Raw genomic sequence first — 62,531 nt, 5'->3', positions numbered from 1 at the left:
TGCAGGGATTTGACCAGATGGTCTTCAAAGGTCCCTTCCAACTCCAATGGTTGTATGACTCTATGAATTTCTTGTTTGCTGCTATCTCTTTCAGTCAGTGTTGGACAACACAATTCTAATAGGACTTCAGCAAAATTGGTGTTTCCTAACCAACGATGGACTTTGGCAGCCCATGTTTCAGGTTAGAATTAAAGGTTATTCTCTCTCTACCCTCGCCATCCATCCTTTTCACAATGAATTTGGGATCTGTGTGTGTGTATAAGGATGGGAATTTGGCTAAGGACTCTGCATCCTCACCGCAGGGTGTCTATTGTGTGTTCCCAGCAATGTTCTGCGGTGGCCCATGGGGCTGAGGGCAGTCAATTCTCACTGAAATTGAAGCAGCAATAGCTTCTTCCAAGATGCTTAGGAGTTGGGAGTTGACAATGTGGATCAAACTCTGCTGGACTTTGCCTATAATACTAGCCTGCATTTGTGTGTTTTGGAGCAAGGAAATGAGGAGGTCAAGGCCCCTTGTCTTGCCTAAGGCCCTGCCAGCTCTTCAGTACTTGGGATTGCTAAGCTAGGTGACTGCTGGATGTGGGTGTTCCTTTGCTCCTGCTGCAGGGCTAGGGTCTTGCACAGGAGTGACCTCAGTGCTGGGAGACTCAGCATGGAGAGAAGCACTCTCTGGGCAAGAATAAGCTGTTACCTTTCCCAGTCTCCTGAAGGGTAAATAACCCCACACCAACTGAGCTGGGGGATGTGTTTGCAGCAACTCTGTGGCAGGGAAGTGTCAGAGTTTGAGGCATCCTCTCTCCCTGTCTCTCTCCCCACCACCTGTCAGCCCCAAGCACACAGCTGCACTGAGTGGCTGGGGGGGGCTCACAGGGGTAGCACAGAAAGCATCTGATTGCCAATCTCACTCTGAGAGAGCTGCACTAAGAGATACGTATTTTAGTAACTTGAGCTTAGCACTTTATTTTGTGCACCCTTGATTAACTTCAATCTGGTGCTGGTTGGAGCAGTCCTGCCAAATGATTTCTCCTGCCCCATCTTTCTCTTCCCCACTCCGCTGCCTGTCCCTGCTGCTTTGAGAGGTTCCCTCCGGCCTTGATGCTTTTGCAGTGGATGTGAATAGGGCAAGGCTGGGCTGCAGATCCTCCCAGCCCTCTGCAGGCTCTCAGGCACTCTCCTTTAACAGCACAGCTTTGCCCATGCCCTCTCCAGTCCTTCAAATGCCCCCAACCAGAGCTGTGCAGTGATCTGGTCATGCTCCTCCATTATCAGTCCCCATTACCCAATGCACGGCTGCCCTAAAGCCCTGGCACTGGGTTGTCCCTCACTGGGTGATTCCTGGGCAGAGCTCTGTGTGTTGTGGTTTTATCTGTTAACAGAAGGCACAGTCAGGAACACGTAATGGGGGCCATCTGTGCCCTACTTGTGCTACTCAGCTGGGCTGGGGGGGGACCCATGCTGGGTTCAGGACAGAGATGCTGGTGCTGGAACCTGGCGTGGGGTGCATTGCAGGAGCTCTGTTCTCTGTGCAGTACTCAGTGGGCAGCCATTGTCAGCCCTGTGCCTGTGCACTCAGTGTGGAGAGCGCACTTAAAATTGCTTCCAGCTTCGAGACCAGTGACATAACCAAAGGAAATGGTTTTAATATAAGGGTTTGTTTGTTCTTCTTTTTTTTTTTGTTTTTCAGGGTCAGCAAAAGGCCAGTTATATGGCTATGCAGACTGTTTACACTTTATCCTTTCTCCTTTTCTCTTTTTCCTGGTGCAAATGAGAAAGGGCACTTGCTGACAAAGGCTGTACGGTACCCTGGAGCAGAGCTTGGATCAGCATTCCTGAAACTGCACCTGAGCCTGCTTTTCCCAGGCTGAGCATGCAGTGATGGGCAGCACTGCCGGGACTGCAAAGGTAGTCAAGTGTTTCCCTCCCATTCAAAGCAGAGGTTTGGTGTTAAATGCCTGCAGGATCCTCTGCTTTTAAAGCCTTTAGTGAATCTCTAGCTTTGTGCTACCTGGGGTGTTTGCCAGGTTATTTCACTAGGGGGTGAAATGCTTCCCTCCATGAAATTCACACAGCTTCAGAGCAGACGTGGGATATAGAGCTTAGGCAGAAAATGGCCATTTCAGAGTGATTTCTGCCTTTTAATCTAACCCAACAGGAGAGTCTGAGCTGTTGTGTCTGTGTCATCAATGTGCTCAGGGGTGGGCTGGGCTGTGCCTCCCAATCACCCCTAAGAACCCTAACTGAGTTGACAGTGACCTTTGTCTATTCTTCAATGGCTCCCAAATAAGCAAATTCATTTAAGAGAACAAGGCAAGAAGGATTTAACTTCAACTCCCTGCCTCTATCCTTGTACAGTATTTTTCCAGACAAAAACTGCTTTTTCAGGACGCAGCATCCTCACCAGGGATGAGCGAAGTGCAAGCCAGCAAACACAAGCAAGTCTGAAAAGCCTTCTTCAAGCGAAACACCGCTTCCAGGGCATACTTAAAAACACTTGTTTTTTCCCTTCAATGGAAGTCTATTTAATCCTCCAGCTGGTAAACAACCCAAGCTTCAGTGCACAGCGAGCTTGGGAAAGAAAGCTCCTGCTCAGTAGAACTTGAGTTTGTTGGCCTGTAGGAAGGCTCAACAGGGGAGGAAGCTCCTCTGTGTTTGTGTACATGTGTTTGTATAGGTACCATGTACACACACGTATAAACACACACAAACATCACCCTCCTATACAAATATAACCACACTATGAACAGAATAGTACAATCATGTTTGCTATTTAATTATTCTGGTAACAAATTTTATACACATACTTATTACATATAGTCCATGTATTAACATATAAATATTACAATTATTTGAAATAATCCTATTGTACATTATAAAAGAATTGCTATTTACACTGTATATGTGTGCATGCACACAGAGATAGATAAAGGTGATGCTGTTCTTTATTTTTGCATCCCTGGGGCTCTGAGAGCTCCACAGCAGCTCCCAAGCCTCACACCACACCCCACTGCCCTGTCTCAGCTGTGACTCAGAGGTCTGAATGCTGCTTCATGGTTCTCGGTTTTTAACTATTAATTTTTAATAGGCACTTGATGGGGGAGTTGCAGAAGGGAGGGTTCATCAAAGAGAGTTTGCAAGGTTGTTCCTTGCCTGAGGCCAAGCCGCGTGCGATTATCACAGCTCACTTGATTTACTCTGTTAGTCTTTGGGCTCCCACTGCTGGGGTGACCTTGGCTGCTTGGCCCACAGCTTGTCCTGCCCTGACCCATCACTGCCCTGGTGCAGAAGCACCAAGGATTACGCTCCCAGCCCTAGGTTGAGAAGAGGTAGAGAACCACAGCATCATTAAGGCTAGAAAAGACCACTGGGATCACCGAGTTCAACCCCACCCCCCCCTCACCCTGCCCACTGACCACATTACTCCGTGCCACATCTCTGTGGTTCTGTAACGTCTCCAGGGATGGTGACTCCAGCACTCCCTGTGCAGCCTGTGCCACTGCATCACCATTCTTTCAGAGAAGAAAATGTTCCAAATACCCAACCTGAGCCTGCTCTGGGACAGCTTAAGGCCATGACCTCTCATCCAATCGCTTCGATAATTTCTTATCTGTTAAGAAGAAGGGATGCAGGAAAAGATAATTAAAAATAGAAGCCACTGAGAGAACTGGATTCCAGCACGAAGTCCCGCAGGTGTCACACCTGCAGTTATCCCCTCCTGTCACACGGTGTCCTCCTCGCTCCATCACCACCCGCTCCATGCTGCCATTTTCTGTCACTGTCACGCTGTGCTTTGGGGAGTGATGTTTAGGCATAAGGAAGGCTGAGGACGTGACCTAAATGCACTGGATTTTAACTGTAGAAAAAGCCCCAAAGTGGGTATATCCAAACGCATCAGCCCAAAGACAGCATGTCACAGAATGTCACAGAATGCAACAGGTAGGCTGCAGCCTTACTGTGCAAAGCGGGGACTTGCTGGGGATACAATACAGAGGGAAGGAACACCCCAGCCAGCACCAGTCACCATTATGGACAAAGTCTGGTTGCTGGCTCCTTGCTGTCACAGCAGAGCTCTCCCAGCCAGCAGCATGCACACCCATAGGAGCGAGGATATATTTGTACCTGCCACTCAATGTGCCACCAGCTACCTGCAGAACATGGTATTCAAGAACACAAATCCATCCAAAACTCCATTCCTTAGTGATGCTGACCGACTCCAAATGACCAAGAACTTGTGGTGATTGGAACTATGATTTCTTTTCCAACACCAAGCAGCACTATCCAGGGACTGCAAGACTCCCGAGAACACAGAAGGAACACACTGAGCACAAATGCTGACATTTGCAGCATGCATCAGCTGTTTCTGTGCTCTGAGATTCATCTCTAGAAAGGCCATTTCTGCAAAAGCTCCAGCTCTGGGAGAACCACTCAGGCTGCCAGCATCACCAACAATTCTATTTATTTCCTTTTCTTATTCAGTGCTTGCTAAACCCACTGTCCAAACAGCATAACCAAGGGGGGAAATGTCAGCAGAAAGGTTCAGATCAGAATCAAGAGAGCAAAAAAGGTTAAGATGTAACAGCCAAAAGTTGTTAGATGAAAACATTATTTCTTAAAACAGTCTGAGCACACTGGGGTTTCATAAAACCTCCATTGTATTGCACTAATAAGTCAAGTGCTCGCAGCTGGGCCAGCAGACACACTACAGCAAATTCTATTACCACTGCGTTTATTTACTAAGGCAGCCACCTCGCCAGGGCTGAACAGAAAAGACTTTTTAAATATGGATTTAAAGAAACAAAGCTCCTAGGACTGGCTTGAACTTAAAACCCCGGGACCGGGTTTGTAATTTTCTTTTGTGTTTCGACTCCCTTCTGTTTCTTCTTCAAGGAGTGAATCGTCCGAAGCCAACCAAGCAAAGGGGAATTTTCCTCTAGGTGTCTCTGTCTCCATTTTTAATTCTCTATTTTTTCTGATGCACATGCATAAATTCTCTCTCTCTCTCTCTCTCTCTCACACACACGCACACACACACACTCCTCCAGCCTTCCCAATGCAACATCACCTTCTCTGCAGGACGCTCTTCCTCCATCCCTTTGTGCCAAGTGGGTGTACCTGCACCTGTGTTGGATGTATGGCTTTGCAAAACAATCAATACCTGTTTTTACATAATTAAGAGAAAACAAAAAACTGAACCTGGATTTATTGGACTTGACAAGAAATCCAGATGCACATACGCACAGATCGATGGCTCTGCTGCTGTCGTTCAGGAGAAATCGTTTCATCTCTGTCACTCATACCAGCTGCACATCTGCTTCTTCCTCCCCATTCACAGCATTTTGCATCCCAGCTGAGAGCACATGGAAGAAGAGGAACAAAAAGCCCGCTAGGCTCTGTCAGAGCAAAATGCAGCTTACATTGCCGCCCTCCACAGCAATGGAGATGGCTCAGGAAGCCAGGATAGAAGGACAAGAGTGCAGGAAGAAGGTGGGAGCAATTTGAAATGAACAAGAAAAACTTACATTATTGCTTTATTTCTGTTCCTATGTAAATCTCTGACAAGCCCCATCCTGCTCCCCAGGCTGACCTCAAACAGCCCAGTGAGGAAGAGAAACACCCAAAAGGATCCTGCACAAAAAAGGACCCTTCCCAAGACTTAGATCTATAGAGGAATCTTTTAGTCATAAGAAAAACCCCAGCCAAGGCAAACCTTCAAAGCCAGCAGCTTCCTGCACCCACTGATAAGTGCCAAAGTCAAGGGGTGGGAGAGAAAGGGAAGGAGAAACTCCAGCCCCAGTGTTCTATGGGGTGTTCTCCCTCCAGACCGTGCCTGAACGAGGCACACAGAACAGAATGTAATGGAGAGGGCATGGGGAGAACCAATAGATGAGCATGGGTGGGATGAGAGGAGTTGTGGCAAGATGAGAAGTACCCAGCTCTCCCCACCTCTCTTCCCAGCAACTGCCTCATCGGATGCGGAGGTAAGAAGGGATGGAGTAATTGAAGAGCAAGTAGTCCATTTTGTATAAATTAAAGAGTCGTCTTTGGTAGAAGGGGCTGATGTCCTGGAAGAACTGGGCTGTCATGTCGTCCGTGGTTCTGGTGGTCTTGGACGAGGACGGGAACTTGACACTTGTGTCGGCACCCACCAGCTGGAGGATGTAGTTGGCATCTTCGGCCAAGGTCTCGTACTTGCCCACCACATCGTAGTGGACGATGCAGGGGTGGCAGAGCGAGTGCACGCGCTCCCAGTGCTCATTGAAGGGCTCCTCCCGCTGAGTCCGTGGATCCAGCAGGTAGTAGACAAACTCCTCGAAGCGCACATCATCCCCGCGCTCCAGTGCCTTGTCGCTGGGCTCCTGCTGGTGCCGCCGGATGATCTTGGTCCCATAGCGCTTGTGAAAGGCCGTGTTGTAGCTGCGGGTGAACTTGTTGCGGTAGGCTGAGACCAGGCGCTCGAATGGCTCCCGCACAAAGATGAACTTGAGGTAGCTGCGCAGGCGGTGGTTGATCTCAGGGATGCTGTATTCAGAGAGAGTGTGCAGGTTGGACGACACGTGGGCCTCGTTGGCAGGGATTTCCAGAGGATCCCGGTACTTGCCCTGCCCCGTCAGGACCATCATCACCCGCTTCCAGTTTGTGCAAGCCACTTTGGGCACGTAGCAGTAGAGCAGCCCATGCGTGTCATCCACCACCAAGTGCCGCAAGTCATCCGGCCGCAGCAGCCGCCGCTTGCGGGTGTAACGGTTGCAGACGTTGCTCAACAGCTCCCGTCGCTGCTGGTGAACCGCCTGCAGTGATGACTGTTCAAACTGTGGAAAAAGAAGGAGACGGTCACTGGCTCACCCACGCCAATGAGGACCTACACACAACTGTTCCCATCACTTTCCCTTTCCTGGTGTTTTTTTTTGGAGGGTGCTTTTCGTGGGCTTTTTGGAGACAGCAATCACTCTGAGCTCAACTTGCTTTAGTGTATTTAATGCTTGGACCTGCTGGGGGCAAAATAAAGAAAAAAAGTCTGATGATGAGCAGGATGAGAAAACAAGCCAAGGGTGTGAGGGAAAAGCAGGAGTGCAGAAAGGGTCACAAAGTATTTGTTACCTCAGCCACCTCAGCATTGGGCTGAAGCTCTTTTCCTTGTACCAGTCTGGCCTAAACCCCATGGGACAACAATGAAGTCCCCTTGCTAGCACAGGGTCCCACATACCTCCCTGTGAAGGGGCACTGCAATCTGACATCAGTGCCTGTGGGCTTGCTGTGAATCTGGGAGCCACAGCTCAAGGCAGAAATATGGCACGTAAGTGTGGGCATGCACAAAAACCCATCATGGTGTGCTGCAAAGACGGAGGGATAGGTGAAGGCAGAGCCTTCAGCACAGACCCTGTGGTGCAGACAAAGAACTGGAGGTGGTGGGAATACCCTTCCCGACCCCCTTTGCCTGAAAGACTTCCTTTTCCACACATGCCACTCCAATGTCTCAGCTCAGGGTGTGGTCTCCCTTAAGGCAAGACAGTTCAGAGATGTCCACAAGTCATCCTTCTTCCCCTCCGCTCCTCCCATGTGATTCCTGCACCATGGCCCAGCAGCTGCTGCTGTGACCTCTCTGGAATCACCCCAGCTGAAATCACCCAGCTGATCTGGGGATGTGACTTTTCCTGTCTTGCTTTTCATCAGAAACTCCAGAATGACACTGTCACATCTGGGGAAGGAAACCATTTCCAGGAACTCAGAAGGGGAAAGTCCCCTCCTCCTGCTGCCTGCTCCCTCTGCCGTCTCCTCACTGAGAATGGCAGATTTCACACTCAGTGCCAAGGCCAATGTCAGGAACCTCCCAAAAGCCTCATTTTGTCCACAGATGCTAACGGTTTTACCCTCCATTTCTGACCCCACAGAGCTGTTGCTCCAGTGCAGTGCAACGACCCCTGTGTTGCAAGACATTAGCGGCTTCCACTTCAGGCCACGCAGCTAGTCTAGCTAGAAACACATAGTTCCACAGTTGTCCCTACAGCCTGTGGGTCCCTCTGGGATCCGACACAAGATGAAGGGCAAGAGCAGGCCACCTCCTCAATTCCTGCATCCTTGCTGCAGGCGGCTGGCATGGCTTATGCATGCCAAAGGATGTTCTGTGCCAAGCTTCAGCCGCACCCATTCTTCTCCCTGGAGGCTTGGATGGGGGTTTTGGGTGGCCACCAGAACATGAGAGAGGCAGCACTGGGGAGGTTGGATGCTCAAACAAACTGCTCACACCACACAGGATTCAGCAGTCCTTGCCTTCGGGGTGGGACTAAGACCTGGGCAAAAACCTCCACCTGCAAAGCCAACACATCCTACATGTCACCAAGAGATGATGTTGACATTATTGGCAACCTGGATATGAGGAACGTTGAATCTAAGAAGGTGGTGATCATACATGAAGAGATGCTTTCATGGTACACCATGCTACTGAGCCAAACTTTCTGGTAGAAATTTCTCTTGCTAGGTTTTGTTTGGAGGCTGCCCTCCATTTTTTTTAGATTGGAAACACTTTTTGAAAGTGCTAAAAAAAACCCAAGCATTTTAACAGTGTGGTTTTTTTCAGGTGTTTTTCCCTGCACTCACATAATTCAAAACTATAGGAATGGAAAGACAGACAGAAAGACAGACAGACACTGTCTGCAGGCATGGCAACAAATAAATGTGACTACTTTTCAAGAGCTGCCCACTGGAATAAGTGCATGTCTTTCAGTTATTTCAGAGCAAAATTGCTCCCTTAATTTCCTTCCCTTCTAAAAGCCAGAGAAATTAAGCATCACTTTTAAGGAAACAACACCAGGACATTCCAGCAGGATTAGGGTATGCAGGCATCATGGCTAAGGAAATCCACATTAGCCATTTTTCCCAAAGCAAATGTAATTCGGCTGCTTCATGCAGACATGAAAGCACCACCCTAGTTTGGAACGCTGGTGTCAAGCATGGGGAGGGATCTGGCCCTGGCTGCAACAGAGTCCCATGTGGGCAGGGACCTACCAAGGTCCCATACCTCAGTGGGTACAGGCAAGATGATAGAGAGAACTGAAGCGACCCAGAATTATAAATGCTTCATGGCCAACAGCGACTTTATATACATACATAAATACATACATATATGTGCATGCATAGAGATCCTTGGAAGGAACCCACAAAGACCATAGCAGAAGTTTTGATCAACAATCACCCCCTAAAACAGTGTGGTCTTTTCTTCTGGACACAGCTAGAGGTTTTGGTGTGGGACGCTGGGCTGACTGGTGCCACACACTGTGGAGGGATGAAAGAAAGGGTCATCCCACTCCCCCTTCACCCCAACTTCCTCACCCCATCCCCTCACCTGATCACTCTCATACAGGGCCTGGAGTGGGCTGCGACCGGACTTCCCCTGCCAGGCTGTCCTCATAGCCCCGTCTTCTGCAGCTGCAAAGGGAGAGAAAACAAAAATCAGAGGAGTTGGGGGCTGCCTCCCTCACCCTCTCCGGTGATGTCCAAACTGGTGGTAGAGGCCACATGGAGATGCGGTGATGTCCACCAAAGAGAGGTGATCCCAAGTGGCTCTAAGGAAGGATGCTCAGCTATGCAGGGAGATTTATTTTTTTCCTCCCACCATAGACGGTGTTTCTCCATTGTCATTTCTACCTTTCACCTGTTCTCAAATGCTATCAGCATGTTAAGTAGACTGTAGACTCTTCACAGGCTGGGTTTTAGTCAAAAGAAATGACTGATTTATATGAAGTAATTAAAAAACACAGCCACCAGCACAAAATTTCAGTGGTGTGGGACTTCTCAATGAAAATAGCTGTTGTTCCTCCCCCTTATTTTTTTCAATAAAATATACAGTTAGGATGCAAAAGGTCCAGACATCCTTTAAACACATGAAAGGCCATACAGAAAGAGAACAGCTTGTTCTGATTTCAAGAGCACCTGAAAACAGAGGGATTCACATCCACATAGCAACCTATAGGCAGAGCCAGGCATCACTCACACCGCTTCTGTTAACATGAAAGTTTCTAACACCGAGGCTTTTTGCTTCCAAATTCTGTCTTGTTTTTCACATGCTTACATTTTGCCTACATGAAAACTGCTCCAAAGCACAGTCACCCAGTATAAACTCAGCATCACTCCTTCAGGCTGTAATTAGGGGAAATGCCTGGCTGAACTCACACGATTTCATCACCAGCACACTTGACATGGGAAAGAATGCTTCTTGTGGCACCACGGGTCACAACATGACTCAGTGAGGAGCTGTTCCTTCCTCACTGCCTTGTACCAGTTACCCCACAGGAGGGGGAAATGGCCTCAGTGCTAATGAGAGACAAGCGGAGGACCCAAAACTCACAGCCTGGTCTGGGGGCACTGAACCCAGCAGATCCCATTTCATATTTTCTTGCTTAGCTTTCTGCAAATTGAAAGGAATGGGATTGAACTCGCTGCCTGCATGGCCCAGCTGTGAGCAGAGAGCACTGAACTCAAGTGGGTTAGAGTTAACAGTGTGGGCACTGCATGCGCTGCTCCTACCTTTAGCAAAGGCAATGTGGAGGCGTTTGTTTTCAAGGTTACCTCGTGCATCATCCAAAACTTTTCTGACAAGGGACATAAACAAGCCCAGGGTGACCTGAAGCTGCTACAAACGAGCACAACTCACACCAGCACAGCTCGGAGCAGTGTGGACTTGTGTTCATCACCCAGCTCAAAATCCTAGTTTGAACACAAAACCTCTCTTACCCATTCCGACCACCCTGTCATCCAATCCCACACTGAGGTCTCTCCCCATTCTGTCCCTATACCACTCAACAAATACAACAGCCCACCTTAAGAAAACTAAGCCCCAGTGATCTATAGCAGGTTGAACTGCACAGCTAGAGAGGAAACCAAACACACAGGGAAAAGGCTTGTCTTCATCTGTGCCTGTCTCTTCCATTAAGTGTCAGATGCAGCCTGGACAGCAAGAGGCAGTTCATAGAAATGGAGTCTCATCCCCTGTACCATCTGTTACTCATCCGTGGGATGCTCCTGGGATTCCAAGCAGTTTGGGAAGGCCAAGGAATATTGATATATATGACAGTGTCTAGGAGGGAGTATCACCAGAGCAAATTAATGGTTTGTGCTGCATTTTGGCACCAGGGCCCTGAGTACAGCAGGATCTTCCATCACAAAGGAACTGCCAAGATCTCTGCATGCTGCCTGTCCTCCTGACTTCATAGCTTGTTACAGAGGCTCCTGGATTCCACCACAGGCACTGGTAATCCACAGAAATTTAGCACTGCTGTAATTGCATCTGTAAGCAGAGATGTCAGTTAGCCAAAGCATATCCCATTTCTGAAGGGGACAGAATGTCAATCCCCAGCAACCACCGGATCACCATTTGTGTACAAAGACAGCAGACATCCCTCATCTGAATCCAAAATGCTTTTCAGTGAGACAGGCAGAAGGGAGTATTACATTTGTCCTTTGCAGCTTCAAAGTATGAAGCAAGAAGGTAGCAGGGACAGAGCATCAAATCCCATGCTAAAGCAGTAACACTGATCAGAAATCATGGAGTGAGGAGAGGCTGAAAAGGAGCTCATTTTGGAGCCTCCTGCAGCCCAGATTTTTGTGCTAGCCCATCAAAACCAAAGCCATTCTCTTGCAGTGGTGTGACATCAATCACACAGCAGGATCTGGGCTTTATATGACTTGCCAGTTTTCTTTGGAAAAAGGAATGGATTTGAAAGCTGTGACTATTTAGGTGCACTAGCTGATTATGAAGGCAGTCATATGTGAGCTGAGCAGACACTGGATCGTGCCCATCCCAGCCTTCTGGAAGCACTAGGGAAGGAATTCACTCTCTTGGCTGCAGAGACTCTTAATTACAGAGGGAGGTTCTCAGTGTCCACAGCAGCAAATCCAGTGCCTGAATTTAAGACTGTGGCTGGGAGACAGGATTCAGGCAGTGACAAGCCCGTCAGTCTGACATCAGCATTACCAAGGCTAAAGGAAAGAGTCTGATGAAAAGAAAAATGATAAAAAATGCGAGTGCAGAACTGGAAAGGGGAATAAAATGTAGCTTGGCAGTCGCTGGGCACAGCTCATACCCATGCAACCTGAAGTATCAATAACGTAAGCAGTTCCTGCAGATAGTCACCCAGATACACGTACAGCACGAGATACAGCTCACCACAGGAAATACGTACTTCAAAACAGAGAAGAAGCTGAAAAGGGGAACTGTAAGGGATACGAGCAGCTGGAAGGCAAGCAATGCTTGAAGGGGAAATGTTGGGCAGGAGGTGGATTTCTAGCATAACATCTCCTAGATCACCTCTGGGATCAATACTCCAGGAACAGATTTGGCATAAAACCAGAATGATACCAATGGCAGACAAAGCACTGAGAAAGTCTGCCACGGCAGGGAAAGACTGAAACACCAAGCAGGGAAATGGAAGCTTTGTCCTGGACCAGGGAAGCGAAAAATAAAGCAGAATTTAATTTTGCAGTGCTGGAATTTAGCAGTTTCTGCTACTTTGCTGCTGGAAGTGGCAGGAGATCCCAGATGCATTAGTTCACAGCTATCAGTTGCCAGTGTAACAGTGATAGAAAAGGCAAACGGTGTCCTGGAAGACATCAAGTGAGGTATTTACCATAGGAGCAAAAATAGAAAAAAGCACAAATGTCATTATCCACTGCATAGCAGTCTTCACTTGGAACACCGACAGCTCTGCCCTTGGTGGCCCATGGCAGCTCCTGAGCACAGAAAAGGGCAGTGAGGTGAGCGGGCTGTCCCCAAGCTGGGATGGGATGTTCCAGCCAGGGGGAATGGAACATGCTTCAGGGATGGGGCACTCACTCCAGAGCCAAATTTCACAATTAAGGGGAGGTTTGGAAACCCCAGATGAGTGAGACTCCAGCTGCAAAGAATCCCAGTTCCTTCTGGGGTGAGTCTTCAGGGATTTGGAAGGCTGGGTCCTTGAGCTACAAAGAGTCCAATGGTCCACTTGTGATATCCAATCCGAAATGGTGGTGACCAGCCCAGAAGAGCAAACACACCTGCTGGCAGGTGAATGTGCACCCAAAGAGTTGAAGAGTTACTCCTGACCCCACTGCTATCGCCTCGCTCTACCGCACAGCAGCAGATGCACTTCCTGTTGTGTCTGCACAAAACCTAAAAAAGGAGAAAAAATAATCGTGATGCCTGGTCACCCAAAATGATGGGTCTGCATGTTAATTACATCCTGCAGCTCCCCACGGGGGAGTGAGAAAGGCATGGGCAGTCCTTTTTGTAAAACGGGGAAACAACATCCAGAGATCTGCAGTTTCAAGGGACCAGCTTAGAAACACTTGCTTAAAGTCATGGCACAGGCTTCTGGAAGAGCCAGAAATTAGGGCCTGGGTCTCTATGGCTGAAGGTGGCTGCAGCAATGAGCTTCTCTGGACTTCACTGTTTCTGTTCCCTCAATAGTACCCAACACAATATGCGACCAATGGCCAACACAACTCTGCTCCTTGAAGACGGGCTCCTTGCTACTCAAGTGGCTGCACCCAGGAGACACAGAGAAGGACCCCACCACCTGATTTAAGAGAGGATACTGAGACTGCTTCATTCGAAGCCAAACCCTGGCTGCAGTCACTGACTGCTGAAACGGTCCAATTTTCGGTTCTAGCGTCCAAGAGGAAAAAATAAAACAAGAGAGAAAGTGAAAACAGAGCTTGTTATCCACAGAAGTCCAGCAGTCTGAGCTCAGTTTTCCCTCCCAGCCTGATAGCAAAGCCTGAGACACGCAGCTTGGATGGACACCTCAACTGTCTGAGGATGGACCAGAGCACTGGGGCCAAAAGATCGCATGCGGGAGCAGCCGCTGAGACCTGGGCAGTGGCCCACTGTCTGTGTGAATGGCCTTGGCTGGAAGGAGCAGAGCAACTGGAGCCAACAGAGCTGGTTGGAAAGAAGCTTAGTTCTAGGAAGCTCTGGCTTTTATACTTGGACTTGCACTGATGGAGAAAACATTTGCTCAATTTCCACCTAAGAACAAAGGGTGATTGTTGGGATTTTTAATTTTTTTTTTAAATAAATGTGATCGCAAGCACCAAAATCCCAAATACAACTCCAGACCTACTGAGCTGATGACTCCAAAGGCAGTGACCACTGTTTGATGGAGACAAAGATCATGGGAATGCCCCTTTCTTTGCTTTCGTACTTGCTGCATTCAGCTGCAAAGCGTAGCAGTTCTGACTCTGACATCCTTATCCACCTTCAGAGTTAAGGGAACGCTTCTGGGAATGAAAATCTAAACTGTTCCAATTGTCATTCTTACAGGAAAGTTTTAGAACACAATATTTTTGCTTCAGCAAAGAGGCTGAATCCAATTAGTGACCACTCAGATTTACTGCATCTAAAAAGCTGGAGGTACAGACAACAGAGACTGAATTAAAACACTAGACGAGGAAGGAAAAGAAGTCTAACAGAGGCATGTGTTTGACTTGCCCAAATGCACCCTTCAGTGTTGTCAATTCAGCCCCAATCTCTTCTGTTAGAGAGCTGGAAGTGAAAAGAGAAGGTCAACACTGTGGTCTAATGGCATCCTTCCACGTCCCCATCTACACCACAACCTGCAGGCACTGAGCATGGCTCCAGTGGTCTATCTGAAACCACCACCATCACCTTACAGCTCTCAGGCTCAGGAACTGCCTCCAGGTGGCCTGGTTTCAAGCCATACAACTTTGGCTCTATTTTCAAGCTGCCACAGTGCCTGGCAGCATACCTCTCTGCACACCAACACAAGCATCATCATTCTCTGCCCCAAATGTGCATCTTGCTGTAATCCCAAAAGCGAAATGCAGGCACTCCAATACAACAAACTTAAGCCAAAGATGGGCTCTCCATTGCACATAATGGCTGCTAGAGCCACGTCAGCAAGGGCAGCCCTCCTGGGACCACTGTCTGTGGGAGGAGCTCTGAAGACACCCCAAGCAGAGGTTCATGTGGTCCTGACTTAAAGCTGTTTTGTTCAGCAGAAATTAAACAGAATGACCTGAACTTGGCTGGATCAGATAGAACAGAGTCCCAGCAGCAGAGGAATGCTTGAAAGCTTAGCTAAGCTTTTTCCAGCACTACACACTTCCTACCATTCCTCCTAGTCCTTTTGAAACAGACAAACCAAATAATTAACCCCCCTGCACCCCTCGCCTCCCAGTGCATAGAAACTGCATGGGGGCTGCAGGGAGACTCCTTGCAAGGAGGTTACCCACACAGCTGAGGGGAAAACCACAAACAAAAGTAGCTCAGAGGCAACATGGAGCAGGATGATAGGGGATGTGCATGTGAGAAGGTTTACATAGGGAACAACAGCTTATGTATAACCAGCACGATGAGCTGCAGCAGTGAGGTTGGGTGACAGAGGTCCTAGCAGCCCCTATTACCCTCCTCCCTTGACATCTTCCTCTGGTAAGGAGATGGAAGGAGGTGCTAGGAGCAGTCCAGCCAGCTCTAGTCTCCAGGATTTACTACTGCAGCCCCAGCTGGGAGCTGGCATTTCCCTGGCACTAATGACAGTCTCCCTTCAGCCAAGAAACACACTGTCAAGCATTTTACATGGGATAATTCGACAGACAGCACCGCCTTTAATAGGAAAAATCACTCACTGTTCTAGGGATGAGACCTGCTGCTGGAAGGCATCTGTCCAGGGACAAGAGAGGTGCCACCTCCAGGCAATGTTAACTCAGGACATGGAGGAAGGCCCTATATGATGCTCTGTGGAAAGGGATGGGGAGAGCCAGGCGTCACGGTGAGCACATGTCCTGCTTCTGTTCCAGCCAGACAGGGAAGTGCCGAGCCTGCCAGCAGCAGCAGTGAGGAGAACATCTGGGGTGGAATCACAGGGCCCCAGAGAGCTGACGTGGGCCCTAACCCCACACACACCTGCCCCAACCTGTGCCTGTGATCCCAGATGTGTGCAGCAGCCCTCCGCTGTCTGGGACCCGGTGCTCATGGGCAAACTGCCACCAGCACTGAGAGCCACCAAACATCAGTTTTCTCTGTCTGGAGCCAGCTTCATCAGACATGTTGACTTTGATAGGAAAATATCTCAGCTCGACCTCCAAAACACTGTAGCAACCTCAGTATGGGAGGCATTGCCCTGTGCCAAGGAGAGATAAGCATGTGTCTTGTCAACAGCCTCACAGCCTCCTGGTGACCACCCCTCATCACCTCCATCCTTCATCAGAAGTGCTTTCCTCCCTTGATCTCTGCTCTCCTGCACATATTCCTTTTCCCTTATCGTTTCTGAAAGCGCTTTTCCTCCTTTTCTCACCTTGGACCACATCACCAGCTGTACCCAGGGACTGGAGCTGGCATAACTGGCATTTGGCTGCATGGCTCTCCTCTCTTTGGAGACAGGGATGTCCCAAGCTATGATCCTCAAGGAAGGCTTCCTTATTCCAATTTAGCCAACTTGAGTCAAGGAACAGTCAGAGAAATGCTAATCAAGTGAAGGAATAAAAAGGTGGAGCTATAGGACTAGCTCACAGTAGATCACACAGAGAGGAAAAGAAACAATCCAGCTGCTTCATGCAATCTGCCAAATGCTGCAGTGTCATCAGCAGGGCTCAGAGCAGGACCAGAGCCAACAGTGGCTGGTCTGGACGCTCTGTCCTGATCAGAGGTCCCTCCCAAACCACGTGTCTCCTTGGTGGCTACAGGAGGTCACCTGGCAGCAGGCCGAGGCAGATGTCAGCCAGGTGCGATAGGAGGATCACAGGCATTTGAAGCAGGGGGTGTACTTCCCTGGGGCAACATGCCTAGCTCTCTGCTATCATAAGAAATGCAACTGACATCTTGATAGGAAACACAAAATTATCAGCATCCAGGAGGAATAAGGCCTCTGTGCAGAAGTACCATGCAACCCCCTTGTTTCAAATGCTTAATTTCTCCTACACACCAAGCTAGAAGCTTTCCAAGAGCAGTCTCCCTTCCCCATTCATTATGCCTGCTTCTCTCCTGGCCCCAGTTTGCTGCGTGCATGTCTGATGCAAGTCCAAACTGCCAGCTTTGCCATTCCTTGTCAATAAAGCCCTTTTCCAGATCACTGCTCAGCACGAACCAGAGCAAGGCACATGTTGGCAGTGCCAACGCACAGACAGATCCCTGCCACGACATGCAGGAGATGGGTGCAGGGTGTCCTGGGCCAGGCTGGACTTGCTCAAAACCTGCCTGCAGCTTGGTCTGATTTGGGCAGACATGGTTTGTGCCCTCTGCACACGAGGTTTCTGATATGCACACAAGGAAAAAAAATGCAGCCCTCTAAGGTTACATGGCTCAGCAGCTTTCCTGCTGAATGTGTTTCAACATGGCCTGACAGCTCCATGCATCTGGAATTGATGAAAAGATCTATGAGCAGATCTCGGAAAAAATGCACACTCAGCAAATGCTTCCATGGCAGCATCTTGGACATGGCCACTGCTCTGCTCAGTGCCTGTGTCCTGGGAGTGCCATTCGAAATGACAGTGGTGCACGGAGCTGTGAAAGTCACTGCCACAAGGTATGGAGAAAGATGCACATGCAGAAGAGATGCATAAGTTTGCAGAGCAGGAGAGGAGCTCATTACAGGCTGCTGGAGGCCAGGAAGAGGCATCTCCAGGGCAGAACTTCTGTGATAAGAAGCTCCTTGTGCCTACCTCTGCTACATTTAGATGTGGGCATTGCCTGAGGCAACAAAAAAGCCAGGAAAAGATGCAACATTTCCAGAATCACTGCAGCACTGAGACACAACTGATCCATGACCACTGGCAGCAACCTGTCTGAGGGGCTGGAGGATCTGCCTCCCCACTGCCAGGCAAACTCTGCAAATTCTGGAGACATCTCTTTCCTTTTTGCGGGGAGATCGACAGGATTCTTGCACCAGCACCCACCCAGCAGCAGCTATTCATGGGCAACTGAAGCAAAGCTCCCCCCACCCCCAAAGCCAGGCCAGCCCTCCTTCAGCCTCACAGTGCCTGCATGTGCCGGCCCTATTAAGCTAAAGGGAAATCAATCTGTTCAGTGTTGCCAGGAGTAAACTTGGAAAGGACCCAGCTGCAAATATACTACCACAGCAGCCTAGCCAAAAGGAACGGCCCAGCTCTGCAGATGTTTGCAGGATGCAACTTGCCACCTTCCCATGTTAAAGGGAAACGTGACCGTGCAAATCCACTACCAGAGGAAGGGCAGAGCCACACACTTGTAAAGGATCATGACAGGATCAGGGATGGGGAACTGCTGAGGAGCTTCTGACCTCCAATTAGTTTGCGCTAATTTCCCAGGTCCCTGCCTTGAAGGAAGTGCTCTGAGCTCCAGAGATACCCACATCTAACAGCTCCAAACAAACAGCACCTTTGAACCTCATGTCAACATTGCCCTCCTTCCCGAGAGGTCAGCAATTCATGACAGTAGAGCAACATCTGGCATAGAGCAAGGCTGGATCAGGTTTCACATTAGCAATGAGACTGCAAATTTCCATGGAGAAATGAGGGAGCTGCCCCAGGAGCAGCTGCAAGGGACAGCCCCAGCCCTGGACAAGGTTCCCCTGCAGAAGGAGTGGGAGAGTAGCCAGGAGCTGCTTGTAAAGCAGCACTTCCCCAGAGAAGGATAAGCTACGAGCAACGTGGTGACAAGAGGACTTGTGGCTGGGCTGTCCCTCCATATGACACGGGATGGGACCTATGGGCATGATGTGCAGCTACCAGATTTTCAGCACATCTCCATGCACATGCACCATGGGAGAGCTGCCAGGAGCTGCACAAGGGGCTGAAACTCAGCTAGAGCTGAGCCGCCTTCGAATGGGACATTTTGGGGAGAAAGCAGCATCAAGTCCAGCTGGATGATGCCCCAAGTGACTCTCAGCAAATTAAGTTCCTTTCTGAAAATGAGCACAGATGCCAGCACCCACGCTCAGCAATGGCTCGTGTACATGGCTGATGTATATAGTCCCATAATACATCCATTCCAGCAGAACATCCATTTCAAGGGCAGGGCAGCCTGCAGCATCTCCCAGCTGCAGAAACAGCTCCACAAAGTGACAACACACAGGGTTTGGTGATGGCCATCAGCACCACAGGAACACTGAGAACATTTCTGCTCTGCAGCCTCAGTGCGTTGGGGATGGTAACTCACAACGTGGTGGGAAAGCAGGGGGAAGAGGACTGCAAATGGGGTCTGAAGGAGCCAGGCTGGGCTCTCCATGCTGGTGGGAAGGACTGCAAAGCTGCAAGGGTTTCCACTGCGTGGGGAAGGACTGCAGACACTGAATCCCTCATTCACCACTTCAAAAACAGGCCCTGGGCCATCTTAAATACTGACACTGAATGGTGACTTCCACCACTGAATGGTGACTTCCACCTCAGCACAGAGCTGTTGAAGGATGTGGGTTGTGTGGCCAATGCTTTCCTGTAGGGGGAAAAGGTAACAAGCCACCTTCACTGCAGATGTAGCTGCTGAACCCAGCATATCAGACTTCCTGCAGGATGAGAGACCTTCCTACCTTTTAAGGGTAAGAAACTGCTTTCTATTCCCAGGAAATACCAACTCCTGGCCCTTCCCAGCCAAATTCCCATCGGACCCTGCCCAAAACTTTACAACCCTTTTATCTTAGCCAAACATGAAAAGCTCTGGGGCTTGATGAGGAAAGCAGGATCAGACAGCACAACCTACTTGTTCCCTTGCCCAGCTGCGGCTACTTCCCACTTCCATGCCTTATAGCTCAGGGAAGGTTCTGAGCAGGAATCTTTAGGAAGCTGCCCCAGGAAGGGCTGCTGCAAGAGGCCTGATAAAAATAAAACCTACGTTGGAGAGTTGTTTTCCCAGCACTGACCAGTCCCCCAGCAAACTGGCATACAGATGCTGGTATCTGCTGCGTGTCTGCACAAGGCAGTGCAGTGTGTTTGCTCTTTTTGCAATCACTGTCCTGTCTGCGGGGTTCAAACAGCACCAGCTTTGCAAAGCATTCTTCAGGGCAATGCAGGGCTCTGGAGGGTCAGCCCAGTCAGAAGAGAGCAGAATTACTGAGGCTGTTGGATGGTATGGGAACAGGTTCACCTGACTACAAGGCTTCCTTGGTTTGGGGAGCATCTCGATGGCTGCTGAAAGACACTGTGTCAACTCCCGCAAAGTTTTTGGCACCAGGGAAAGTTGGGCATCGCTTCTGCACAGGGCTTGAATCACACAAAGCCAATTCTCACAGTGTGTCCTTTGGCTCCCCTTCCCTTCCCTGTTCTAACACAGGCTGTGTGCTCTCTGAGCATCACGCTCGCCTTCCAACACAATAAACACAGCATCAGCTCTGTTCCTGGCTCATTAAAACTGAAAGGAACAAAACTAAAGCATGGGCTGCCATGCTACTTCCTACATTCGGGGGTCCCCAGGAAAAAAATGCATGAAGAGGAGTTTGGCTCCCAAGGGTATGGAGCCACTCTTTATACCCACCATTGCCCATCTCAGGCTTTGATTCTGGCTTTCCCAGGTAAGGAAGATTAGATGTTCCCCCTCTCCCAGACATCTAACAGCCTTTAACTGCCTTTTAACAAGGGAAGATTTGGGCACTTGCCCAGCTATGCCTTAAAGCCTGGATGTGAAACACCCCTGGTTTGGCCTCACGGAGGTATTTGGGGAGTAAAACTCTTCTTCAGGTACTCAGTTCTGAGGGAGAGTAATGGGAGCTGAGCACCTAATGCCTTTGTAGTTTGCTGGCTTTCTAGCAAGTCCTAGGAAAGGCAGCTGTGTTTGCATTGGGATTAAGACGGAGGCCTTGTCATGCTCTCTATTCAGATGCTGGTGGGAAGCAGCCACCAAGAATGAAAATCCAGCATCTAACAGTTCCCAGAGCCCTTTTTGCAGTGTAAGTTGGAGCTTTGGGACCCTGGGAGTCGGACCAAAGAGGAAAGCACAGGTGCAGAGTGCTTCCAGAGAGCAGCAGTGGGGCCAAGACATTGTGGGATGCGGGGCAGCAAAGAGTCATCAAGATGTAAATCTTTCCTGCATGCACAGAGTTAACTCCCAGCACACTGAGCCCCCTTTTTCTCCCTCCCAAACCTCTTACACATATCAGAGATTCTCAGGAAACTGTACAGAGCCAAGAAAGACAAGAAAAAGCATTCCTCATTCAATGCCTGGCCCTCAGGAACAGATGGGCTTCATTATCGCTCTGCTTTCAGCACTGCACCGAGCTGACTGTTCCACCACGAGGGGTCACAGCGATGGCATTTCACATCTCCCAGCATGGCAGCCCTGGGGACCATCCAGCCCACGTTGCCCAACGCACTGCAGCCACATGCAGTGCACTTTGAGCGCTGGGTCAGTGCCGGCTGCCAGGGCAGCAGCTGCCCCCTGGACTTGATAGCAACCTGAGCCCAGCAGAAGTGCCCCATGACAAAAGCAAACAAAACAAAACACAGCAGAAAAAGCAGCACGATCTCAAGGGGCTTCTTCAGTTTCACAGCCCTGCTTATCTGAAGGGCTCTGCGCCTGCTGGGTCAGTGGGGACCTGCCCTCAGCTTTGGTCGTGCCTGAATTTTAGCCTGAAAATATCTCTAAACAATGGGGAGGAACTGAGGTCTAAAATAAGCTCTTTCTTGTTCTAAAAAAAAAAAAAAATTTATATATATATATATATATATATATATATATATATATAAAACAACAACATCCCTGGTTTGAAAAGATCTGCTGATATCTACATGACTCCGTTCAGGCTAAGTGCATTTGCAGGTTCAGGGATCAGCACCCTACAGGACCTCTGCAAATCACCAACAATCTGTGCCCTGGAGGGACAAATCTGTAGGCACAAGGATGGAGCCGCCTGACAGCTCAAAAGATCAACTGCTGACCATGGACGCACAGCTCAGAGAACTTGAAAGGCCAGATCTGCAGAGGTCACAAAGCTGAATCACTTGTGCCGTGTCATGGTGGTGTGGCTTCTGGCACTGCCACCACTGTAATGCCCCAGTCCTTCTTTGGACTGGTGGAGTGGCATCTGCACACCTGAAACAGAGAAGTGGGCTTTGCTCTGTCAGTACCCAGAGAAAACCCAACGGGTTGGTGCAGATGAGCAGATCTGATGGAGCCCTGACGCTTCCCAGATCCCAGACCTTCACAGTTCCTCATCTAACAGTTGGGGTGGTGTCACGGTCCTGGTGCTACTACAGTCCTGGTTCTGGTATCTCTCATAAGGAGTCAGCTCAGAGACCAACTATGACCTGCAAAGCCCCATGAAAATCCCACAGCTCAAGCTGATGGCAGGATGTGAAAGAATGAGTGCAGCAGCCAGCGATAAGCAAGTGCTGCTAGAAAGACAAAAGAAATAACAGCTGGATTCTGCAGCTGGACAGAACCAGAGAAGAGAAAGCAGCATTTAGAGCTGGACTGTTTTTTCTTCTTTATTACTGGAGGCGGTGATTTAGCACTGGAAGAAGCTAGAACAGCAGGAGTATCCCCCACCCCACAGGCTGCTGCTTTGCAGAGTCTGTCTGCTATGTTCCTCATCATCTCCAACACACAAAAGGCATGGACTTGAAAGAGCAAGAACTGGGTAAGAACAGGAGTGCTGGTGCTTTTGTGAAGGGTTTCTGGCTCAGACTGATCAATCTCATCTTCCCTACTTGCCTCAGGCAGTTAAAGGTGCCCCTTCTTCCAAGCACTCCTAGGATTGTTCCCTGAGCTGCAAGAGGACTTAATTTCTTAAGGAATGCCAGTTAGAGGAGGTGGAAGCCTTGAGACGATGAAGGTTGTCTAAAATACTTCACATCCATCAGCTCACATCAGGAAACGTTATTTTGGAACGGAGAAGCTGCTTAGTAACTGCTCAGGAGACTGCAAGTTCATGCACACATCCCTCCAGCCCCATGCTGGCAGCCTTTGGATATCAGTATGATTTGCCTACTCACAGTTTTCCCAGAAGATCTACCCCAGTATGGCAGCACTGCACAATTAACTGAGGTCTGCAGGAGCTGACGACACAGCTGACTGCAGGACTTTCCATATACCACTCACCTCCTTCATCTTTCTTCCCCATATTTCTCTACCCAGCATCCATACCAGCACTGTCATGCCACGCTGCTGCTAAAATCAGCACAATTCCTGAGACCAGCAATGGCCAATCCTTTGATGCAGACAAGAATCAGCAGCCTCCAGCATTTACCACCACATCAGTCTAGACATACTGCAATCAGGGTCAGATGAAACAATGAGCAGAGATCCCCAGGGCACAGAAAAAGTGCAGCGTGTTGTGCTGTCCCTGAAGGAGGGATGGCTCTTAGGCCAGGTGGGTTCTCCTGAATGGCCATGCTCTGACGCCAGCACAGCAAGTCCCTCCAAGGGACTATACTGCTCCATGCTGGGACTGCATGAGGCCCAGGTGCAGCAGGACCTGGTGATGCTCTGGTCAAACCCCGTGACTGTGCAGTGCAGCTGTGTTTGCAAACCTCACTTGACACCACACTCGGCACCAGCTTAATCCTTTCCTTTGGTGCATATATTCTGCCCTTGGTCATGTCTGTGAGTCCGCTCATCGCTGACCCGAAGGAAGCATCAGCAGACCACGTGCTGCCTCCAGCAGCAGGGACAGCAGGGACTTTGCTACTGCCTTCAGCACAAGTGCCTCCCTGCCCCAAAATAACAAGCTTTGTGGCTGTTTGGGAGCAAAGTTATTTCAGCACACACTGATGGGTGGGTGCTCCTGGGGCAGAACAAGCAAGCCTTCTTTCAGCACAGCCGATTCAGTGCAAACCTCTCCGTGCCCACAATGGCACGGATGGAATGAGAAGTGCCAACAGAGGAGTTAATTCCTGCTCCCTGAAAAGAGCCCTTCTCAGACTTAAAGGTTTCTCTCAGCTCTGCTCCCCCCCCACTGCACATTTTGTCCTGGTCGTGGGATGGGTCAATCTCTATACACAAGGATAGCAAGGATTAATGCACTACACTGAATGCAATGGACTACGGGTGAGCCAGGAAAGCAACCTGCAGAATCCTGCAAAGGATGGAGAAAAGAAACTGACTGCTCCAGAGCAGAACTCAGAGCACTGCTGAATTTTCCAGCATTTTTCTTCATTATTATATAGAAACCAAATGACACCAGGCAACTAGAACTCCAAAGAGCCTCAAGGCAACCATCACTTTAGAGATGACATTTTTGCCTGCAAATTGTTTACTTATTACTGTAACTAGTAACTCCTAACATTCAGGTGAATTGCCTCAGTTAGCGTTCCCTTGAGCCAAAAGGAAATGCAGCAATTTTCAGCTTTCGTCTTTTCAACATTGGGGAATGACCCTTCCTCTGCTACTGCCAATTTCTCACTGAACTAAAGAGAGAAAATACCATAATCTGAAAAATAACAAAGGACAGAAGTGGCATAGAAATGAAGGCCGGGTTGTGGGAGGCAGCAGCAAGGTTAGAAAATAAGCAGATTTTAGAGAACACGAATATCCTTTTAAATTCAGCTCTCTGGGAAACTCAAGGGGCTCCCAAGTCTGCAGATGGTGCTCAGCACCCTCAATGACAGCACTGCTGGAGTATCAGACACTGCTGGAGTATCAGACACTGCTGGAGTATCAGACACTGCTGGTACGCACCAGTTTGGGATCCTCAGTCCCATGGCCACCCACAGTACCCCCAAATACAAAGTTTGGCCCATAGCAGACAGAAGAACCCCAAACCCATCAGGAGATGCCATCGCACCTTGTGCCATCTGGTCTGCTTCAACCTGATGGGAACTCTGCTTTGAGATCATGCAAAGCGCTACGGGATGAGCAAGCACAGCAAGTTCTGCTGACGCAGAAGTCTTTTGAAAACCGGAATCTTCAAACAGCCACATTTTCCAGCCAAATACCGGGCAATGAATCCAACATAAAGCACAGTCCCCTCTCTGTTCAGAGCCGTGGGGATGAGAGCTGATTGAGTGCTCCACTTTCTTACTGAACGCTCCTAATATGAAAGTAAGACAGCATAGATTGTCTCCTTCTAAAAAGTTACCAAGGAATGAAGTGCTGAGTGTGGTCCTCTGGGATCACTGAATTCATTTGATAAATCTTATCAGCTATTCTACAAACAATAAATGCTCACTGAAACCCAACTCCTCTTCAATATTATCCAGCAAACAACTTCTCATTTTTAGGGAAAAACACATTGAAGTGATGGAGCAGCCCCTTTAAAAGGGAGATTTATGAAACTGATACAATCCCACAAACATCTCGGTCAAACCTCCCTCCTGCATTTCAAGATGTAACTTTAAAGGCCCCACTGATGGATGGCTGCTGTAATCAGAAAACATGAGCGCACTGTTAAAACCCAGCAGAGGAGCTCATTTTGCCAAAAGAGCAGAAAGCAGCCAGAGAAACACACAGCCCTTCCAGCACAAGGCGCTCTGTATCATAGCTCCGAATTACTGAATCACTTCCCAGCGTGGAAGATACCTCCAGGAGCACGCGCTGAGCTCGAGCGATCCAGCACTGCTGGCGGCTGCGAAAGGGGCGCTTGCGGAGCACAGCGGCTCCGTCCCAACCCCGGCACAGCTCCCACGCCGGGACAGCGGAGCGCTTTAAAACGAACCGCGCACTTCCTCGCAACGTCCAAGTTTGGGACCCACCTGGGTTGAGGCTGCTCTGGAAGTAGAAGACGCCCAGCAGGAACGAGCCGAAGCAGGCGGCCAGCGCCAGCCGCGGGGCCCGGCTCCTCCGCATCCCTCCGCCGCGGCTCGGCGGCGCCGCGCAGCCCAGCGCCCCGCGGCCCGGGCCCGCCGAGCCCCCGCCGGCCCCGCGCCCCGCCCCGCTCCGCGCCCGCGGCCGCCTCGCCCCGCCGCCGCCGCCGGCAGGAAGTGACAGCCGAGCGGCCCCGCAGCGGGAAGGGGAACGTCGCCCCCCTGCGCCCCGCAGGCAGCCCCATGCGGCCCCGCGGAGCGGAGAGCCGGGGGTCGGGAACGTGCCGCCCGCCCCGCTGCCTCGTGGCTTTGCAGCTTCGCGCCGGGCAGGAAGGAGTTACTGATGTGCTGGCGAGGCTCGGGAGTTTGCTGATGGCTTTTCTCAGCACGTTCCGCGCTTCGTAAGCATCGCAAAGTTACGTGGCCTTAAAACATACTTTTTTTTTTTAAAGATCCTGCAGGGTTCAACTGAAAGCAATGCTCCCGAGCAGTGCTAACCCAAGCAATAAAGTTATGTAGGAGAGGGATTTTCTCCTATTTTTCTCCTTATCTTTGCATGCTTTTAGAAGGCAAGAGTGTACAGGTCTCATACTGCATCCCCTGACCTCCCGGCTCTGTACCTGCCGGCAAAATGAGCTCTGAGCTTCTGAAATAGCAGTAGTGCTGCTGAACCCCCTCTGCGGAGGACCTGCGCAGAGGCCAGCCTGGAAATACAGGCTGAGAGCGGGGTTCCCACTGCCAACGCTCGATGACTCCTTCCATCCCCTAAAGGCTTTAGGAGGGAGGACAGCTCAAGGAGGAGTCGCGGGGAATGACAAAGGACGCACGTGGCAGGCTTTGTTCTACCCTGGTGTAAAGCTAAGCCAGGAGGAGGAGTTCATTGTGTGAAGGAATGAGCGGAGCACAAGGGGACACACGGTGGGTTGTACCCATGGCACTGCACAGCTCTGTGCAGTGGGAACCCCTTCCCATTGCTTTTCAGCAGCTGAGAAGCGCACTCTGTTTTTCACTTTCCCACCTTATGGATTGAACACTGGAAAACCTGGCTAAGGGTTCCCAGAGGACCAAACTCAATGAACATACCCTCAGCTCAGCTTCCCTGGGCTCAGCAACAGAAACACCAATATGAAGCAGTCAAGCTTCACCCTAGTTATTCATTCCCTCCAGAGAAAATAAAGTAAAGCATCCCATTCAGATCCCAGGCACTGACTTGCTGAAAGATATCTGTGTCTGTGCTCCTATCCCAGGTGAGATCCACAGGACTCAGCTGAGAGAAAGCACATCTTTTAGATGCGTGGGGTACTTACTTGGGCTCAGCTGCAGACACATTCAGCACTAATGCTACATACCATAATCAAAAGAACAAACACATTTTCAGGTGCATTGTGTTGGAAGCAGTTGATGGTGATGGCACACGTGGTAGGTCGAGGCCTTGCTTGGAAGAAACAGGTATTTGCTAGAGACTTCCTTGCTCCCTGTTTGCACAGGGCCTCTCACCACGGGGTCAGAGCATGGCTAGCACTATTTACCACTGTGAGGGCACCACTCATGGCCAGTAACAATGGCCAAAGGTTACTAATCACGCCACGTGGAGGAAAATGATTTGTTAATGCTGAGGAAATGCATTTGATCTGTGGGTGAAAAGGGAGTGCTTTTGGCTAGCAAAAAGATGCAGTTCCTTTGGTGCAGTGCATGCTCCATTCCCCCCCTGCTCATTAGCTGTCCTCGTTACTGTCTTCTCAGCAGGTTTTTCCCCAATGATTGCTGTTTCCCAGGCTCTTGCTGCCACTGAGTGAGATTAACCCCAAGCTTTGGTCTGATTACCACAATGAATAGAAAATTAACAGCAATGAGTTTCAGCTGGAAACTGAGGAATCTGCTGAATTCCTCCCCAGGTCCTGGTTTTCTGGCTACTAGGAAAAGGAGTCCTTCTAGGGCAAACTTTGCTTTTGTGCTCAGCTGTTTAATGCTGCAGCAACACTTTACCTTGGCCTCGTGCTCGTGAGACCTCTATCTGCTGGTGGCTGGGCTCCAGTGCATATTGCCACAGCCCCCAAATCTCACCACACCAGCCAGGGTCTGTAGGGAATTACACTGATGTGGTACAAGCTTTCTTCAGAGACCAGCATCTGAGTTCTCAGAGATGGGAAATTTCCTCTCCATTTTCTAAGCACTGTATCTATCACACTGCATCCACATCTTCTGTGGGCATTAATGTGCCCTGTGTTACTCAATTTTATGGCATCAGTGCAATATCAGCTGAGGAGAACCTTGCAAAGCTCATCCTCTGCTTGAGCACACATGTACACAGCTTGTTCTGAAAGTTTCCCAGAGGCACCCATCCCTTCTGGCTCTGCAGACCCCACAATGGTGGGGTGGTCTTCCTACCACCTTATCTGAACCATCCTTGTCATAATGGGAACCCTCTTCTATTTTGCCTTGGATCAATCAAGGGTGTTCAGTTCTGCTATATTTGATAACAAGAAAAGGCCAGTTCTGCTCATATTAGCCAGCTGAAATAGTAGCTTTCTTAAGCAGTGCTCTGATTTTTCCACCATCTCCTCAAGCCTTTTACATTGGCAGAACGTGGGTTTTCAAAGGGAAAAAACACAAGTGTTTAAGCCCACTTGGTACCAATTTACAACAGCTGTAGTTCAGAGCAGCAGGGAATTGTTGGGTGGATTTCTTTTCACCATTAAGAGCTGTAGTAACTGTTTGCAGGCTCAATATATGCAATCATAGAATATAGCAGAAATAGTTTGGATAAAAGGTAGAATTTACAACTAAATATCTCTGGAAAGGTACCTGGAGAGTTAAAAGTACAGAAAATAAGAGGATTGTTGAATCTTTAAAATCTATGGGTAGATTTTGCCACTTGTTCTTACCACGTAATGCTGATGCCTTGAAAAACCTCCCCAATCTTCAGGGGCTGTGGCAGGGAATGTGCAACTGACCCCAGAGATGCTGCACAGCCTGGGGAATCCTGCTGAGTTTGTGGGTATGACAGCATGCACTGCCTAAAGTTCAGCACATCCACACACCTTGTCAGAAGAAGGATAGTAAGGATTAGCATCTGGGCCTGAGTAGTTAATATTGTAACCTTGCTAATTCCATAGCTCGCTGACCTTTTTGTTCCTGAGCAAAACAGTAATCGCTTCCCAGAGATCCTCTGGCATTTGTCTCAGGGGAAATCTCCCTGGAGACAAGGAAATTAAAGACTGGCCACTCTCCTCTCATCCTGAAATGCTGGCCTCTGTCAAAAGAGATGTCCAGAAATCATTCATGTAACTTGCTTACTGCCACAATTTAAAAATAAAAAATAAATAAAAGCAGCAGCTGTTTTCTTTTAAAAGCACCAGTGATGGGAGCAGACCAAATTACAGGCCCTGAGGATTGCTCTCTGCCTGCAACACTTGCTGCTAGAAATACCACTGGTATGAAGGAAACTCCCACCAACCATTTTATTCAGCGGTGGCAGCTAGGGACCCTGCTTGCCTTTTGTACCAGATATTTATATTTCATTAGTTTGTACGCTGTAACCAGCTGGGAGCTTGTTCTCTGCTGTCTGATTTAGAGGCTCACAGGCAGAAGGGATGGGATTTACAGGTACATGGTAGAAAACCAATTGCCCTTGATCTTAGCACACTGGGAACTGCAGCTACTTCCGACAGCAAGAGCAACAAATCTGTCAAGCCTCCCACCAGCAGCACAAGACTCCTGCAGTCAGCTTCTACTCTGTGCACTGCTGCTGCCTGCACATTTCCAGCAGAAAGCCTCAGCCTCTCTTCCTGCTGCCCACAGCACCAGCTGCTGCCAGTCAGCTCCATCTGCCGTCTCCAGAGCGGCTACATGTGGGGTCACACAAAGAGAAGAGGATGCTGATGCATTGCTCCTGGCTGAGGTGGGAGCCTGCTGGTGGCTTTCCTGCACCTGGGGGCTCAGCCATAGCAGCTGGTCCTGCTCTGTGCCTGCCCAGCAGTGCACTCACGTTGTGGCCCTCACAGCCGGTCCAGCTTTCCCATTTGGAGCACCCACGTGGAATCATAGAATGATAGAATCGTTTGAGTTGGAAGGGACCTTTAAGGGCCATCGAGTCCAACTTCCCTTGCAGTGAACAGGGACATCTACAGCTCGATCAGATTTTTCTGTTTGTGTACTCCTACTGAGCGAAGGAGAAAGCGCTCATTTCTAACAGAGCATTTCAGTACACGAGAAGACAGCAGATATCAGTGAACAAACCAATGGATAACCAAGGGGAGCACTCTGCTCCCAGCCCAATACCAGGTGTCCCATGTCTTTCTGGTGTTTGGAAGCTGGAAGATTCAGTTCATGCCACTGTCAGAATCCGCCTGACAGACTTGAGGAGGAGCAAACCATTGAATATCATCAGCTGGCATCTCATCAGCTGCCAGAAAATGAGTTCTGTCCGTGTGCTGCCTCTCCTCGTGGAAATGGCTGGGGCCTGGGGTCACCACTGGGAGATCAGACCTTACTTCAGGGACTCGAGCACTCTGCTCTTTAAGCATTTGGTTGAAGCTGGTGGTAAGCAGGAGGAGGAGGGAATGTTTGCCCACAGCTACGGTTCCTCTGCTGATGCATTTGCAAGCCCAGAATTGCCAGTTTGAAGCCTGCATGGAACAGGCCAGGTCTTTGGCTGCCTTGCATTTTTTCAGAGACTTTATTGGTATTTATGCCAACAGAGAGGCGAGGTGCATGTTGTCTATACACATGCATTTGATGCATTTTTTAACAGCTGTTAAAAAGGTATGGAACAGATTATGCTAAGTTTTGTTTGCCTGGCAGCATGTGACTCAGTACCATAGGGAAGCCCAGTGCCTTAGGAGAGCAGTTAGTAAAGGCTGCTCAGAAATTGCAATGAAAAGTCCTGTTTTCAGCTGTTGTGCTCTCATCCATTGAAATGGCTCCATATGCAGAGGGAATTTAAAAAAAACAAAAACAAAACAACACACAGGCCAAAGACAGTCTGACCCTGACATAAAATGCCATCAGTGCAATGCTATAAAAACACTCTGTCACAGCAGTGCTGTAAAAGTCTCCTCAATCACAGAATGAGCATGCTGAGAAAGTTATCTTGCTCCTTAAAACCTTGTGTGACAGGCGGGGATGAAAGTCCTGCATGCCCTTGTCCTTCTCACACCAAGGAAGCTTGGGCAAGGCTTTTCACTGACCTGCTGACAGTACTTGCTGCCCTCTGGGATGGCAGGGGGGCTTATTTTATACCTGAGAAGAACTGTAGACTGAGCCATCCTCCCAGTCTCACAATGCTACATGTTTTAGTATGTGGTTTTATGCAACAGTGTGCTGCCTGCCTCCTTCCAGGGGCTGCTGAACCTGTGCCTTGTGAAAGCCCTTATCACCACTTATAGCCCTGACATCATGATCAGACCATCAGAAACACTGACACTGCCCTACAACACAGCATAACGACCCTGGAAGAAAAGGAGAATGAAAGGATGCAACGGGATGGAGCAATGCTTCCAGTGATTCTGTGTGATTTAGGTACACACTTAGGTGGGTCTTTAGGTCCTTAAATCCCCCAAGTACCACTGAAACATCCCTTCATGACTAAAAATGGAGTTTCCTGTTTACCGAGGGGGGTATGATTAAAATACTCATCATCTAAGTACTGTTTGAGAGGCCGCACCCTGCATGTACTGCCACAAAGTCAAACTCAGAGCCATTTCTGCAATGTTAAATACAGAGAACTAATTGCCCACACCTGGGCATGACAGGGCTGGCCAAATCCAAATTAAACAGGTTCAATTTGATGGAAATCCTGGTTGAAAAGTTATATGTATGTTCTCTGTCCAGCCATCTTCCATGGCTCTATGTGTTTTCACTACTCTAGAAGCCTGAGATACTATTTTTATTTAGACTAAAAATAATAAAGGCTTTTCTCCAATCCTCTGGGTGCCCTAATTGAATTATGTCTGCATTAGTAAACCCTAGCACTGCTAAAATGAAGGCAGCCAACTACCCAGAGTGTCTAGGAGGCACGTCTAGGAGGCACGGTGTCTGCCTCCTCCAGAAACTCTATCCAGAGGTGCCTTGTGCAAGAAGTTTAGTCCTGGAGTGTTACCAAATGAGGTTACTTGCAATTATGGAGTGGAAAAAGCACATTCCACGTCTCTGAGCCATCGCACAGTTCCTCTCCTTTACAAAGAGATTTCTCTAACAAGGACTTTGGTCCAATGTTTGCATAGTCCGTTGTAGATAGGAGAGGATGGGGCAATGGCTTTGGGCCACAGCTCTTATTACTACCACAGTTAATTCAGAGAAAACAGCCCACGGATAGCTGAAAATGCCAAAGAATGGTCTGGCTGCCATCAAGCCTACATCTTATAGCACTGAATGGCTGCGCTTGTTAAATACTGCTGCATTTCCAGCTGGTTGCAATGGGCTCTATTCTTTTCAGCATAGCTAAAATAATCCACAGAAGCATCCCTAAACCTGACCTTCTCAAAGATTTGCTGTCACTGAGGGGGAGAGAGAGAAAAAGCTAATTCTTTTCTACAGATGTTCTCAGCAGTACTGTGATCTCAGCAAAACCACAAAGATTCAAGTGCCTCTCTTAGCTAAGGAAGCAAGCACAGTCAAATGCCTTCCCCAGACCTTCCTCCCAGCTAACAGTGCAGCTAGTGTCACTGAAGAAAAAAAAATAAGCAAACAGTGGGGATTTTTATTTACTTATTTATTTTTTTGCTGTGATTTCTGTGGTTAAAGCTGCGGCTGAAAGCAGCAGTAGCAGGTTACAGCAGAAACTGAATACGCTACTGTGAAGAGGTTTGGCTCAGTGAACTGGGCAGTCTGAAAGAGAAATTGGTATGCAAACTTCAGAAATGGATTTAAACAAAACAAGATTATCTCTTTCAATGGAGATGTGCTTTTCTTCTCACCAGCTGGATGCAGTATAAGGTAAGCACCCTGGAGCTAATGGAGCAGAGGAACTCAAAGTGTTTCACTTAACCTCTCAATTATGTCCTCTCCCCCAGCAGCTCAGTTTAGCAGTCCTCTGCTCCCATAGAGGCTTTTCCCACATATGAGACAGGAGAGTGAATCCACCCCCATCCTCACAGCCTCTGAGCTGGAAGCACCAGCCTCGTGTTGCTTTCTACAGATGCCCACTGCTGATGTGGAAAAGCTTCTTGCTGCCCTTCAAAGCAGCTGTAAGTGAGCAGTAAAATCATCACTGAGAGGGAACCACGATTATGTATTATCTAGAAGTATGGTTGGCTGAGAATATAAACTCTGCTCCACGCAAAGAAAAGATTAGGAACGGGGGAAAAAAAGTAATAAAGTGGAGTTATTCTGCCAGTTAATCCTCATCCACACTGCAGTGCAATATATATGGTTTTATAGCCCTCTCAGCTTTATTTCCCCTGATAGTTGGTCTGTGGCCAGCCAAACTACTCCTGTGGAGCCCAAGGGAGGTTCATGGTGCTAAACCAGCCAACCATACAGTCAAGGCAAGACCTGACTTTCCAGGACCTCCTCTCAAGATTTCCAAAGCTTGACAAAGTAGGCATGGCTCCATGGGTCTCGTGAGCCACTGATTGACTACCCAAAAATTTATAGTTGTGTGGTTGCTACAGCTATAGCTAAAGGAGAGAGATAGTTTTCTGTTTCATATTTTCCAATGAAAGCTTAATTGGAGCATGCAGTAGCCAAGAAAAGAAAATCATTTTCAGCTGAAGTATCTAAAATGTATTCTGCAATCCATCGGGACAAGTGCACATTAGTGAGAAGCCTAATCCTAAATCCTACTTTGTGACCAAAACTAGAAATGACAATGAATGACACAATGCAAAATCTCGTTGTTTTGGTTACAGTATCCCCAGAATCTGTCCTGAACTCAAAGAAGCCAGGTCTGCGGCTTCGTGTTGACATCTGAGATTATCAAGGAACAGGAATCAATGAATAGCTGCATTGAACCACTTCACGTGCCTCATTAATGTGTTAAATAATGGCTGAATAAAGAAAGAATGTGTAATAGTCGAGTGAAATATTAGACCATACAGAAACACAGTGCTAAAAGCATCAGTTTTTCCTACAAAGAAAAATGGTGGTATTTCTATACAGACTCAGCCAAAAAGACTTTCCGCCTACTCCAGCTTTTGAAACAATTAATTTCATGGAAACCAGAGAGGGAAATCCTGCTGTGGAACCAAATGCTTTAAAAACAGTACTTTGGTGAAAGGTCCAGTGGCATTGAAAGCAAATGCACCTGGCTTTCTGGGCTGCACTCAGAGGAAGCTCCTATTAGCTTCAGTGACAGATGTGAATACATATACTCTCCAGTATCTCACCTTTCTTTCCAATTTTAAATTACATTAAGTGCAAAATAAAGGGGGAAAACCTTTCCTTACCTAGAGTCAGAAATCTGTTTTTTTTTCTTATCAAAAAGCCCTTCCAACCACATACCCTCAAGAATATTGGCTGCAAAATCAATCAGCAGTCTTTTACCTAAGAACCCCATTTAGCACAAGCATTTCCCTCGGTCTAAGCCTTCTCCGGGGGCAGAAGATGTCATTTCTGATGGCATGGGATTTGTACCAAATCAGCATCTGCATTCCCTCAGGAACTCTACATTCACCTGGGTAGAGCAATGCCAGAAAGATAACTCCTAGACAAAAATGAACCTTAGAGCAACCAAGATGGTTGCAATTTGGGAAAACTGTAAGCAAGCTGAAATGAATTACTGTTGCTGGAAATGCTGATCTAATTTAACAATAGGTGGTGTACCTGCCTCACAAAAACATGCACACAAAATCTGGTATTGCGAGGACAAATGTAGAAATGAAGGCTGGAAATCACCTAAAGCACTGTAAGGAAGTCATGGAAAACAGCTTTTTTCTTGCAGACAAGAGGTGGTAATTTCATCCTCTCTCACAGTGAAAACACTGGTTCCTGAATTTAAATTCTCTCAGAATAAGACAAAATGCCCTCCAGGTTGTTTCTTACCCACGGAATTAACTGAGGCCATGAATTTTGAGACTCTCTCAAACAGACAGCATCTCATTTTCTAACACTTTTCAAAAAGCCTAATAAAGATGAAATGAGCAGCATTTTTATTACCCATTTTAACACAGAAGCCAGGAGTGGAAACATTGAGGAATGCCACTGATTCAGTAGACAAATGCTGTGGTGTGTCTTTGCATTAAAACCTTAAGGATGAAGCTGTGGGTGTAGTTTATCTAAAATCTAGACAGAGCTATGCAGGGGACTGAGGCAAGAGAAGGAGATGATGGAGAGCAGTGGTTCCCAGTTGATGGCATTGCATGTGCCCTCTGTAAAACCCAAAGGAATGCAGCCATGAGCTCTGCTCACACATTCAGCAGAACTTCCCAAAGTCAGAGGGGAAGGCTCCGTGTCCCAGGGGTGTTAGCACCTCCTGCTTTGGAAAGGGGGTACTGGGTGCTTCCTGGCAAACTCCGAAAGAGTTTTAGTGATAGGACTATGTAAAGGCTTGGTCAGAAGGGCCATGTTGCCAGACAAGTTAATGCTATAAGAACACAATGCTTTCATGGTTCTTAATGGCAAAAAGGACACAGTTAAGCGCACAATGAATCTTGTAGGCTTTGTAAAAGCTCCATAAACAGTTCCAGGTCCTGATGAGGTGGGAACATGGAGCTCTGTGCCCTACCAGGAGCTGCAGGTTCCTTTCCACTTCACTCTTTAATCAATTACACATTTGCTACTGCTGCACATTTGGCTACTGTAACATGGACTCCTAATCCACACTGTTGTCTTCCTAATACAGAAGCCATGACCCCACAACAGGAGGAAGACAAATGGCTTTAGAAGCCTACTCCAAAGAGCACCCAGTGCAGTGACAGAAGATCCCTCCAAAAGGAAACCCATGGGGAAACCCTTATGCTTGCAAGCTGCCATCAGAATTGGAAACAGCCTAGTCCTGCTTTGTACTGAACACCCATCTAATGTGAGTATCATGGACCTGGAGGGTTCATCTGGCTGTTAGACTGACCTGCTATAGAATCCCAGAGAGTGAGCAGTCCTCCCACAGCACAGTGTGTGAACTGGAACAGCCAGGCAGGCGGTGGTCAATCTCCAGCAGGTTGTCAGGTTTTGACCTGAAAGAAAAGGAGAAAAAAAGTTAGAATTGCAGAATCATCACAGACCACCAAAATCACCCAGCCCAACCATCAACCCATCCCACCATTGCCTGTAGGATTCCGTGGTGTCCAGACTCAGGCTGAATGTGTGCAGGCACAGACGTGTGGTGGAAACATTGATCTACATGTCTCTGAGGGCAATGGAAAACATTCAGCCTGCTTCTACACTCTCCTTATGCACAGATTTATTTTATTTATTGAGGGTCTCTCACAGTTCAGGAGTACACAGAAGAGTTAATTTAATTTACTATGAAGTGCCACACAGTGGTATGAAACGTTTCATACACAGACAAAATTAAAAGGTTTCCCTGAATTGAAAAGCTGAGTTATTTCCAATTGCATTCAGAAGGGTCAGAAAACAGAAGAATGGGAGGAAAATCTTTTTCCATGGGATGAAAGGAGATGGAAGTTAATGATCTCTCATGATTAACTTACAGCCTCTTAGGCATCAATGTTAAATCAGCTAGGCTCCTGCTGACTTATCTCCTCTAAGACACCTTTAACAACTAACCTATTTCTTTCTGTTCAGTTTAAGTACAAGAATTTGAACACCTCGGTGTAAGTTCACTTCAGGTTCACTTCCAGAGTAAAGGGGAAACCTGTCACTTTGCTTCAACTGTTAGTGCAGCAAAGCATGAACATAGTTTGGGTTTTCATTGTTTTAGCAGGTTTGCTCCGGTGCCCAAAATTTGGACCAAACCACAGCCGTCATTGGTTTTGTTCTCCATGGTAGCCCACAGTGTTCTGCAGTAGAAATTAAAATGTTGCAAAATGTGGCAGGATTTCCAGAAATCATAGCACCCTTCCTGGGGAGCACTTCTCCTTGAGAGCAGGAGGGTTTTGCAGACATGCACTGAGCTTTCTCCCCATGCTGGAAATGCTCTAACCTTCGATCCATACCTTCCCAAGGACGCCCACTGCAGCAGGAGGCCAATGCAGGTCCATCTTAAGCTATAAGTCACAGAATCATAGAATAACAGAATCGTTTGAGTTGGAAGGAAGCTTTGAAGACCATCTGCTCCAACTCCCCTGCAGTGAACAGGGATGCCTGCAGCTCCATGTGCTCAGAGCCCGTCCAGCCTGACCAGGGTATTCACATCCAGACCTGTTCAGCGTGCTGCTGACTGACACAAGGAATAATGCCATTTCTAGTACAAAGACAACCTCTATTTGCAGAGAGGTTGTGCTGCTCTTTAAAGTGCAGCCAGGAGCAGAGAGTGCTCTTGCATCCTGCCGAGGGATGCTTTTTGCAGGGACTGAGCCCTGGCAGCTTCCCCAATGGCACACTGAGCTGCCAAGCATGCCCATAGCCATGAAGGCAGTACAAACACCCCAAAGCAGCCCTGCGTGTGTCTGCAAGTTTGTCCAATCATACCCTTGATCCCCGTGGGCATCCTCACTCCACCCCCCCAGAAAGCACTGCAGACAAATCATCTCCCCATTGTGTTTAACAGAAGGCACATATATGAAAGCCTTCATAAAGAAGAACACACTTCCCTCTTAGTGCATAGGGAGCATCAACTGGAAAGCAGCCAAGCAATTACCGAGCCCAAGAAGAAAGAAAGCATCAAATTCGTTACCCAGAAGACTTACAGACCAAACCTGAAAGGGATTATAAAACCCCATCCAAACAGACTTAGCATTGCTACAGCAAAGCACCTAGCTCTCAGGAGGGGAGTGGAACCCCAGCAGTGTGGGGCAGCCATGCAGCCGCCTGCCCATGGGCACCATGGCTGTACCAAACCCCCCTGTCTGCCCCATGCCAGCCAGCCAGTCCCAGCCCACCAGGAGATACCTGGCTGCAGTAAATCAGCAGCAGGGGACATTCCCCCAGAGGTCATTTTTCTGCTGATCAGAACCCTGATGATGGCTGGCTATGTTGCATGAATGGGTTTCGCTCATGCAGGGCACCTGCAGTTGTCTTATGGCCTGGCTGGATGTTTGCACAGCCTATCTCAAGTGTATCTGCTATTCAAGCTGACCCTATACATTCCATTGGTATTTTGTTTTTTGGCTATTTTCCCCCTTCTCTGGGCTCATGACGAGGAGTTCTCTAACAATGGGCTACGGCACAGCCTAGAGCTGGGACTGACCGTGTCAAATGACAAGATATTTTTGTTATAACCCGTATAAGTAGGGGAAAGCCATGACTTTGAAGTAGAAAAGGTTTTTTTCTTTTGAGAACATGAAATCTTCCAGATCAGACAGGCCTTGCCCAAGGCAGTGTTCCTAGAAGAAGGACTGTTTTAGCTTCAACCTCCAGCTGCACCCTGAGCATTGGCGGTCTGTGGGTGCAGATGGATGTCAGCTCCTCCAGCCAAGATTTTGGCTGGCCAGATGGGTCAGAGCCCTGCACACATGTGAGTTGCAGTCCAGCTTCTTCCCCATCCAGTGCAAAAGAGTGCCCACATGAGCAGGGCACATCTACCTGGTACAAACTACCTGTCAGCTCAGAGAGCATCAGCATTGTATATTTATATTTTTTTGGCTATCGAGCAAGTTGTGATTCCAGTGGGTTACATGCAGCACCATCCATCCAGGGGAAACACAAACAAATAAATCAGCAAAGCCTGCGGGGTCATTGGAGTATCTGTCTGCCTGATGCCAACTGCAGAGGAGGCGGCTTGCTCCTTTGCCCTCTTGCCCCCACGCCAAGGATCTAACAAGGCAACCAAGGAACTACGTGAGGTGGGGTTTAATTACAATAAAATACACCAAGCACATCACACATATTGATTTGTAACTCTCACCAGAAATTGTTTTCATAAAGTAATTGCAGATGCTTGCTCTTGTTGCTTGCAAGTCAAATCTCTGTCTGTCTCTCTTAACAGCCTCTGCATCACGGATCTCACGAGAGGTTTGGGCACTTTAAAAGGATCAGCAATTATCTGTGGTGCTTGCTTTGCATTTACTTTCCTTGCATATTCGTGCCAGCAATATTTTAGCAAGCACATAACAGGAGGAAGCAGAGACTGACAATGGGGGATACAGCTGAAGTGAAGCAGATGTCTTTTAAATTCAGAGCACACATAGCACAGAAGCAGTGAGTAATCGAACACAAACCAGAAGTGAAACCAGAAAAGCTGAATTTTATACTTAGAACTGAACACTACAGGAAAAAAAAAAACACCAAAAAAACAAAAAGTGGTGGTGCAAAAAAAGCCTTATTTTAAAAACTCTTTGCTTCTTTGAATGCCCCATTGCATTGCCAAGTAGCACAGATAAAGAATTCCAATAAACTGAGTTTTGTGTTGACCACGTCCCTCGCATTATTGCTTTTTGGCACAACATGTAGGACACCTCCAGGCCAAAACACAAGTGATGCCGAAAGAACAACTGTTCCTTCCCTCCAGGAATGCGAGCTTTCTGATTGTTACATAAACACATTTGTATCTATTTTTTTGGGAGATTCACCACAATAGCAATTATACCATTACCCATGAGTCAGAGAACATTTTGCTGACATTTTAAAACATATAACTTAAGGCCAGAACCTCCTAAACTTCACAAACAAGTAGAGCTGATGGGAAACAGCCTTATTCACTCCAGTGGGATTGCTCTAATGAGCAAGGGTTTGCAAGATGTGATCTTAGATTGTGAACTGTATGGAGCTGCTTTGTTTTAATTGCAAGGCACTGGGCACATCCAGGCAGGAGCAAAACATGAGGATAAAAGAACAGCTTTGGAGAAACTGCAGATAATTATAAAATGAGAAAGAACCAAGGGTGGAGGGTTATTTCTTTCTGCTGGTTAATCTAGGAAACCTATTCAACTGAGGCAGAAACCAGTGGTCATTAGCAAAGTGACACGCAAGCAGTAAAAAAACTCCAGTCTGAGCTTTTACCGTAATCACAGACCTGAAAGATGGACTTTCAGCTTCTTTTGGAACAGCTCGCTTCTAAAAGCGGACCCAAAACGTAACCCACACACCAGAGGCTATCTTTGGTGCAGAAGCCCTTCTGGATAAACCAACGCAAGGAGGTTTTTGGCAGCACAGCAGCTGCTCATAGCCCTGCTTTAGCTGTTGCACGGCCACAGACAGAGGCAGGCCGGGAGGCTGCTCCAACTCAGCACTGCTGCATTGTGCTGCAATTCAGCAGAAGCTTTGGATCCATGTAGCCCAGACATCAGCCTCCTCTCCCACACTTCACTCACATCTGGATTTCAGATAAAGCTAAAATACTCTGGAATTAAACTCATAGAATCATAGAAACCTTTGAGTTGGAAAGAACCCTTAACGTCCATCTGTTCCAACTTCCCCTGCAATGAACAGGGACACCCACAGCTCCATCAGGTGCTCGGAGCCCATCCAGCCTGACCTTGGCTGTCTGCAGGGATGGGGCACCACCACCTCTCTGGGCAGCCTGTGCCAGTGCCTCACCATCATTGTTATATAAACACAATTTAAAACACAGCTTCTGTTTACTGTTCCCAGTGATATGGAGTGCTCATTTTTACCTGGCCTTGACAGGACACTAAAATCTCAGCTGTGGGCTCTCAGTGCCTCATGCCCTGTCCTGGCTGCGTGGCAGAACCGCACAGCTGTTACACGGCTCTGCTTTCTGCCTGGCCACGTTTCTATTAAAGCCATTTTGCTGCCAGAACCACAAAGGATGAGGTAAGGAGGAAAAAACTCAAAGGCTGTCAGCGAAACCACTCTCGAATAAGGTGACATAAGCCTCGCGTACAACAGATAAAGCTTAATCTCTGAAAAGGGACAGCAGAAAGGCTGGTAGGTTTCAAAACGAGGCACAACAGCTGTGTTTGGCTTGGCCAACGCCAGCTCTCCCTTCTGCTGCAGCTGGCTCTGCTCATGTGAACAAGGCAGATTAAAATGCGGCATTTTGCAGACCTAAACCTGGAGCGCCGCGGGCTGGAGGCGGTGAGAACAGAGCTGTGATGCTCTGGTGACAACTCAGTAATAATTGCATGGTGCTGCCCACACTTCAAAGGGGAGATAGCATTTGCTGGCTCAAAGCGTGTCTTTTTCTGTTGTTTCAAAAATGCCTTTTGATAGGAAAATGCACGTCTTTGTGTCTGTCTGGTTTGACTGCTGGGCTTAATTGGTCTTATTTTGGAGCATAACAAATCAGCAAGATACGGTAGAAGTCAGAATAGATTGAGCTAAAAAGCTTTCTGTAACTTGCCGCCACAGAAAGAGGCACTGCCCTCTTTCCACAGTAATAGCTATACCACCAACCTGAAAAGGAGCTTAAAATAAGTAACAGTACTAAAAAAGGAAAGGGTGTATGCAGGAGTGTATCTGTGGAGCCACTCCACCCACTGCGATGGGAAAAAACTCAACTGGGTGGACCTGCATTCCAGCAGCAGCTCAGGATGCCGGCACTTCATATTCCTGTGCCTGCAGATACACTTTTCTTACCCACAGTCACAATTGTGGAGGAAAAACAAGAGGCAGCTTGATAAACAAAGCGAGGCACAACAAAGCACTCAAGAGAAAAACGGAAATAATTTGTTCGACAAGACGAAGAACAACACAGTGTGTGTGTTCAGGAGTGCTGCTTTTCATCTTTGTGGTAATTGCATCGTTTATTAGGTGATGCTTCCTGGGATGGTGTTTAGAGTTATTGTGTGAGGATGTCATAACATCCGTGTTCATTAGATAACTTTGGGGACCTCGCTGTGGGAGACTGTAAGGAGAGGGAATGAGAGAGAAATTGTCTGAGAGAGATCAGGTGTGCTGCTGGGATAATGAAGGGCACAGTGCTCAAAACAAATCAAGCTGCAACCTTTTCCTGCAGGTGTAAGAAGCCCAGGGTTCAGGTCTAAGCTGACATGTCACATACTGGTGAGAACTGGGAAAACTGGATGCAATCCATTGGCTCCTGCTGCAAAGGAATGAGCTGAGAGAGGCTAGGAGATTTGGAATAAGAGAGGGCTTGAAGGAGCCTTGGGAGGCATGCCATGCTGTGAAGCTCTACTTTAGGACACGAGGTAATGGCTTTAATGGCCAGATGAGGTTCAGGTTGGATGTTATGAAAAGTTTCTTCTCAGAAAGAGCAGTGATGCACTGGCACTGCTACCCAGGGAGTGGTGGAGTCACTGTCTCTGGAAGTGTTCAAGAGCCGTGAAGATGTGGCACTGAGGGATGTGGTCAGCAGGCATGGTGAGGATGGGTTGATGGTTGGATTTGATGATCTTAGAGGCCTTTTCCAATCGTAATCATTCTGTGATTCTGACAGAGGAGTTGCTCAACATGCTCACTGAGAGGTTTCGGTGCAGATGTACCTGGGCCCCTGCTGCTGATGGCAGCCTGGGAACCACAGAGCTGTTAAGGCCAGATAAAAGCCAGAAATGCAGTGATCTCATCCGTAACCCTAAGTAGTCTGTCCTTGTGAGCTAGGCTCTGATACAACTTAAGGTAAAGTGCTGTTCCTTATTAGGGCTTTGTTAGTTCATGTCTTGTCACCATTACCTCCTTGTTTCCTCAAAGAAGTCCTAGAAGGAAAATCAGTGCCATTCTCTCAGCTTTCAGGACCAAGACATTGAATTATTACTTAAAAGAAAGCTGAAGGTTATTTTTTGCTTGGGAAAAAAAAAAAATCAGTTGTACAGAAAGAAATATTCTAAGTATTCAATTTCGATTTTTGGAGTCCAATCAATTTGATTTCCTCTCCCTCAGTAGGATGTTCCTTTGGTATTTGGTATCTTTTCTCTATTTCGGAATGTCCGTCTTGTTAGTGAAAAAGATGTTGAGTCTTCTATGAGTGCAGTCATGAATAAAATTTAAATTCACTCATTTCCTAAAAATCCCTCATCTTGGCTGCACAAGCACTTGAGGCAACGCTCCTGCAAGTGTATTCCTGGTTGCTCCCTGTCTCCTGAAAACATCGTTCCATTGGCTACAGCTCCAATGAGGCCAGCTCCCATCCCTTGGATGCAGGACATGCTCCTGCCTTGATGCATGCAACTATGGCCATAGCGTGCAGCTATTCTTGATGGTCATACCTGGTTTATGGATCTGAGGTTTTTATTTGGAGCAGTGATGAAGGAGAGGAAGAAAAATTTGGGTTTTAGCTCTTCAGAGTTTGGAGGGACTGCAGTTAGAAAGTCACCTTCTGACTTGTACGAGGAGCACATTTGACCTGGGAATTGCTCAGACAGAGAAAATCAATGTGAACTGGTATAATTTGTTATTTACACAAAGGCGTTCTACACCCAAGGCTTTACACCTCTTGTTAATAGTCACTTTTCAAACAGATTACACTAAGACTAAACCACACACAGCTCTTCTCTCCCTCTTGGCTGATGGTTGGAATTTTAGGTCTAAAGAAGAGGTAAAGCAGCCAAGTGAATGTGGTGGATCTTGGTGGATCTCTACAACGATGAGGTCTCATGTGGGCACTGCTGACAATAACTGCAAGCTCATCAAGAGGTGCAAATCCTGAGCTCAGATCCCCCAGTGTTCTTCTCTTGCAGCTCACTATGGGACAGAGAACAGATGGATCAGGTCACAAATCCATGGGAACGTGCTTCCAACAGTGCCTTTGTGGATGCCTGGCTGAGAGAAATCCTCCTCTCCAATGCAGGAACATTTCTCCTGGTATGCAGCTCCAAATGCGGGACCAGAGCAGGGAGTGAGTCACAGGTGTCTGTCTGTACGTGCTTCATGGCAGAGCTGCAAGGCAAAAGGTAGTTGGAAAAAGTTCACACACAATGTGAGAGGTCTGAGCTGTCAAGATCTTCAGCCAGGGTATGTTTCTCTTTGTCAGCATGAACTTGGGATGCATTGGTACCACCGTATGGGGCCGAGCATCTCCAGATTGGGCTCCATCCAAAGGATGATGGTTTAGTGGACATGGCGTTGATGAGTTAGTGGTTGAACCTGATGATCGTAAAGATCTTTTCCAGCCTTCATGGTTCTATGATTCTGTGTCCTGTCCCAAAGAGCTGCACTGGGCAGAGCAAAAGAAAACATCAAGCTGTGTTCTGCAGCAGCATTTTAAAGCTGAAGGCAAACAGTATAACCATCCAGTTTGCTCACACGGAGAAAAGAAATTGCTCTTTGCTTTCTGCATGCTGGGTTTTTTTCTGCACTGCTGCCAAGCTGTTTGTTGTTTTATTTTTTTAAACTTTGGCAACTGATAAAATCCATATTTAGAGAAAAAACAGCAGATTCATTCTACAAGATGAATGCAAATGAAAGCAGTTGTCCAAACCGTCCCTTAATGCGGTGTGCCACTGTCAGTGTCTGTGATTAACGCTTCCTGCTTGGAGTAATGCCTTCTATCCCATTGCTGTGCTGCCCCACGCAGAGTAAAAGCACCCCGGTGGTGCAGCCACGTGCTGACTTCCTTTCCCTGCAGTACAGAGCTGTGCCTTTCTGAGATTGCTGGTGTCATTTGGTCTGAGATCCTTTGGTTTCCTTTGGTTTGCAGAACTGCACAGCGGATGTGAAGTTTCTCACAGCAACACTTCCATAATAGAAATGAGACTGGCTGTGACAGTTCCCATTATGAAAGAGCAGATGAATTCTTATCTCCTTTTGTCAAAATTAAACACTTCTGCTTGGCCCAAAGAGATAATTCCTCCATTTGAAATGCAGATCTGATATTTTGCTATTCAATTAAATTTCTCTGCCTTCTTGGATAGGCTGCAATTGTTACTCAATTTTCTAACTGTGGCACTGTGAGGGAGGGAGGGCTTTGCTCACTGATCTTCTCCCTGAGGCTGCATTCTGGATCTGCAAGAATCATCCTAGAAGAGTATTTTGTCATGCAGCTTCTTGTCGTTGCTGTGCCTCCTCTCCTGTAAATACAGTTCCCTAAATGGAAAGCTTTGATTTAAGGCGACTTTTGCTGGGGGTCTCTTGTAATGTAGGAGTAGATGGGGCTACGATCTATGACACAGAAACATGGGACAAAGAGGGAGCGAGGCTGTGGCCAAGGTCTTGCAATGACGAGAGCGTAACTTTTCATAGAAGAGCTCAACAGATAAGTGGTACAGGGGGAGTCAAGCTTAAATTCAAAAACCAATCTCCAGGGCCCCAAAAGCCACAGGGCCAGAGCACATAGCTGTGTTCCACAGCCTCAATCCTGCTTTGTCCCATGTTTCTGTGTCACAGATCATAGCCCCATGTACTCCTTCTACATCAGGACAGACCCACACCAGAAGTCGCCTTAAATCAAAGCTTTCCTCTTTAGCATGGTGCTTCTGCTAAATCATTTCCATTATTCTGCAAACTGCCTTCTGTTCCTTTATCATGCTTCCTCCCATAGTTCCCCGTTGCTCACCTTCATCCTGCAGAAGTGATTGTCACTATGCAGCCTGATCCTGCTTCCTTTCAGCAGCCCTGATTTTTGCTTCCTTTCTGCAATCTTGGGAGATAAAGATGGATTCAGGCTTGGGTGATAAAGGAAGCAGCACTTTAGGTTTCACAGTGGCATGTTTAGCATCATCATCTGCATCATCACCACCATCTTCTAAACATATCGCATATCCCTTATTTGTACCCAAGCAGCCACCACCACGAGGACCATGACCATATTCTAGCTGCAGATCATGTACTTGAGGTGTGGGAGGAAGGCCATCACTGGTTGGTTGCAGCATTTCTTTCTCTCTTTGAAAAACTAGAGCCTCTGGCTTCATTCTGTTGTGGTGATTCCTCTTCTGCACCACTTAATTGCACAGAAATGACTCCATTACCTAAAACATGAGACTTCTGTGGAGGTAACCGTGGCAGTGGTCTCAGTGGAATGTGAGACGCAAACCTTGCTGGACTGTCTGATGCTGGGCATTTCTTGATTTTCCCTTGATGATCATTTTCAGAAGAATGAGTTTCTTGGGGGATAAAGATGGATTCAGGCTTTGGTGGTAAAGGATGTGGGACAAAGAAAACAAAGACATTATGAGCAAAAGACCTTGCAAATGAGTAAACAAGCTTGGCAGCTGCTTGCGCCAGATGTAAACATGCACAAGGTGCCTGGCTAGTACACATGACCAAGGGGTTATTATAGGGATATAAAAGGTTGTGAGCATGTACAATAAAGGGTCTTCATACTGCAATAGCCATGGAGTCAGTGCCTCAAGTGCCACAAGCCACCTCAAGGAGAAAGGAAATTTCCATGCCTCTTTGAGAGACAGGAGATGAGCTGCTTCCCACCAGCAGCTCCCATATGTAGCAGCCCATGTAGCATCACCTGACCTTATAATGCACAAGTTTTAAGTGGTTTTGAGCAGCTAAGAAGATCAAGAATGCTAAAACTTGAAGTAGTGCAGCATTACAGAGAGAGTCTCCAAGCCAGAGATGCAGCAGGAACAAGGGATTAGTGAAAAAATCAAGACAGAAAAGAGTGATTTGGAAACTTTATCCCTTCCCATAACCACTGATTCAGTGAAGTGTTTTTTCTGCACTGCAGCAATAGCCAGCAGCGTACACAGAATAAGGATTGAAATATTTTGAAGTGCTGTCACAGTGTGAGTGATTTTCTTTAGAGCATAAAATCAGACCGCAAAGTTATTTTCTGTGTGTGGCGACACAAGAAGAATATGAATGTGATCAAATCTGGCCCTGGGCAGACAGGAGAGCAGAACTGGCCTCAGCCACATTATCTTTTTTATTCAGAGTCCTTCTAAGAAATATAAAATCCAAAAGAACTTCTGAATCTGGCTGGATGTCTCCTAAGAGGAACAGGATTGCTGCATAGCTGAAACAGCGTGACTTTGATTATTTGAAAATGCATGATTTAATCATTTCATTATGCATACCTTTTCACAGCAGGCACCGCAGCCTAAAACAGACAGAGACAAGCATTAGATAAAACAACATGCTTTCTAGCTAAAGAGATTGGAATCAAAGAGTTTAATCTTGCAAGGCACTGCTATCTGTGTGCCTTTAGACTTGGCTGCAAACAGCAGGTGAGCAGCATAGCGTGAATCGAGCCTCTGCTCAGAGTGCCATCCTGCAGGATGACTTTGCTTCCTGCCTTCTGCAGGGCACCTGTCCATGTCTCATCTCCCTGCACACAGCCATTGAGGGCAGAGTGCTGGCAGTGTCCTCTACTGGAAAGTGGAAACAACCAGAGCCAATGCTCTGCCCTACCCCACAAGCAAAGTCTGCCCTATGCAATGAGATGCATGCTGCACAGCAATGCAACCTGGACATGCTTGTAAGTCGGACTTGTTTATCAGAGGAGCACAGTGTCCCAGAGAGCCCACTTTGATTGCAGAGCAGAGCCTGCACTCACATTGCAGCTCTCCCATTCTCCACTGGTTTTGGCCAACAGCTAAACGATGGTGACAGGCTGATGGGTGGACTAGATGATCTTAGCAGTCTTTCCAATCTTAATGGCTATGATTCTAAACTATAATGCCTCTGATTTCTAATGAAAATAAAGGAACGTAAATGATGATCTCACAGGAAGAAGTCCCCAGATGTGAGCTTGTGAAATAGTGTCATAGTGCTGGAAATAGAAAGTTCAGGACGTGACTTTTAGGATCGAGAAAGCCGGTCAGATCTTCCCAAAACCTTCCCTGTAGAGGACAGCTGCAGTATCCCCAGCAAAAGGTCCACACTAATGTGCTTCAGTCAAGCCTGCAGAACTTCCCTGGGAAAGACCAAAGTCTGCAAGCTCCCTGCCTATACCAAGACCAGGACAGGAGAGGTGGCAGCAACAACACCATCCCCTCCCCACTAGAAAGAAGGCTGAGAGCACCAATCAGCCTCCTACAGACTGAAACTGGCTTCACCCAGCGACCCAAGGAGGCAAAGCTCAGTTCCTGATCCTAAATCGTGGGTTCAGGGCCAATTAAAAGGTGCTCAAAGGGCAGCAAAGCATCAGAGAGTGCTTTGATCTCACAGCTATCAGCCAGATGTGTAATAGCTGCTCAGGTATCAGTAACAGTCTGCGCACATCAGACAGACAGGTTTCTTCCTGGGTTTGCTAACAGAAGCAGCAGTTGCTCACAAATCACAGGGAACAGAAATAATCCCTGCCTTTTTAAACATCAAAACTTGTAAAGCTTCACAGCTGTACAATTCTGAAATTGAATTGAATGACTTGACTTGCCAAAACCTGAGATCAGAGTTCTAGGTCTTTCATGCCACAGCTGAAAGCATTAATAGCACTCAAAGAGCAGCAGAGTTGCCTTTCAAACACCAATTGTGGCTTTACAGGCACTATTGGATCTTACCCTTCAAACACAGCAGCCTCAATTCAAAATGGGTGTGGGAGTAAAGCAAACTGATTTTTAGCGTGAACATTTTATTATTTAAAGGACTGATTTTTCTTTCTGAAGTAATAACAAAAGCTACTTAAGGAATCTGAATTTCAATTAGTTTTTGAATTCACAATAAAAAGCATTTGAGTTCTTTAAGCAGGAGGGCAGCAGAGTATTATCTCTGTGAGGGACGCAGCAATGATTCAAAAGCAGTGTTCCTGCAAACACAGACCTGAGCACACAGGGATCTAGGATAAAAGGCTGTGAGGGGAGGTGCTTTAAGTTCTCAGAAATTGCTTTCTGCTTGGACTGAGAAGAGTCCCAGGTCTTCTGACTTCTGATGCTGTGGGGCCACACTGCTCAATCAGATCGTCTGCTGAGATACAAATCTGCTGCCTTCACATATTGTCCCACAACCTGAAATATCTGAACAGCTCAACATCAGTTATGCATCTGTCCTTTGACTCCTGGCACCGTTACTGTCTACCTTCCACAGAAGAGAAAACCAAAGCGTTCTGAACCTAAATGTTAGCATCTCTTTTACTTGTTGGTGATTGCATTGTGCACCCAGGTAATTACAAATAAGTACAGTTTCATTAACAGTGGAATAACTGATTCCAGCAATAAGATCAGAAGTATTCTTCTTGCAAACACAAGGATCAGCCAACTCTTTACTCACCACCCTGTCACCTCTGCCAAGCTGAGCAGGAGAGCTTCACTCAAGGGCACATCTAATGACCTGAAGAGACAACCTATGAAACTCTGACATGAAAGACTAGACTGAAACATACATATACACAATATATACTCAATACTTGTGTAGAAATAGCATCAGAGAATCACCAAGGCTGGAAAAGACCTCTAAGATCATCAGGTCAACCTATCCCCACCATGCCCACTGAGTCTTCCTGGTCCTGAAAACCCTGGATACTTATTCCCAGTGACAGATACGTACTCTTCCTGTGTACAACACACCTCCTCTGCAGAACACAGAACCAATTCACGACGTGGTAGAGAGAAGACAAATGAAAGCAAACCAAAACGAGGACAGTGTAATTTTTAAAATCTTCCTCTGCTTATGTTACCAGCACTTTCCAAATGAATGCTATCTTTGCGTCTGATGTTCCCCCAAAAGCAATGCTGATAATGCACAATTTCAGGACCTACTCAGAATCCACAGATGGGCATAATCTGGTTACATTGACTCTGAACCAGAAACAGCCCATACCCTGAGCTATGGGCCCCTACTTACTGATATCTGGCACTTGTATTCGTAACACTCCAGGAGCTGCATCTGAGCTTCCTGCACCTTTACTGTGTTTGGAGGGCATGAGCCTTACTTTGCATCTTGAGACTACTTAGTGAATGACTTACAGAGGGGAAAAGAAAAAAAAAGAAAAAAGAAAGAGCAAACCTGCAGCCTATTTCACATTCCCAAGCTTCTTTGAATCTGTACAAATGCTAGGAAGCAGCCAGACAACAGACGCATCAGGAAATTAGCTTGTCTCTTCCAAGAGCACACATTAAAATGAAGAAAGATGAAGAAAGAGATGAAGATCAGGGGACCTGATGCCCTTCAGGGACTGTGCTGGAAGCTTTGCCTTTAGGTGATAAAGGAGGAGGTGGTTAATCCAGGGCAGACGCAGCAGATAGCGTTTCTGTGCTTGTACCACTCTGTACAACATTAGTCCAGACAGGAGTCTATTAACAGTGTCTGATGGAAGCAATTGTATTATTTATTAAACTGACAAGATCAATTGGCTGCTTTGTACCAGGATAAAGAGAACTATTGTACTTTCATGTCCTTTTAAACACAGAGAATAAAGCGCTCCCCAGGGTGCTTTCATGGGCTGCCTTCGATTAAGAGTTCTTAGAACATTTGATATTGTCAGAGATCAGCTCACCAGATTCCCAACTGGATTTGCAGCCCTGACAAAAGGAAAGAAGATGGTAGCAATTATAATTAACAGTGAGCAGAGAAGGAAGGACCTCACCTGACTTAGAGGAGTGCTGTTACTTACTCTTCCCACAGACTGAGCTCCCAGATCCAAGTTCATTGCTATTCAGGACACGATGCCAACAAAGTATATGGACACCAAGCTTGACTCACAGAGTATGGGAGGGAGTACATCCAGAGGATGCAACTTTATAAACTACACAGTGGACAATTGCAGTTAAATTTGAGTGGATGAATATGCTAACATAGTGGCATACTTGATAAATCAACAGCAATGCTCCCTTGGAGTGAATATTTATGGGTAATTATGGAATTTTCCATGAAATCTGAATGCCTCTTTTACTACATACTCCTAAACAGAGGTGTGCTCTGATGGCACTGAAGCCAGGCGCTGGCTTCGAGGATGGACAAATTCTTTGTGGGTACCAAAGCCAATGGTTGTAACCATGTCATGACAAATCACCATTTTCTGTTTGTCACCCTTGAACTGAAGCCCCCCAGGGAACCTTGAAACTGACAGTAAATCTTTGGAGGACTTCCATGGTTTTAGTCCTAATTTATATGACTGCAACCAAATGGTAAGTTTGCTTTATATTCAAATCCAGGTATTTTGTTTTGTTTTTCATTTGATTTTGCCTGGTCTTTGCTATTAGTACAGAAAATACATCAATTTTATGCTGAAATCTGTACAGCTCAGTGTTGCTCATTTAATTACTGCCCAAAATTTCAGGAATAGAGGCAGATGACCATTGCACGACATTGACTCCTGTTCAGTTCCTGCTCTTCTATGCTCTCCTGATTCTTTCCTATACCACACCTGGTGTTCAGCCTTTGCTAGCTCCTGGCTAGTTTCAGTTTTGAAAGTGAGCTTCAAAAATACTCAGTTTTTTTTCTCACATTCTACTATTTAAACTGTAATATGCAACCAGCTGCTGCTTTATCCCTACCAAAGTTAGTAAGTCTCACAATTAGTGGTGTGCAGCCATTAGTGTACCAACATAAAACAGCAAAGCCTGTGCCCCACCTTCCGGCTGCTGAGCAGCACTGCATGAAAAACATCATGGTACCCTCAGGTATGTAATGTCCAAATTGTTGCAGCTTACCAAAATACTGGTCTTTGAGTTTGGGTGCTTTATCCTTTCATAGTGAAGTTACACTGGGAAAGTGTTGCATCACCACACGAAGGTCACTGGATTATTCATGGCTGCAGGAGGACAACAAGAGAAATGTTCAATAGCAGAAAAAGCAAGAAATGACCCATAGAAACAAAAGGAGGGAATTGCAAGTGAAATATTTGTGACAAGGAAAGGCAACAAGGACATGGGTTAACCAAAGCATAGGTGAGCACTGAGATTTGGCCATCACCCAACATCAGTCAGCCCATGTTCCAGACCTACACCTCCCCTGCATTTGAGAACAGAACAGTGGCTGTAGGCAGGCACTTAAGCACAGCTAACTACAAAAGTTCTCTTGTCCACCTTTAAAGTGTCTATCAAGAGATGATTTATTAAATTTCTTACAAATTGCACTGAGAAAATGAACAGAAGAACCTACAATTTTTGGTGTAAGCTTGACAGAAATAGTCAAGTTTACAGACAGAAATTCCTCACGTGCAGGGATAGCTAAACGTGCTCACAAGATGTTCTTGATATCATAACCACCCCATGGTCCAAGTTTGTAAATACAGAAATATAAACATATTCCAAAGAACCAACTGTGTGAGGGTACAGCATAACTCACCCTGCTGGGGGTCATTGGTGTCTCAGCACAGCAACACAAGTACTTCCCTGTTAGTAGGTAACTGTGGGAAATACCTATCTGAGAATGGAGCAGTGCATGGGGATCACAGGAAACTCCTGCTTATCACAGCTTGTCTCAGGGGTCTCTCCTTTTCTGTACTCTACTGGTACAGACAATTTCAGGAAATCTGTAGGGCTTGCTTTTGAGATACCAAAACAAATATACAGTGTACAAACATTATTCTAATAGGCAAAACATTGAAGCTTTCAAGTTCCTTTCCAGTGTGGCTATATTCCAACAGACACACCCTAGTAATGCAGCTCGAGGTGAGTTTCTCCACTCAATCATCACTCACAACTTTTCCTTCACAGCATCCTTCCTCCCCTGCCCAGCTGCAGTCTCAGAGCAGCAGGGGCTTTTTCACTTCTTGCACAAGAGCAGTAGTGGCAAATGGAGAACACTTTCATGGAGAAGCACCTCCACTTACAGCAAAGTACCTGCATCACAGTGGGAGCTCTTCCTTGTTTGGGCACCTTTGTCTTTCTGGGATCAGTACTTCCTGATTAAATACACTTAGTGGATATAATCTTCTAAGCTGTAATTAAAAGAAGACAAGTTTAAGCTGATATTGTAAAGTGATCTAACAGGGACTGTTGCAATATCCTGCTCAATAGAAAGAGACATATCTCTAAAGTACAGTTTTATAGGATCATATTTAAATTACTATTATTCTTATGTGAACAAACAGAATCTAAAGGGTCTACTTACCCTGCAGTGTCTTCAAAAATCTGTCTTGGGTTGCAAAGCCAAACATGCATAGATAAGAAAATAGTCCAAAGTCAAACCTTCTCTTGCAATCTTGATTTGCTTTCTCTGACTCAGGGATTCTTATATGATCCCATCTCTTTACCACAGGATTGTTTCTTGCTCATGTCACTATGTGTGTCCAGCAATATTCCAATGTTTTCAGTGTCTGAATGTTCATGGGACACCATCGTGCTTGACCTTTTCCACTTCACCTCTGAATACAGAGAGCTGAACTTTCTTTGTGTCCCTCTGCCATCCTTAGCAGTGCTATACCTCAGGTGCCATCTTTAGGTCTCCTGTAGGAGCATATTAAAAGCACAGACCACTGGGATTGCCCTGCCTGTGCAAGTCCTTGCACTGATGGAACATATCTGGTTTTCCCCACTGAACACCTGTAGCAGAAGCCTGTTTTGTTCTTTTTCCAGCTCTGCCAGGGCAGGATCAATAAGAACTTATTACACGACCGGTCTCTTGTGCTTAATTGTGTGCATATTGATGTGAGCGCTCAGAACTGAGCAAGCTTGAGTTCAGCTCTCAGGGCACCAGATTTAGAAAGCATTTTGAATATAGCTTCGCTCTTCCTTCTCTGTGAATGAGTATCCCCAGGGAGTTCAGGTCTCACAGGAGCAAGGCACAGAGAACTGGGACAAGATTCATGCTCCGTCTTCAGTTAAACACTTTCATACAGCAGGAAAACGCTTCCCCTTCCAGCAGGCTTCAAAAATCTTGCAAACAGAGCCATGGCTCCTTGTGCAAGGTTACATGGAAAACATGGGAGATGGACAGGCAGAGGACAACTCTGGGCAAAGCTTAGAGAAGAGAATTTAAGCTTCTAAAGCTAAATTATTAAAGTTAAAATGGACTTTGACTCTGAAATCATAGACCAATGTAAATGTTTCATCACTAATAGTGTGGACAGTAGATGCAAATGGGAATCTCATCCTTAAATAGATTTATTATTTTTTAAGTTTGTGCTTTACTCAAATAGAACTTTCTACCCACTAAAGGGCTAGAAAATGTCAGCATTTGCTTTTTCTTCACTTACAACATCGGGTAGTTTGCCTGGGGTCTTCTCAAGGCCATTCTTTCAGAGGACTGATTTTCAGTGTCAGGATCATAAAAAGAAAGGGCATAAAGCAAGCCATGAGCAGAAGGGAAAGCATTCCTGTTTCCTAAACCAACAGTCTGCCATAGCAAAGCCAGAAAGCATCCAAAGTCCTTTTCCAGATTCCCTTTCTGAGCCCGGCTTGCAGCATCCTCTGACAGCATGACACTTCTGCCACAAGAGCCTTTATGTAGCAAAAGCAGAACCGGCAAGCTAAACTAAGCCACAGAAAATGCTTTCTAGGCAGTGATAGCATTACCCTATTTACTCCCAGCTCTGCTGAAGTGCTGCCTATAAAACCTGCTGCAGTGATTTATTCCGCTCTCGTTTCAGAATTGTCAAGAACTCTGCCTTCCTGCTACAAATCTGCCTCCCTGTGCTCACAGAATAACCCAAACAAATATGGGAGCGTTTACAGTCATAAATTCTACATCGCATTTAGGCGTATAGATTAAACGTGATGTATATCGAAGCTGCCTTTTGCAGCGGCAAATGCCCGATGTGAGGCTGTTCTGCCGGTAGATGTCACCAGGAGCAGAGGAAAGAAAGCACGATGGCCGATCCCAGCTGCCCCGCTGCCGTCAGTTGGAGCTCGGATAACAAGCCCCGAGCAGGAGGCTGTCGGCACTAACATGATTCATCAGCAGCTCTGCTTCCTGACCTGGTGGGTGCAGCCCTGGAGGAAGACACGCGTGACACCCTGCTGCACTTTGTACAGCAATGCAAAATGGTTTCACGCAAACCTGTTCCTCAGGCTGAGTCTCCCTACGTAAGGGAGAACAGAGGGAGATTCCAAGGTTAGGAGTTCCCACATCCCTGTCACCTGCAATCCTTGGCCCCAGAGGTTATTCAAATCGCCTGACACAATCTTTCCTTTGGATGCAGGATCCCTGAGCTGGTTCTCCTCTTCCCTGCTGTGAGCAGAGCCTTGGAATGTGAAGGGGAATGCTTCTGACGGCATCACCAGGCTGGGTAGCGGAAGGATGGGATTTCAGGATGTTTAAAAATTAATATTCCTATAAGAAGGATGTTTATAAAGAAATCCGAATGCCTTCGAAACCCAACCCTCCCCATTTCCTGCTGTCTCTACACAAAAACGTTTCCTCCTTATCCAGCTTAGTTCCCCTAGAGAGAAAAAGGGGGAGAAGAAGTAAAATAAATAGCAATTTTATTGGATTTTTTTGGGCTTTCTGTTGGGTACTTTTCCTGTGCTAGATCACATCCTTCTGTTTTACTTTATGTAACAGCCACCTAAAACAAAGCACAGCAAAACTGCAGACATAACCCACCAGGTAGCATCCAACCTTATATCTCCTGCTCCCAAAGAATTCCACACAAAGCAGGGAGCCCACCATGTTCAGCACGGCCTCTGAGGTGCCAGGGAGCAATGGCTGTCTATCAGCTTTTCAGTTCCATAGGAGCTATGAAGTTCTCGTTTTCTCCATCATTTCAAAAAGGGGAATTTCCTGAGGGCGCTCCCAACTGCTTCATGTTCATCAGTATTATTTTCAGAAGGGAAAGAAACAACCATTCAACCCAACCTAGCTTCCTCCATTTGGAAAGCTGCTGTTTCTCCCATAAAGAAGCTAAACCCTTTATAGGGCTCCTTAAAAAGAGGAATAGCAAAATATCAGAGAACAGCAGAGAGGGACTAAGGAAGAAAGCATTTCCCCTACCAATAGATGCACATACCACTTAGCAAGAGCTTCTTTTAGGCTGCAGGCTCCAGGTCACACATCACCTGTATGGCACACATACTGAAAAAAAACAGTTCATGGAAGTGAAAGGCTCAGCGAAAAGAAATATTTTTCTGTCAGTGAGTGAAATTCAAATATGATGTGTTAAAGTGAGACATAAATGGTACACAAGAGAGAACATCAACTCTACCGAGCAGTCTGAGGAATATAAGGCTGTGTTACTTCTTTTTATATCAGAATGGGCAAAAAAAAAGATAGTAAAAATGCAAAGTTTACAAGCAGTCTGCTCTCCCAGAAACATGCATATTTCATCTTGTGTGCTACTTTCATCCCCAGCAAAAAAAGGATTCTGAATCTTTTATTTTGCTGCATCTTAGTTATTGGGATCTGGTCCTATGAAAATGCGCAAGAATTTCCTTCCATAATCCTTAGAAAAAAAAGATTAGAAGCTGAATTAAAAGATCTGTGAAAAAAAAAAAAAGCAAAACCTCTTAAGTGCAGTTGATCAAAAGGCTTTTTTGTTTCTTTCATTAAAATTTTTCTTCACTGTGATCATCAAAATTTTAAGTTGCAATGGAAAACTTCAAAAATGGGTTTTCATTTAAAAAAGAAAAAAAAACCAACAAAAAAACAAACAAGGCCTATGGCAAACACAAAAATGAGAAGAGAACTTCCCCAAAGAAAAGCATCATTTGCTTTTCCAGCTGAGTTTGTTTTTCTTCAGTGGGCAGCCAGCTCTGCTCTGGAAGCAACATCAGTACAGCAGGATGTGAAACTCACCGTTGTCTGGCCAGGATGACAGCTGTCCTCACAAAACTTACACCCTGTCACTGGAGTTCACACGAGATTCCTTTCTCCTGCTACATCGCTGCAGACATCTGCAGCAAAGCACTGCTCTTCGGTACAGTTAGCACTTGGTGGCAGGATTAGCTGCAGGGATCCATTCCTCTTCAATCTGAACTGATTCTCCCATTTTCAAACGCAGCAGCTCATCCGGGATTCAGTCCCTTGCTTTTTGCAGTAGTACAAGCTTACCCACATTTTTTACGGGTTCAAAAGCAACTAGGCAAACTGAGGACGGAAAAACCCATCCAGGATCTCAGATCAAACCCAAGTAGCAGTGATGCTACAATGCAGACAATGCTATGAAGGTGTACAAGAGAACTGCCACGGTTTGCATTCTCTGTTCTTTTAATTTCCCCAATGTTGGATGTTGTAAGAGGCTGTATGGACCTCATCATGGCTGTTCAGACATTAAATCTCTGTTCAGATAAACCTTCCAGCTGGAAATCAATGTAAGTAACTCCATCGATACCAGCTTTTTTTCCATTTGGTATTTTAAGATGGGTTTTCAAAGATGAATGAATGCAGTAGAGTAATATTTTATGAACATGGTAAAAGAAGACATTATGAAGGCTAAAACCTCCCTCACCTTCAGTGAATATGCTGACAGAGTTCGAAACCAGCATTCCAAACTGAGAATCCCTTCCCAATTCCTGCTTCAGTTTTCTCCCAAGTTCTGCTTCTGCTTTGTGGCACTCAGGCATACCGTCAGAGAGCATGGAGGAGATGGGTTGATGGTTGAATTGGGTGATTTTAAGGTGGTCTTTTCCAACCTTTGAGATTCTATTTCCTCTTTTTAGCAGCTTCTTCAGGGCAAAAATGAAAAGAGCTTGGTTCGTTCCAGGCCCTCCACAAAGAGCATCCCTGTGCATTTATATATGAACTGCTATAAGGAATAATAAAAAGTCAAGACGAAGATATTTCTGAAATAAAACACAAACCCAAGAAAACATTTAAGTAGATATTAGAATTAAAGGGATTTTTTTGAAACTCACGTTTGGATCCAAATGGCCAAAGTTTGTTTTTTGCCTTTTGCACGGAATAATCCCCATGTATGTAAATTTAAGTTGGGCAGTTATCCCAATTCATGGGTCCACTATATCACTGTCAAAAGGTGTTCCTACAGGCCAGCGTTAGGAGAGCTAAAAATCTAGACAGGAATCTCATTGCTATTCAGATTATTCCATTTTTTCTACAATGAATGCATTCTGCCTGAGAGCTGCTCGCTGACAGCACGGTGCAGTATTTTTTGGAGATGAAGGAAGCAGAACAAAATAGCTAAGAAAAGGAACAATCCACCAGATAATAATGGGGAGGTTTCCATACATTCATCTTTCTAGCTGTTGCCAATATTCAAGATATATCTGTACATGCTAGTTAGAAACATGGAGCTTTACTGCACAGATAAGCTATAGAGATCAATTATAAAAGCTTCTAAGGTACCTTCAAGAGCAGTCAGCAAACAAGCATAAGGATGTTATCAGGAGGGCTCTCAGCCAGCAAATTCTCCTAAATAGCCCAGAGCTGTATTGAACAGCTCACACTGGAAGATCAGGGAATCAGGACAATCTATGAAACTATCTTAATGCTGACTTAGTAATTGCCTGCAAATACAACTCATCCTAGGTTAGATGAGGCCTGGGGGACTTAAATCCTGTCAGCTCCCCAAAACAGGTTATGAATGGAGTTTTAAGTGATGTTGACACTGTACGCAGATTCCTCTCCAGGGAATAGTTTTGTTTTTGTTTTGTTTTTGCCACATTGCCACAGGAAGAATCCATCACCTGGTAATTTTATTCCATTCGTAAGGCTGTGAACAACTTTAGCAAACAGCAGCTGAATTAACCAAAGCCAGTCTCAGTTTAGGATGAGTTCAGGTTGGATATTAGGAAAAATTTATTTTCTGAAGAAGTGGTTGGGCAGTGGCATAGGCACAGGCTGCCCAGGGAGTGCTGGAGTCACCATCCCTGAAGGCGTTCAGGAAACGTGGAGAGGCGGCACTGAGGGATGTGGTTAGTGGGCAGTGTTGGTGGGAGGTTGACAGTTGGACTAGATTTTCCAACCTTAATGATTCTATAGGGCAGCATTTTACCACTGGGGCTGTAGCTAACAGACAGCTGAGCCTTCTGACGCTTTCTGAGCCAAAAGTTGAATTAAAATTTGAGTTTCACTGAGCTCTGACCTTTTGGAAATACTAAGCTCCATCTGAACTCTTACCATTTCCATCACATCCTGTTCAAGAAAATCTCCCAGACCTGCATTCATGAGAATTCACGCCCAAAGACCGTACTACACAATGGACCATGAGCTACCAGCTCATGCACTGAACCTGCCCCATAAAAGCCAGTTTCCCCATTCACTTCCAGAGATTTTTCTGAACTCTGCTGTTTCTTTCGTTCTGCTCCCTTCTGGCTTTCTATCTCTTGCTAAGTATTTTCTCTTCATCTCCATATTCAAAGCACAAAGCTACATATGCAGAAACTAATCACTTTCAAAACCTCTCTTTGTGGATGCGTGCAGCTTGCCTCTGCTGAGAAACAGCCGTCTGTGGTTCATCTCAGCAACACAGACAGACACATCTGCTTGGTGTGACCAGAGAAACTGGGAGGGCTGCCCTCCACCAGCAGACCGGGGCACTTGCTGGAGGCACAGTGCATCCTCTGATGCCTGTTGTACTTGCGTTGTTTCTGGAGCTGCAATACAGTACGCAAGCAAGGGGCATGAAGAAAGACTGTGCTCCATTTAGATTTAGCCAGTGTGTTCTTAACTCTAATTGCTTTAAGTGGTTGAAAAAGCTGACAGGGTATAATTGATATGGAGACTTATTGCCTGTCCCTTGATAGTGACATTTTCAGAGCTGTGCTTGCTGACTAGGGACAAAAAAATATTAGGAGCTCAAAATCACCTGCTATTGGCATGGGCTGGAGGGACACTCCATGTAGCAACAAATCTGAAGAGCAGAGGACAACTACACGGCGTGCCCACCTGGGCACAGACAGGCAATAAAGTGCCTCACACAGAACATCAAATATGCAGCAATTTAATGTGGAAGAGAGATCTTCCCTCAGTTTCATGGATTTATGATGCATTTTTGAAAGGTGTAAAAAATAAGCTTAAGTAGTAGACTTTAAGGCTTTAAGTCAAGATGCACACAACTTATCTACCCAATTACACAACTGTGGGGCTGCCAACATGCTGCAGCACTGGCTGCACTGAACAGGCAAGCCCCTTCTCCAACAAAGTGTTCCAAAGCCTTTGACAAGTCAGTATTTCTCTGAAATCCTGAATATACTCCAGACTGGATCATTATTAAGCCTATCAGCATGTCTGAATGTACTTTGGAGGTTGAGAGGAATGGAAATAAGGAATGTTTAAGGAGTTGCCTTCCATTCCCCCTCCTAGATAAAGCTGGAACGCAGAGTGGCCCAACCCACGTAATTGTGTCTAACCCACGACACACACTCCCTTCACACATTTCTCAGGGAAACAAAAACAAACAGAAAACCAAGCCTTCCAAATCTGTAAGGGAAACTCAGATTTTTGCTAAACAGGCAGCACCAGATCATTGCTGTGATTTCAACTCTACCATTCATCAGAATTGAGTAAACCAATCTTAGAAGCAGAAGAAGCAGCCATCTTCAGTCAAGATCAGAAATGTGATGGTGAACCTTGTACATAACATAACTCTGAGTATGGAAAATTGAATATAATCAGTTATGCTGGTTAAATTGCACGTGGGTGGAATTTAAGTGAGCTGTGAGCAACTTCAGCGCAGAAATCAGATTAAGCATGGGAGAAACTCCAGCGTGTGATTATCGTGTGTTAATTACTCAAGATTTTGACAGAGCCCAAAGCTCGGTCAGCCCAGCCCTCGACAATGAGGAGACAGCTTAAACACGTGAGCATGAAACTATCGCATCTGTTAGTACTCCAGCATTTCCAGGGCAGTCCACGAGCTTCTGATGAAACCTCAGGGATGCTGATTCATGAGAAGCCCTGGGGGACCAGAGCAAGGTCCAGAACCCAGAGAAGACGACAGTAAGTCAGTTGCAGTGCAGACCTGTTTGATAACCTTTTAGAATTGGGTCACCACCAACTGTTCACATATGTGGAGTTCTTAGAAAAACCTGTCTGGTCCTGGCATCCATTTGATCTGCTCTTCGTGCTGTTACCACAGCAACTGATGCTTGAATGAAAATCACTTTGCAAGCTGGATGTACAGACTGCCCCGTCACGTCACATGGTGGCAAAAGTAGAAGCTTGAGGCAGGTCTGGCAGGCATTTATCTGCAGCTTACTACAAGAGCCTGCAGCCTTATTTTCCATTTGTTCTTTTTTCTTTTGACAGAATAAGCACCAGAACACCATTTTTTCCTCTATCAAAAAATACTCCGTAGGTCAATCACGGAAATGAAGCCTGTTTGGGCTGCTGTGTGCTCTAAACAGCTCAAAAATTCAGTATTTGCATTACGTTTCCAAGTCACGTGGAAATTGAACTTATTTTTTCTGTAAATGCTATTGCTGAGAGATATAATAGTAGCCATGTACCTTTGCAGAAATATAAGATGCTTTACAAAAGTACAAAAATCTAATTAGCTGTTCCCTAAGGGATTCAGATTTCTTCTGTTGAATTTGACCCACATTTATTTAATGCTTTAGGGAATACAGACCTAATATTACAGTTCCTTGCTATTTCATGCTGGGCGACACAGACTCTAAGATTCATTTTGTTTTGATGACGGGAAATTCTGTGTACACAGAATTTTACAAGTATATTACATTAACTGATGCAACCTGTGCTATTCTCCCAGTTGAGTGATGTTCAGCTCTGGACAGCTCTGCAGTAGGAGAGAGAAAGAGAGAGAGAGAAAGTACAACATAGAAAGAAAAATGAGAGAAAGACGGAGGCATACTATTATAAGAGGTGAGAAGCACACAGGATAACTAAACCTGAACCCACAGAATGGTTGAGAATGGCAGGGACCTCTGGGTCAACTGCTCCAAGCCCTGCTCCAGCAGGGACATCCAGAGCAGTGCCCAAGACCACTCCATGTGGTTTCTGAAGACCTCCAAAGAGGAGATCCCACCACCTCTCTGAGCAGCCTGTGCCTGACTGCTCCAGTAACCTCACAGTAAAAAAAAGTTTCCTGATATTCAGGAAGAACTTCTTGTGTCTCAGCTTATGCCCATTGCCTTGTCCTGACAAAAAATTTGGTAATTCATTGCGCAATTAAGCAATTTCTTTCCCGTGCTTTTAATTCTGCTGGGTGACAATTTTCATTTCTCTGATTGCTTCATTGTGACAAATGCTGCTTTTAGCTTCCACTGTAATAAAGCCATGCTCGGTGGAAAGAAACAATCTTACACTTCATTTGAAATATATAGGAAAAGTTGAAAATATTAATTAGCAAATCCTAATGTGAATCTGCTCTGTAAAATGGAAATATTGTAACTAGAAAAAAACAACTCAGTAGGAGGATATGATGCATACACTATACAAAAAAATCAAATTCTGAGATAAAATTACAGATATTTTGAGCATGGACAAAACAACCCTATAAGAAACAACTAAGCTTTTTGCTGATTTCAGTCAGGTAAAAGCTACTGAAGTAATGAAGGATGGAAATGAAGTAATTAAGAAAGAAAATTCCAAACCTTAATTTGACCCTTTACTTCTAATGATTCATTTAATAACGTGTACATAATAATATTGAATATCTGATTTGGAAAAGCAGCATGCCCATCATACCATGACTCTCTCAGCAGTAAATCACTGCCCACCACTTTCAGTCTGTGGGGGCAGAGGACAATCATTCCCTTGTCCGTTAACAAATACCCTGTTTTTGTTCTCACCTTTCTCCAGTGACTTCACTTAGTTTTCTTTAGCTCAGATAACAATATTTACAGCTCCTGTCTTCAGGCCAAGCAATTGTTTGCAGGGCTGCAAAGCCATTTTACCACTGGTGTTGGCAGGAAGCAAGACATTTCTGCACTGATCAGGGCTTTGTTTTAAGGTGCCTCAGTCCCTCTGACTGCCTAGAAAGATTGCCAGTGGCTATGCTTACAAGATTTGATGTGTTAAACTCTTGGCAGTGTTTTGCAGGAATGCTCCTAGGAAGTTTTGAGCTTGTCCCCCATTAGAGAGACCCAATCTACAACATTACAATAAACTCTAGCAGAGGCAGTCTCAGCTTCTCCCTGCACACTTCTTCCTAAGATTATAGTGCTTTCTGTGCCTTATAAGTCAAGTGTTAAGATAAATTATATGAAAAAGAAACCCAGTCCTGCCTTGAAGTGCATTCATATTCCACATGAGCTCTGAGTACAATCCTGGTGGATGCCACCATCTTACTCCAGATATTGATCTGATGGAGCAAGAATTAGGCATCTCAACTTTTGGTCTGAACTAATATGCAC

The 62,531-nt window shown here is 46.5% G+C and overlaps 1 protein-coding gene across 6 annotated transcripts; it reads right to left on the bottom strand.

Annotated features, from left to right (window-relative positions):
- Window positions 1-2,764: 2,764 nt before the first annotated feature.
- Window positions 2,765-55,903, bottom strand: CHST13 (carbohydrate sulfotransferase 13). 6 transcript variants are annotated; one of them, XM_048957123.1, is made up of 7 exons: window positions 55,268-55,314; window positions 52,161-52,258; window positions 51,027-51,127; window positions 35,639-35,744; window positions 10,812-11,278; window positions 9,338-9,420; window positions 2,765-6,806 (listed from the first exon to the last, which is right to left on the bottom strand). In XM_048957123.1, exons 6-7 carry the CDS (start codon window positions 9,401-9,403, stop codon window positions 5,961-5,963), a joined length of 912 nt encoding a protein of 303 aa, XP_048813080.1. In that variant the 5' UTR covers window positions 9,404-9,420; window positions 10,812-11,278; window positions 35,639-35,744; window positions 51,027-51,127; window positions 52,161-52,258; window positions 55,268-55,314; the 3' UTR covers window positions 2,765-5,960. The 6 variants fall into 6 exon arrangements, with proteins under 6 accessions (XP_048813080.1, XP_048813079.1, XP_048813084.1 ...); XM_048957122.1 differs by lacking the exon at window positions 10,812-11,278 and having other exon boundaries at window positions 52,161-55,903; XM_048957127.1 differs by lacking the exons at window positions 35,639-35,744; window positions 51,027-51,127; window positions 52,161-52,258; window positions 55,268-55,314 and adding an exon at window positions 12,618-12,679.
- Window positions 55,904-62,531: the final 6,628 nt, after the last annotated feature.

This window comes from Lagopus muta, chromosome 11, assembly GCF_023343835.1.
Source record: "Lagopus muta isolate bLagMut1 chromosome 11, bLagMut1 primary, whole genome shotgun sequence".
Classification (NCBI taxonomy): Eukaryota; Metazoa; Chordata; class Aves; order Galliformes; family Phasianidae; genus Lagopus; species Lagopus muta.
The sequence above is the reverse complement of the archived record's forward strand: the minus strand, read 5'-3'. Positions and strand labels throughout refer to the sequence as shown.

Bases quoted from the DNA above. Each gene is read 5' to 3' on its own strand.
- CHST13 (XM_048957121.1), bottom strand. From the start codon at position 25,675: ATGCGGAGGAGCCGGGCCCCGCGGCTGGCGCTGGCCGCCTGCTTCGGC. The intron at 9,421-25,581 runs GTGGGTCCCAAA...CTCCCTTTGCAG, and splicing joins CCAGAGCAGCCTCAACCCAG to CTGCAGAAGACGGGGCTATG. The intron at 6,807-9,337 runs GTGAGGGGATGG...CTTTTTCCACAG, and splicing joins CCCTGTATGAGAGTGATCAG to TTTGAACAGTCATCACTGCA.